The sequence below is a fragment of the Dendropsophus ebraccatus genome, unplaced genomic scaffold, assembly GCF_027789765.1.
Source record: "Dendropsophus ebraccatus isolate aDenEbr1 unplaced genomic scaffold, aDenEbr1.pat pat_scaffold_652_ctg1, whole genome shotgun sequence".
In the NCBI taxonomy this organism is placed as follows: Eukaryota; Metazoa; Chordata; class Amphibia; order Anura; family Hylidae; genus Dendropsophus; species Dendropsophus ebraccatus.
In genome coordinates this window covers 1-72089 of record NW_027210251.1, presented here as the reverse complement: position 1 = coordinate 72089, position 72089 = coordinate 1, and the positions used below count along the sequence as shown (strand labels likewise).

The 72089-nt window shown below is 46.8% G+C and overlaps 3 protein-coding genes and 1 pseudogene across 5 annotated transcripts; 2 read left to right on the top strand and 2 right to left on the bottom strand.

Annotated features, from left to right (window-relative positions):
* Nucleotides 1-15605: 15605 nt before the first annotated feature.
* Nucleotides 15606-39471, bottom strand: LOC138778153 (zinc finger protein 84-like). Its single transcript, XM_069956417.1, has 5 exons — nucleotides 39364-39471; nucleotides 29104-29175; nucleotides 28781-28875; nucleotides 28476-28596; nucleotides 15606-18084 (listed from the first exon to the last, which is right to left on the bottom strand). Exons 2-5 carry the CDS (start codon nucleotides 29138-29140, stop codon nucleotides 16595-16597), a joined length of 1743 nt encoding a protein of 580 aa, XP_069812518.1. The 5' UTR covers nucleotides 29141-29175; nucleotides 39364-39471; the 3' UTR covers nucleotides 15606-16594.
* LOC138778154 (lamina-associated polypeptide 2, isoforms alpha/zeta-like) lies at nucleotides 26354-28482 on the bottom strand. Its single transcript, XM_069956418.1, has 2 exons — nucleotides 27219-28482; nucleotides 26354-27133 (listed from the first exon to the last, which is right to left on the bottom strand). The coding sequence occupies exons 1-2, from the start codon at nucleotides 27378-27380 to the stop codon at nucleotides 26600-26602; spliced, it is 696 nt and encodes a 231-aa protein (XP_069812519.1). The 5' UTR covers nucleotides 27381-28482; the 3' UTR covers nucleotides 26354-26599.
* Nucleotides 39472-42656: 3185 nt separating the features above from the next.
* LOC138778155 (oocyte zinc finger protein XlCOF22-like) lies at nucleotides 42657-54095 on the top strand. Of its 3 annotated transcripts, none has more exons than XM_069956421.1 (7): nucleotides 42657-42664; nucleotides 43046-43150; nucleotides 43409-43573; nucleotides 43662-43797; nucleotides 44114-44208; nucleotides 44393-44513; nucleotides 52071-54095. In XM_069956421.1, the coding sequence occupies exons 2-7, from the start codon at nucleotides 43076-43078 to the stop codon at nucleotides 52982-52984; spliced, it is 1506 nt and encodes a 501-aa protein (XP_069812522.1). In that variant the 5' UTR covers nucleotides 42657-42664; nucleotides 43046-43075; the 3' UTR covers nucleotides 52985-54095. The 3 variants fall into 3 exon arrangements, with proteins under 3 accessions (XP_069812522.1, XP_069812520.1, XP_069812521.1); XM_069956419.1 differs by lacking the exon at nucleotides 42657-42664 and adding an exon at nucleotides 42675-42852 and having other exon boundaries at nucleotides 43047-43150; XM_069956420.1 differs by lacking the exon at nucleotides 42657-42664 and adding an exon at nucleotides 42898-42914.
* A 609-nt stretch (nucleotides 54096-54704) lies between these two features.
* LOC138778152 (oocyte zinc finger protein XlCOF22-like) lies at nucleotides 54705-55313 on the top strand (annotated as a pseudogene).
* Nucleotides 55314-72089: the final 16776 nt, after the last annotated feature.

Genomic DNA, 72089 nt, shown 5'->3' with positions numbered 1-72089 from the left:
GCTGAAACTCCATGTTACATAGTTGGAATTTTGAATTAGCATCTCCAAACCAGGGTTTCAGCCATAGCGCTCTTCGTCCCACGGTCGAAAGCGCCATAGTTTTAGATGCAAATCTGGTTCCCTGAGATGCAGCATCGCAGAGGAAGTCTATGGCCATATTGACCTTCTTGAAGGAGCGAAGGACCTTGTCCCTGCTCGCTCCAGACTCCAAATTCTCTTGGATCTTGGCCAGCCATCTTCGTAGGCTTCTAGAAACCTCGAATTAAGATATGGAGACTGCCCCCCCCTTGGGCCGCCGCTGCTGTATAAGATCTCTTTAGAGCTACCTCTACTCTTCTATCCATTGGATCCATCCTCAGCAGGCAGCACCGTACTCTTAAATAGCTTAGCTATGGCCGTGTCCACCTTAGGAGGCTCAATCCAATCCTTACATTGTTCTTCTTTAAGAACATATAAGGTCTTGAACCTCTTGCTCAGAACCGAAGCCTTTTCCGTTTTTTTCCATTCTGCCTGTAACATTGATAACGAAGTCTCTCCTACAAAAAAAGCCCTAGGCTTTTTACAGGAGGACGAGCCCTTATCCTCTTCTAATTCTTCAGGGTGTATTTCAGCCTGAACAGCTTTACGAAGCTTGTAGATTCTATCGGCTGTAAAATAACCCTTAAACAGTTCTTTTTCATCTTCAGAAGTAGAAGAGGATTCAGACAAAGAGGATGACTCATTAGCCGCTAGTGTTTTTTGCACATAGTCCTTGACCCATATGACCACATCCTGCACATCAGGTTCCTCATTAGGTTTAGGTCGACAAGAAGCACAGCGTACTGAAAACTTATAGGCATACATAAATATCTTTGAAGAAGAAACAACTCTTATCTGAATCAGATGATCGTCGTACGGTATTCATAGCCGTCCAGTAATGGGGTTTCACACTCAGCACAGGTGAAATGCTTCCTCTTGGTAGCTTTTTTGCCCGCTAGGCTGGTTTCCATATCAGACATCTGGAAAAATAAACCATATTACTATGCCAGTAATCTAAGAAATTTATATATCTGCAAAACAGCACTAGCCAAGCTAGTGTAATGCTAAAACCTGCCACAGGGTGGCAGCAATATACTACTTACAGGTGTAGGAGATAGAAGAGAATCCTAATCAACGATACAACAAGTCTCAGACCAAAACCTCCAGTCAGCAGGAGAAACCTACTCACCTCCTGCTCCTCTTAAATGCTCCATGCTCCGGCATGTCAGAAGCGTGCGCTCGCGCGGCGCGGCCAGATCCCGAACTTCCGGAAGTGACGTCATGCTGACGCCACAAGGTGGAACGCACAATGCGTTCCACAGTCCGGAAACCGGAAGTGACGTCGGCGGCTCGGGAGACACGTGAAAAGCGTTCCCCGAGCCTAAGAAAAACAAACAAATAACAAAAAGGACTAAGAAAGAGAAAACCTAGACCCACATACTACCTGGCACCGGATCCTGCGGTAACCGTGCTGCAAAACCTGAAATAGAACCTGGTCCAACAGGTAATTACACAATGTGAGATGGAGGGACAAAGTCCCCTAGGGCTACAGATGTGAAGCAAAAAAAGACTGATATCTGGTGGAGGTGGAGCCTATTTATACCACCTGGAGGAGGGGATTAAAGATTTATTCATTATTTTCATTAAATATTCCTTTGTCCCAGGGGCTCGCAGGGGCGAATATACCCCATATGTTGTGATGCCAATGGGACGTAAGGGAAATGATGTTTCTGACACTTCTATGTGCTCTGCACTAATTGGCTGGCAAAAAAGGCGCTCGAACGCTAATGTGAACGAACAGTAAAATGTTCGGTTCGTGAAAATCGAGATGTTCGACTCAAACCTAACTTTTCTCGAACAGTTCGATCAACACTCGTTACCGATCCCCGTGCCTGTTACCAGTCCCAAAGAACCTTTGGATTACGGCTCATACTGCCCAATCTCATTGGTTGACTCTGATTACAAACCCCTCACTAAAGTCTTGGCTCAGCGCCTGAACAAGATTATCCCCACCTAATACATACAGACCAATCAGGATTTGTGTATGGCAGGAGCACCTCCGACAACTTGCGCCATTCACAGATTATTACTCAACTTGGAGTTCTTCGAGGTGAGGATTGGGCCTCGCTGGACCCGACCAAGGCCTTTGACTCTGTTGAGTGGCTGTTTCTACTAGAGGTGCTTTGTAGGTACATACTGGGCATCATGGATGAGGAAAATGGCCGCACCATATAGGTATATGGACGAGGCAATCCCTGTAAAGCCATCGCCATGCGGTGGATAGATCATCGCCCGCCAAGGCTGCCTGCTTGCCTCGCGCTAGTTAATAAAGTGGTCAATTTTGAACGAATTGTAATTCTTGTAAAAAGTTAAACGTATGTATCCAGCGCCACTACTCTCACTCTGGTATCCAAATGACAAATAAGAGCAATACGGTAAATGAAACTTACTCAGTCTCGATGTAGAAGCTGGTACAATATCCTCTGTGTGATTATCCTCAGTTGGCTTATTTTAGTAGCAGTTGTGGCAGATGCGTGTAGCGATTCAGTCTATGGATTCTATGCCGGGAGCGCGATCTCAACCGGCTTCAGCGTTCCGTGTGCGTAGAGTGTGACGTCACAATAGCTCACTACGGAGTCTCAAAGGGACCATCCAACGTTTCAGCGTGACTTACGCCTTCATCAGGGATGACGGGATCAGGGATAAAAACCCTGGGTTTTGTGGATGTAGTCATTTAAATTATTTTTAATTTTTGTGTCATATTTTACTGTTGGAGCAATCATATTTCCCACATTTTTTGCTTTTCTAAAGATGAATGTCGGCTTTTTGGGGATTTTTTCTCCTAGAATTTTATCTCCTCTCAAGATGTTCCAATGTTTTTTTATTATTTTTTAAAAAACGTTACTGTGGATCGTATATATGTGGTTATGATAGGTACTTTTATTAGGTCGTTTTCCTCCTCCTTGTTTACTTGCTTTTTTCCTCCAGTAGTGTTTCTCTTTCTACCATACCTATCTCTCTGCATGTCATTTCCATATGCTCTCGATTGTATCCTTTGGCTAATAGCTTGTTTTGTAGTTTCGTGGCCTCCTCCTCCTCGTAGTCGTTTTTGTTCGTACAATTCCTTCTGAGTCTGTTGAGTTGTCCCTTCGGGATATTGGTAAGCCACAGAGGCAAATGGCAGCTCCTTCTGTCTATATAGCTATTGCTGTCTGTGGGTTTCGTGTATGTCTTGGTATGTAAACAGTTATTTCTAACATATATCGTTAGATCCAAAAAGTTTATTTCTTCTTTACTAAAATGTGGCGTGAAATTTAGATAAAATTCATTTTTATTGATTTGTTCTAAAAACATTAGTAAACTTTCTTCCCCTCCTTTCCAAATAAAAACAATATCGTCTATAAAACGGTACCATAGTAAGGGGTCGGCGATGAGCACTCCATTCGGATGTATGAAGTCATTCTCCCACTGTCCAACGTACAGGTTTGAATAACTTGGTGCAAATTTCGTGCCCATCGCCGTGCCCCATATCTGTTTGTAAAATTGTCCCTCATAAAAGAAATAATTATGGTGTAAAATAAATTATATGCATTCTCCTAAAAACGTTATTTGGTCTTCTTCATAATTTCCTGATCTTCTCAAGAAAAATTCAGTAGCTTCTCTTCCTTTCTCATGTTGTATAATTGTATATAGTGACGTCACATCTCCATGGTATTGTTCTTTATTCAAAATTACAATACTCCCTCCCTTGTCGGCAGGTCGTATGATTATATCATTATTTTCTTGTAAACTCTTGATTGCATTCTTCTCTTTTCTAGTTAAATTTTCATTTCTTTGTTTATCTGATATTTTGGTATTCCTTATTTCCCTAGTTATCATATATTCAAAAGTTTTTAAAGGTTCTGAGTGTTCATTTTGGGGGCAGAATTTAGATTTCCTTTTTAGGGAAGTGTGAGCATATGTCTCTTTACTCTCTGTTTTGGTCTGGATAGGGTTCTTGAGAAAAAACTTTTTAAGGGTGAGGTTTCTGATGAATTTCTTTACCCCTATATATGCATCGAATTTATTAAATCTGTCAGTTGGGGCATATTTTAGGCCCTTTTGTAGGAGTGATTGTTCATTTGGTTTTAGAGTGTAGTTGCTTAAGTTGAAGATTTTTTGTGTTTCTTTTTCTATGGTTTCTCTCTTTTTCTTTTGGCGAGTTTCCCTCCTCTGGTTCCTCTCTTGTGTTTTTTCTTGTTACCCTTCGAAAAAAATCTTTCTTTACTGTCTTTTTTTTATTGTTCTTTTTGCTTTGCCCTGGGTGTTTGTAGCGTGTGTATGTTCATGATAATTCACATGTTTCCCTACTCTGCGTGGAGGTGTGATAGGGTTACTTATTAGTTCTGTTATTTCTTCCAACGATTGGTACCTATAAGTGGTGGGTATGTTTATTGTATCAGTTGTTCTAAAATCATGTATTGTTACTTGAGAATCATTCATATTTTTGTGTTGGTTTTCTTCTTATTATAATTTCTGGAGATATGGCTTTCGATATTTTTGGGGATATAGGTGCTGGTGTCTTCATTATGAATGATTCTCAAGTAACAATACATGATTTTAGAACAACTGATACAATAAACATACCCACCACTTATAGGTACCAATCGTTGGAAGAAATAACAGAACTAATAAGTAACCCTATCACACCTCCACGCAGAGTAGGGAAACATGTGAATTATCATGAACATACACACGCTACAAACACCCAGGGCAAAGCAAAAAGAACAATAAAAAAAAGACAGTAAAGAAAGATTTTTTTCGAAGGGTAACAAGAAAAAACACAAGAGAGGAACCAGAGGAGCGAAACTCGCCAAAAGAAAAAGAGAGAAACCATAGAAAAAGAAACACAAAAAATCTTCAACTTAAGCAACTACACTCTAAAACCAAATGAACAATCACTCCTACAAAAGGGCCTAAAATATGCCCCAACTGACAGATTTAATAAATTCGATGCATATATAGGGGTAAAGAAATTCATCAGAAACCTCACCCTTAAAAAGTTTTTTCTCAAGAACCCTATCCAGACCAAAACAGAGAGTAAAGAGACATATACTCACACTTCCCTAAAAAGGAAATCTAAATTCTGCCCCCAAAATGAACACTCAGAACCTTTAAAAACTTTTGAATATATGATAACTAGGGAAATAAGGAATACCAAAATATCAGATAAACAAAGAAATGAAAATTTAACTAGAAAAGAGAAGAATGCAATCAAGAGTTTACAAGAAAATAATGATATAATCATACGACCTGCCGACAAGGGAGGGAGTATTGTAATTTTGAATAAAGAACAATACCATGGAGAATGCCGACGGATATTGGAAGATAAAAATACCTATGAAAAACTAAGTGGAGACCCAACGCTCAAATACAAACAAGAACTAAACACACTTATAGAAAAAGGAAGAGAAAAAGGAATTATCTCAAAAAATAAAAGAGAATACATTATGAACCAAAATCCCAGAACCCCAGCGTTCTATTATCTGCCAAAAATCCACAAGTCACTAAACGACCCCCCAGGGAGACCCATTATCTCGGGGATAGACAGTTTGACATCCAACCTGTCTGGGTATCTAGATCAATTTCTACAGGGATGTGCACAATCCCTTCCTACGTATCTGAAAGATACAAAACACATACTACAAAAAATAAGTCAATTAAAATGGGAAAGTAACTACATTTTATGCACTTTAGATGTGATGTCACTATATACAATTATACAACATGAGAAAGGAAGAGAAGCTACTGAACTTTTCTTGAGAAGATCAGGAAATTATGAAGAAGACCAAATAACATTTTTAGGAGAATGTATATAATTTATTTTACACCATAATTATTTCTTTTATGAGGGACAATTTTACAAACAGATATGGGGCACGGCGATGGGCACGAAATTTGCACCAAGTTATTCAAACCTGTACGTTGGACAGTGGGAGAATGACTTCATACATCCGAATGGAGTGCTCATCGCCGACCCCTTACTATGGTACCGTTTTATAGACGATATTGTTTTTATTTGGAAAGGAGGGGAAGAAAGTTTACTAATGTTTTTAGAACAAATCAATAAAAATGAATTTTATCTAAATTTCACGCCACATTTTAGTAAAGAAGAAATAAACTTTTTGGATCTAACGATATATGTTAGAAATAACTGTTTACATACCAAGACATACACGAAACCCACAGACAGCAATAGCTATATAGACAGAAGGAGCTGCCATTTGCCTCTGTGGCTTACCAATATCCCGAAGGGACAACTCACCAGACTCAGAAGGAATTGTACGAACAAAAACGACTACGAGGAGGAGGAGGCCACGAAACTACAAAACAAGCTATTAGCCAAAGGATACAATAGAGAGCATATGGAAATGACATGCAGAGAGATAGGTATGGTAGAAAGAGAAACACTACTGGAGGAAAAAAGCAAGTAAACAAGGAGGAGGAAAACGACCACATATACGATCCACAGTAACGTTTTTAAAAAAAATAATAAAAAATCATTGGGACATCTTGAGAGGAGATAAAATTCTAGGAGAAAAAATCCCCAAAAAGCCGACATTCATCTTTAGAAAAGCAAAAAATGTGGGAAATATGATTGCTCCAACAGTAAAATATGACACAAAAATTAAAAATAATTTAAATGACTACATCCACAAAACCCAGGGTTTTTATCCATGCAAGAAGTGTAAAGCCTGCCAGAAATGCAAAATAAAGAACCTCATTTTAGAGCTACAAAATAAAGACCGCACACATGATAAAAACACATATTTCATGCAATGATAAAGGGGTAATCTATTTCATCAAATGTCCTTGTGAGAAGAACGTATGCTACAAAAAAGACTACAAGAACATATATACAATATAGAAAGGAAATTCAAAGGACACCCCCTATCAAAGCATTACACAGAGAAACATGGAGGAGAAATCAAAAATACATTGTTTGGGGGGTTGATAAAAAATAAATAGACACTGGAGGGGGGGGGGGGGGGGGGAATTCATTGAACAGATGTCACGCGCTGAAACTAAAATGATTTTTCAATTTAATACCATCATCCCGAACGGACTGAACGCAGAAATGGAACTTTTTGCATTCCTAAATTAATAACAAACAGGATTGCAGAGCACATAACAGTAACATTAGAAGATTATTAGCAACACTAAAGAGAACTCTGAAAAAAACGCAGAATGTGAATAGCAAATCACCTGTCTGATGAGAAGCGTTCCACCAACATCGATAAAAGGAGAGAACTAAGGGGGGGCCGTCATCCCTGATGAAGGCGTAAGTCACGCTGAAACGTTGGATGGTCCCTTTGAGACTCCGTAGTGAGTTATTGTGACGTCACACTCTACGCACACGGAACGCTGAAGCCAGTTGAGATTGCGCTACCGGCCAGAGCGCGCTCCCGGCATAGAATCCATAGACTGAATCGCTACATGCATCTGCCACAATTGCTACTAAAATAAGCCAACTGAGGATAATCACACAGAGGATATTGTACCAGCTTCTACATCGAGACTGAGTAAGTTTCATTTACCGTATTGCTCTTATTTGTCATTTGGATACCAGAGTGAGAGTAGTGGCGCTGGATACATACGTTTAACTATTTACAAACTCTACTACCTGGAGGGAACGGGTCCTTCTCCAGACCGTATCCACTAGCTGCGAGCTACATTTAGCCATAGAACTAAGCGCCGTATCAATTATACTATCTGTTAGTATAGAATTGTAATTCTTCACAGAAAAGGAAAGTGCAGGGTTTGTGGTGTAATTCTCCAGTAACGGCCGCTCCTGCAGTGATGTAGACGCCGGTTCTCTAGCAGCGCGGTGTTATGGCTCAGTCCCTTCTTTATGGTTCCTTACTCCCGGATGCAGCACAGTGTTACGGCTCGGTCCCTTCTTTATGGTTCCTTACTCCCGGATGCAGCGACTCGGTCCCTTCTTTATGGTTCCTTACTCCCGGATGCAGCGCAGTGTTACGGCTCGGTCCCTTCTTTATGGTTCCTTACTTCCGGATGCAGCGCGGTGTTATGGCTCGATCCCTTCTTTATGGTTCCTTACTCCCGGATGCAGCGCGGTGTTATGGCTCGGTCCCTTCTTTATGGTTCCTTACTCCCGGATGCCGCGCGGTGTTACGGCTCGGTCCCTTCTTTATGGTTCCTTACTCCCGGAAGCAGCGCAGTGTTACGGCTCGGTCCCTTCTTTATGGTTCCTTACTCCCGGATGCAGCGCGGTGTCACGGCTCGGTCCCTTCTTTATGGTTTCCTACTCCCGGATGCAGCACAGTGTTACGGCTCGGTCCCTTCTTTATGGTTCCTTACTCCCGGATGCCGCGCGGTGTTATGGCTCGGTCCCTTCTTTATGGTTCCTTACTCCCGGATGCAGCGCGGTGTTACGGCTCGGTCCCTTCTTTATGGTTCCTTACTCCCGGATGCAGCGCGGTGTGACGGCTCGGTCCCTTCTTTATGGTTTCCTACTCCCGGATGCAGCACAGTGTTACGGCTCGGTCCCTTCTTTATGGTTCCTTACTCCCGGATGCAGCGCAGTGTTACGGCTCGGTCCCTTCTTTATGGTTCCTTACTCCCGGATGCAGCGCAGTGTTACGGCTCGGTCCCTTCTTTATGGTTCCTTACTTCCGGATGCAGCGCGGTGTTATGGCTCGGTCCCTTCTTTATGGTTCCTTACTCCCGGATGCAGCGCAGTGTTACGGCTCGGTCCCTTCTTTATGGTTCCTTACTCCCGGATGCAGCGACTCGGTCCCTTCTTTATGGTTCCTTACTCCCGGATGCAGCGCGGTGTTATGGCTCAGTCCCTTCTTTATGGTTCCTTACTCCCGGATGCAGCGCGGTGTTACGGCTCGGTCCCTTCTTTATGGTTCCTTACTCGCGGATGCAGCGCAGTGTTACGGCTCGGTCCCTTCTTTATGGTTCCTTACTCCCGGAAGCAGCGCAGTGTTACGGCTCGGTCCCTTCTTTATGGTTCCTTACTCCCGGATGCAGCGCGGTGTCATGGCTCGGTCCCTTCTTTATGGTTTCCTACTCCCGGATGCAGCACAGTGTTACGACTCGGTCCCTTCTTTATGGTTCCTTACTCCCGGATGCAGCGCGGTGTTATGGCTCGGTCCCTTCTTTATGGTTCCTTACTCCCGGATGCAGCGCGGTGTTACGGCTCGGTCCCTTCTTTATGGTTCCTTACTCCCGGATGCAGCGCGGTGTCACGGCTCGGTCCCTTCTTTATGGTTTCCTACTCCCGGATGCAGCACAGTGTTACGGCTCGGTCCCTTCTTTATGGTTCCTTACTCCCGGATGCAGCACAGTGTTACGGCTCGGTCCCTTCTTTATGGTTCCTTACTCCCGGATGCAGCGCAGTGTTACGGCTCGGTCCCTTCTTTATGGTTCCTTACTTCCGGATGCAGCGACTCGGTCCCTTCTTTATGGTTCCTTACTCCCGGATGCAGCGCGGTGTTATGGCTCAGTCCCTTCTTTATGGTTCCTTACTCCCGGATGCAGCGCGGTGTTACGGCTCGGTCCCTTCTTTATGGTTCCTTACTCGCGGATGCAGCGCAGTGTTACGGCTCGGTCCCTTCTTTATAGTTCCTTACTCCCGGATGCAGCGCGGTGTTACGGCTTGGTCCCTTCTTTATGGTTTCCCTCTCCCGGATGCAGCGCGGTGTTACGGCTCAGTCCCTTCTTTATGGTTCCTTACTCCCGGATGCAGCGCGGTGTCACGGCTCGGTCCCTTCTTTATGGTTTCCTACTCCCGGATGCAGCGCAGTGTTACGGCTTGGTCCCTTCTTTATGGTTCCTTACTCCCGGATGCAGCGCGGTGTTACGGCTCAGTCCCTTCTTTATGGTTCCTTACTCCCGGATGCAGCGACTCGGTCCCTTCTTTATGGTTCCTTACTCCCGGAAGCAGCGCGGCGTTATGGCTCGATCCCTTCTTTATGGTTTCCTACTCCCGGATGCAGCACAGTGTTACGGCTCGGTCCCTTCTTTATGGTTCCTTACTCCCGGATGCAGCAACTCGGTCCCTTCTTTATGGTTCCTTACTCCCGGATGCAGCGCAGTGTTATGGCTCAGTCCCTTCTTTATAGTTCCTTACTACCGGATGCAGCGCGGTGTTACGACTCGGTCCCTTCTTTATGGTTCCTTACTCCCGGATGCAGCGCGGTGTTACGGCTCGGTCCCTTCTTTATGGTTCCTTACTCCCGGATGCAGCACAGTGTTACGGCTCGGTCCCTTCTTTATGGTTCCTTACTCCCGGATGCAGCGACTCGGTCCCTTCTTTATGGTTCCTTACTCCCGGATGCAGCGGCTTGGTCCCTTCTTTATGGTTCCTTACTCCCGGATGCAGCGCGGTGTTACGGCTCGGTCCCTTCTTTATGGTTCCTTACTCCCGGATGCAGCGCGGTGTTATGGCTCGATCCCTTCTTTATGGTTCCTTACTCCCGGATGCAGCGCAGTGTTATGGCTCAGTCCCTTCTTTATAGTTCCTTACTACCGGATGCAGCGCGGTGTTACGGCTCGGTCCCTTCTTTATGGTTCCTTACTCCCGGATGCAGCGACTCGGTCCCTTCTTTATGGTTCCTTACTCCCGGATGCAGCGACTCGGTCCCTTCTTTATGGTTCCTTACTCCCGGATGCAGCGCGGTGTTATGGCTCAGTCCCTTCTTTATGGTTCCTTACTCCCGGATGCAGCGCAGTGTTACGGCTCAGTCCCTTCTTTATGGTTCCTTACTCCCGGATGCAGCGCGGTGTTATGGCTCAGTCCCTTCTTTATGGTTCCTTACTCCCAGATGCAGCGAGGTGTTACGGCTTGGTCCCTTCTTTATGGTTCCTTACTCCCAGATGCAGCGCGGTGTTACGGCTCGGTCCCTTCTTTATGGTTCCTTACTCCCGGATGCAGCGCAGTGTTACGGCTCGGTCCCTTCTTTATAGTTCCTTACTCCCGGATGCAGCGCGGTGTTACGGGTCGGTCCCTTCTTTATGGTTTCCCTCTCCCAAATGCAGCGCGGTGTTACGGCTCGGTCCCTTCTTTATGGTTCCTTACTCCCGGATGCAGCGACTCGGTCCCTTCTTTATGGTTCCTTACTCCCGGATGCAGCGACTCGGTCCCTTCTTTATAGTTCCTTACTCCCGGATGCAGCGCGGTGTTATGGCTCGATCCCTTCTTTATGGTTCCTTACTCCCGGATGCAGCGCGGTGTTATGGCTCGATCCCTTCTTTATAGTTCCTTACTCCCGGATGCAGCGCGGTGTTATGGCTCGATCCCTTCTTTATGGTTCCTTACTCCCGGATGCAGCGCGGTGTTACGGCTCAGTCCCTTCTTTATGGTTCCTTACTCCCGGATGCAGCGACTCGGTCCCTTCTTTATGGTTCCTTACTCCCGGAAGCAGCGCGGCGTTATGGCTCGATCCCTTCTTTATGGTTTCCTACTCCCGGATGCAGCACAGTGTTACGGCTCGGTCCCTTCTTTATGGTTCCTTACTCCCGGATGCAGCAACTCGGTCCCTTCTTTATGGTTCCTTACTCCCGGATGCAGCGCAGTGTTATGGCTCAGTCCCTTCTTTATAGTTCCTTACTACCGGATGCAGCGCGGTGTTACGACTCGGTCCCTTCTTTATGGTTCCTTACTCCCGGATGCAGCGCGGTGTTACGGCTCGGTCCCTTCTTTATGGTTCCTTACTCCCGGATGCAGCACAGTGTTACGGCTCGGTCCCTTCTTTATGGTTCCTTACTCCCGGATGCAGCGCGGTGTTACGGGTCGGTCCCTTCTTTATGGTTTCCCTCTCCCAAATGCAGCGCGGTGTTACGGCTCAGTCCCTTCTTTATGGTTCCTTACTCCCGGATGCAGCGACTCGGTCCCTTCTTTATGGTTCCTTACTCCCGGATGCAGCGACTCGGTCCCTTCTTTATAGTTCCTTACTCCCGGATGCAGCGCGGTGTTATGGCTCGATCCCTTCTTTATGGTTCCTTACTCCCGGATGCAGCGCGGTGTTATGGCTCGATCCCTTCTTTATAGTTCCTTACTCCCGGATGCAGCGCGGTGTTATGGCTCGATCCCTTCTTTATGGTTCCTTACTCCCGGATGCAGCGCGGTGTTACGGCTCGGTCCCTTCTTTATGGTTCCTTACTCCCGGATGCAGCGACTCGGTCCCTTCTTTATGGTTCCTTACTCCCGGAAGCAGCGCGGCGTTATGGCTCGATCCCTTCTTTATGGTTTCCTACTCCCGGATGCAGCACAGTGTTACGGCTCGGTCCCTTCTTTATGGTTCCTTACTCCCGGATGCAGCAACTCGGTCCCTTCTTTATGGTTCCTTACTCCCGGATGCAGCGCAGTGTTATGGCTCAGTCCCTTCTTTATAGTTCCTTACTACCGGATGCAGCGCGGTGTTACGACTCGGTCCCTTCTTTATGGTTCCTTACTCCCGGATGCAGCGCGGTGTTACGGCTCGGTCCCTTCTTTATGGTTCCTTACTCCCGGATGCAGCACAGTGTTACGGCTCGGTCCCTTCTTTATGGTTCCTTACTCCCGGATGCAGCGACTCGGTCCCTTCTTTATGGTTTCCTACTCCCGGATGCAGCACAGTGTTACGGCTTGGTCCCTTCTTTATGGTTCCTTACTCCCGGATGCAGCGCGGTGTTACGGCTCGGTCCCTTCTTTATGGTTCCTTACTCCCGGATGCAGCGCGGTGTTACGGCTCGATCCCTTCTTTATGGTTCCTTACTCCCGGATGCAGCGCAGTGTTATGGCTCAGTCCCTTCTTTATAGTTCCTTACTACCGGATGCAGCGCGGTGTTACGGCTCGGTCCCTTCTTTATGGTTCCTTACTCCCGGATGCAGCGACTCGGTCCCTTCTTTATGGTTCCTTACTCCCGGATGCAGCGACTCGGTCCCTTCTTTATGGTTCCTTACTCCCGGATGCAGCGCGGTGTTACGGCTCGGTCCCTTCTTTATGGTTCCTTACTCCCGGATGCAGCGCGGTGTTACGGCTCGGTCCCTTCTTTATGGTTCCTTACTCCCGGATGCAGCGCGGTGTTATGGCTCAGTCCCTTCTTTATGGTTCCTTACTCCCAGATGCAGCGAGGTGTTACGGCTTGGTCCCTTCTTTATGGTTCCTTACTCCCAGATGCAGCGCGGTGTTACGGCTCGGTCCCTTCTTTATGGTTCCTTACTCCCGGATGCAGCGCAGTGTTACGGCTCGGTCCCTTCTTTATGGTTCCTTACTCCCGGATGCAGCGCGGTGTTACGGGTCGGTCCCTTCTTTATGGTTTCCCTCTCCCAAATGCAGCGCGGTGTTACGGCTCAGTCCCTTCTTTATGGTTCCTTACTCCCGGATGCAGCGACTCGGTCCCTTCTTTATGGTTCCTTACTCCCGGATGCAGCGACTCGGTCCCTTCTTTATAGTTCCTTACTCCCGGATGCAGCGCGGTGTTATGGCTCGATCCCTTCTTTATGGTTCCTTACTCCCGGATGCAGCGCGGTGTTATGGCTCAGTCCCTTCTTTATGGTTCCTTACTCCCGGATGCAGCGCGGTGTTATGGCTCGATCCCTTCTTTATGGTTCCTTACTCCCGGATGCAGCGCGGTGTTACGGCTCGGTCCCTTCTTTATGGTTCCTTACTCCCGGATGCAGCGCGGTGTTACGGCTCAGTCCCTTCTTTATGGTTCCTTACTCCCGGATGCAGCGCGGTGTTATGGCTCAGTCCCTTCTTTATGGTTCCTTACTCCCGGATGCAGCGCGGTGTTATGGCTCGATCCCTTCTTTATGGTTCCTTACTCCCGGATGCAGCGCGGTGTTACGGCTCGGTCCCTTCTTTATGGTTCCTTACTCCCGGATGCAGCGCGGTGTTACGGCTCAGTCCCTTCTTTATGGTTCCTTACTCCCGGATGCAGCGACTCGGTCCCTTCTTTATAGTTCCTTACTCCCGGATGCAGCGCGGTGTTATGGCTCGATCCCTTCTTTATGGTTCCTTACTCCCGGATGCAGCGCGGTGTTATGGCTCGATCCCTTCTTTATGGTTCCTTACTCCCGGATGCAGCGCGGTGTTATGGCTCGATCCCTTCTTTATGGTTCCTTACTCCCGGATGCAGCGCGGTGTTATGGCTCGATCCCTTCTTTATGGTTCCTTACTCCCGGATGCAGCGCGGTGTTACGGCTCGGTCCCTTCTTTATGGTTCCTTACTCCCGGATGCAGCGCGGTGTTATGGCTCAGTCCCTTCTTTATGGTTTCCTACTCCCGGATGCAGCGCAGTGTTACGGCTCGGTCCCTTCTTTATGGTTCCTTACTCCCGGATGCAGCGGCTTGGTCCCTTCTTTATGGTTCCTTACTTCCGGATGCAGCGCGGTGTTATGGCTCGATCCCTTCTTTATGGTTCCTTACTCCCGGATGCAGCGGCTTGGTCCCTTCTTTATGGTTCCTTACTTCCGGATGCAGCGCGGTGTTATGGCTCGGTCCCTTCTTTATGGTTTCCTACTCCCGGATGCAGCACAGTGTTACGGCTCGGTCCCTTCTTTATGGTTCCTTACTCCCGGATGCAGCGACTCGGTCCCTTCTTTATGGTTCCTTACTCCCGGATGCAGCGCGGTGTTATGGCTCGGTCCCTTCTTTATGGTTCCTTACTCCCGGATGCAGCGCGGTGTCACGGCTCGGTCCCTTCTTTATGGTTTCCTACTCCCGGATGCAGCGCGGTGTTACGGCTCGGTCCCTTCTTTATGGTTCCTTACTCCCGGATGCAGCGGCTTGGTCCCTTCTTTATGGTTCCTTACTCCCGGATGCAGCGCGGTGTTACGGCTCAGTCCCTTCTTTATGGTTCCTTACTCCCGGATGCAGCGCAGTGTTACGGCTCGGTCCCTTCTTTATGGTTCCTTACTCCCGGATGCAGCGGCTTGGTCCCTTCTTTATGGTTCCTTACTCCCGGATGCAGCGCGGTGTTATGGCTCGATCCCTTCTTTATGGTTTCCTACTCCCGGATGCAGCGCAGTGTTACGGCTCGGTCCCTTCTTCATGGTTCCTTACTCCCGGATGCAGCGGCTCGGTCCCTTCTTTATGGTTCCTTACTCCCGGATGCAGCGCAGTGTTACGGCTTGGTCCCTTCTTTATGGTTCCTTACTCCCGGATGCAGCGGCTTGGTCCCTTCTTTATGGTTCCTTACTTCCGGATGCAGCGCGGTGTTATGGCTCGATCCCTTCTTTATGGTTTCCTACTCCCGGATGCAGCGCGGTGTTACGGCTTGGTCCCTTCTTTATGGTTCCTTACTCCCGGATGCAGCGGCTTGGTCCCTTCTTTATGGTTCCTTACTTCCGGATGCAGCGCGGTGTTATGGCTCGGTCCCTTCTTTATTCCCGGATAGTAAATTGTAATGTTTCTGCGCGAGTAACACAGCGCTCTATTCTTTTGCTGTAAAGCTTTATTGTTCTGTACATCTGCTTAATAAAAACCATGGGGTGACGGACATCTAATGGGGGAGCACGGACCTGAGTGCAGGCCATCCTTAGAGGGAATGTCTGGCCTACATTTCCTTTACAGATTACAGCCGGACACAGGTTTCTTTCTCTCATTAGTTTTTATTTTCTGATTTCTGTAATTTTTTTTTTATACATTGTTCTGTATTTACAGCGAGCCCCATGGACATAGACGACAATAGACAGACTGTCCCCCTGAGATGAATGTGAGACATTACTGAGTGCGCTCTGTGACCTTTGAGAAGCTGCTATTATACTGGTACTATACAGGAGTCACATGACGCTGCAATACTGGTCACTTTACAGCAGCCTCTTCTTATCACCATAGACACAACAGGAAGTCTCAGATTAGCGAAGCAAAGAAGATGTAACCAGGTGTGCGCCACACACACACAGACACATACAGGACATGTGCGGTTTTTAGTAAAGTAACTTACATCCCTCTACCATTTTTCTTTCCTGTGAATCTGATCACTTCCTGGTTTCCTCTCTGTGACCCTGCAGTTGCCAGGAAACAGTGCAGAGACTTTCCCACAATCCTCCTTGCTGCATGTGAAGTGAAAACCAACTGTCAGTACTAATGGGACGTTTCATGTGACTACTGAATTGAGCATGTGCGACACAAGATGGTGGATGCCTGGTGGGCTGTAACCATGGCAACAGATAATGAAACTGAACAGCGCATGGGGGATTAGGGAGTCTATGTCACGATACATTGTAGGAAATGCTTGTACATTGGAAGGGTTTCATCACGATAGACCTGGTCTTCTTCACGTCACTGCCCCTTTAAGCCTAGTGGTAAGAATAAAAACCACAAGACTTCCGGATTATTTTATAATACAGATAATCAAATGGAAAATTAACATGGCGGCCTATGTCGTTACACACAGGATGTGTCCAATAGGGAGTCACCTGATCTCTCTCACCAGACACCCCAGTACTTTCCGCTATGTCCCCCCCGAACTCCCCTGTGGTGCGGGTGACCTCATCAAATAGGGGTGAAGGGTCATGACGACAATTAAGCATAACAGCTTCTTACCTATGCGAGTTCTCTGAGGAGTTTGTTTTCCTTCAAAACAACTTCTCCCCTGTGTGAATTCTCTCATATCTAACAAGATAAGATTTATCTGAAAAACATTTCCCACATTCTGAACATAAATATGGCTTTTTTCCTGTGTGACTTCTTTCATGTCTAACAAGATCCGATTTATTTGAGAAACATTTCCTACATTCTGCACATGTATATGGTTTCTCTCCGGTGTGAATTCTATCATGTATAATAAGACGTGATTTTCGTGTAAAACATTTCCCACATTCTGTACATGAATATGGCTTCTTCCCCGTGTGACTTCTGTCATGTTTCACACGATCTGATTTACTTGAGAAACATTTCTCACACTCTGAGCGTATATATGGCTTCTCCCCTGTGTGAACTCTCTCATGTAAAACAAGATTTGATCTAGCTCTAAAACATTTCCCACATTCAGAACATGAATATGGCTTAACTCCTGTATGATTTCTCTCATGTACAACAAGATTAGATTTATCTGAAAAACATTTTGCACATTCTGAACATGAATATGGCTTCTCTCCTGTGTGTATTCTTTCATGCATAACAAGATATGACTTTTGTCTAAAACATTTCCCACATTCTGAACATGAATATGGCTTCTCTCCTGTGTGACTTCTCTCATGTTTCCCAAGATATGATCTTCTCACAAAACATTTCCAACATTCTGAACATGAATATGGCTTCTCTTCTCCGTTGCTTCTCTCATGTTTAACAAGATCTGATTTACTTAAACAATTCCCACATTCTGAACATGAATGTGTCTTCACTCTTGTGTGACTTTTTTCATGCTTAACGAGACAGGATTTTTTGGTAAAACATTTCCCACATTCTGAACATGAATGCAGCGTATCCCCTGTATGACTTCTTACATGTATAACAAGGTGGGAACTGCTTATGAAACATTTTCCACATTCCGGACATAGATATGGCTTCTCTCCTGTGTGACTTCTTACATGTGTAAAAAGGTGGGATTTGGTTAAAAAACATTTCCGACATTCTTGACATGAATATGGCTTCTCTCCTGTGTGACTTCTCTGATGTGTAACAAGATGTGACCTAGTTGTAAAACATTTTTCACATTCTGAACATGGATACGGCTTCTCTCCTGTGTGACTTCTTTCATGTATAACTAAATTTGATTTATATGTAAAACATTTCCCGCATTCTGAACAAGAATGCAAATGCTTTCTTCTGTGTTGTCTTCTGTGTGTAACAAGATCTGACTTTATTGCAAAATGTCTTCCACATTCACCACACTGGAATCTTTTCCCTCCTCTATGCTTTGTCCCTGTGGTCGCAGTGTGTGACTGGTCAGGAGAAGGTTCCTCATGGTCAGGAGGATTATATGATAGATCTGTAGTGTGACGTCCTGGATGTACAGTAAGGGGGAGGAGGGCTTCTCCTGAGGAGCGCTGCTCTGCACCTTCATCCTCTTCTTTATAATTCAGCGGTAGCACGATGTTCTCCTCAGAGATATTACCGCCATTTCCTGTTGTAATAAAAAATTATTTTGTTAATTTGCTTTTGTGTTTTTATTGCAAATTGAAAAGTAGAGAAACTCTATTGTGGTGGGTCTATTGTACTGGAGTATTGTACAAGTGTATTGTATTGGTAGAAGAGACTGTCCCGGTGGAGCAGGCCAGACCGTACCCCGGGGTGTAACATGGCCTAGGCCAGACCGTACCCCGGGGTGTAACATGGCCTAGGCCAGACCGTACCCCGGGGTGTAACATGGCCTAGGCCACAGTATACAGGAGGGGATATATTCTATATTGGGGGTGTAACATAGCCCAGGCCACAGTATACAGGAGGGATATATTCTATATTGGGGATGTAACATAGCCCAGGCTACAGTATACAGGAGGGGATATATACTATACCAGGGGATGTAACATAGCCCAGGCCACAGAATACAGGAGGGATATATACTATACCAGGGGGTGTAACATAGCCCAGGCCACAGTATACAGGAGGGGATATATACTATACCAGGGGGTGTAACATAGCCCAGGCCACAGTATACAGGAGGGATATATTCTATACCGGGGGGATGTAACATAGCCCAGGCCACAGTATACAGGAGGGGATATATACTATACCGGGGGGTGTAACATAGCCCAGGCTACAGTATACAGGAGGGGATATATACTATACCAGGGGGTGTAACATAGCCCAGGCTACAGTATACAGGAGGGGATATATACTATACCAGGGGATGTAACATAGCCCAGGCCACAGTATACAGGAGGGATATATACTATACCAGGGGGTGTAACATAGCCCAGGCCACAGTATACAGGAGGGGATATATACTATACCGGGGATGTAACATAGCCCAGGCCACAGTATACAGGAGGGATATATTCTATACCTGGGGATGTAACATAGCCCAGGCCACAGTATACAGGAGGGATATATACTATACCAGGGGATGTAACATAGCCCAGGCCACAGTATACAGGAGGGGATATATACTATACTGGGGGTGTAACATAGCCCAGGCCACAGTATACAGGAGGGGATATATACTATACCAGGGGAAGTAACATAGCCCAGGCCACAGTATACAGGAGGGGATATATACTATACTGGGGATGTAACATAGCCCAGGCCACAGTATACAGGAGGGATATATACTATACTGGGGGTGTAACATAGCCCAGGCCACAGTATACAGGAGGGGATATATACTATACTGGGGGTGTAACATAGCCCAGGCCACAGTATACAGGAGGGGATATATACTATACTGGGGATGTAACATAGCCCAGGCCACAGTATACAGGAGGGATATATTCTATACCTGGGGATGTAACATAGCCCAGGCCACAGTATACAGGAGGGATATATTCTATACCTGGGGATGTAACATAGCCCAGGCCACAGTATACAGGAGGGATATATTCTATACCCGGGGTGTAACATAGCCCAGGCCACAGTATACAGGAGGGGATATATACTATACCGGGGATGTAACATAGCCCAGGCCAGAATATATCCCTCCGGCCATAATATTATCACTGGTTTTCTCACTTTATCTCTAATTTGTTCAAAAGTGCGCAGATCTTTTTTTTTTAAATCATACTCAGACACACAGCTGCTTCCTCTGGTTGGGAAATACAGTACAGTGCTTACATTATACTGACAGTAGGTGGCGCTGTTCCATCAGCTTACATTGTACTGACAGTAGGTGGCGCTGTCCCATCAGCTTACATTGCACTAACAGTAGGTGGCGCTGTCCCATCAGCTTACATAGAGCTGACAGTAGGTGGCGCCTTCCCATCAGCTTACATTGTACTGACAGTAGGTGGCGCTGTCCCATCAGCTTACATTGTACTGACAGTAGGTGGCGCTGTCCCATCAGCTTACATTGTACTGACAGTAGGTGGCGCTGTCCCATCAGCTTACATAGAGCTGACAGTAGGTGGCGCTGTCCCATCAGCTTACATAGAGCTGACAGTAGGTGGCGCTGTCCCATCAGCTTACATTATACTGACAGTAGGTGGCGCTGTCCCATCAGCTTACATTGTACTGACAGTAGGTGGCGCTGTCCCATCAGATTACATTGTACTGACAGTAGGTGGCGCTGTCCCATCAGGTTACATTATACTGACAGTAGGTGGCGCTGTCCCATCAGCTTACATTGTACTGACAGTAGGTGGCGCTGTCCCATCAGCTTACATTATACTGACAGTAGGTGGCGCTGTCCCATCAGCTTACATTACACTGACAGTAGGTGGCGCTGTCCCATCAGGTTACATTATACTGACAGTAGGTGGCGCTGTCCCATCAGCTTACATTGTACTGACAGTAGGTGGCACTGTCCCATCAGGTTACATTGCGCTGACAGTAGGTGGCGCTGTCTCATCAGCTTACATCATGCTGATAGCAGGTGGCGCTGTCCCATCAGCTTACATTACACTGACAGTAGGTAGCGCTGTCCCATCAGCTTACATTACACTGACAGTAGGTGGCGTTGTCCCATCAGCTTACATTACACTGACAGTAGGTCCCAGTACGTCCCATCAGGCCGATGAGTGCACATTTACCTCCAGTATTTGTTGATAACCGGCTCCATTCATCTTTTTTTCTTCATCTCTGACCAAGTTTTCTGAGCCTTTGTAGCTCACACATCTCCAAAACATCAGCAATCTACCCCCCACCCCTGTGCTTTCCAGTAGGATCGTTGTTCCTTCCATCCTAGGCCGTGCTGACACCTCTCCAAATGTCATGTTTATGGTTGTGCCTAAAAAGTTGGATTTTGATCTCATCTCTCCACATGACCAGAAGTCTTTGGGCTGTCTGGCCGCCCGAGTCTCTGGGCTGAGGCCTGTGTCTCTGGGCTTTCTGGTCGCCAGGGTCTCTGGGACTGTGTCTCTGGGCTGTCTGGCTGCCTGGGCCTGTGTCTCTGGGCTGAGGTTTGTGTCTCTGGGCTGAGGCCTGGGTCTCTGGGCTGTCTGGCCGCCCGGGTCTCTGGGCTGAGGCCTGTGTCTCTGGGCTGTCTGGCCGCCCGGGTCTTTGGGCTGTCTGGCTGCCCGGGTCTCTGGGCTGAGGCCTGGGTCTCTGGGCTTTCTGGTCGCCGGGGTCTCTGGGACTGTGTCTCTGGGCTGCCTGGGCCTGTGTCTCTGGGCTGTCAGGCCACCCGCGTCTCTGGGCTGAGGTTGTGGTCTCTGGGCTGAGGCCTGTGTCTCCGAGCTGTCTGGCCGCCCGTGTCTCTGGGCTGAGGCCTGTGTCTCTGGGCTGTCAGGCCACCCGCGTCTCTGGGCTGAGGTTGTGGTCTCTGGGCTGAGGCCTGTGTCTCCGAGCTGTCTGGCCGCCCGTGTCTCTGGGCTGAGGCCTGTGTCTCTGGGCTGAGGCCTGTGTCTCTGGGCTGAGGCCTGTGTCTCTGGGCTGTCTGGCCACTCGCGTCTCTGGGCTGAGGCCTGTGTCTCTGGGCTGTCTGGCCGCCCGGGTCTCTGGGCTGTCTGGCCGCTCGGGTCTCTGGGCTGAGGCCTGTGTGTCTGGGCTGTCTGGCCGTCCGGGTCTCTGGGCTGAGGCCTGTGTCTCTGGGCTGTCTGGCCGCCCGGGTCTCTGGGCTGCGGTTTGTGTCTCTGGGCTGTCTGGTCGCCCGGGTCTCTGAGCCTGTGTCTCTGGGCTGTCTGGCTGCCTGGGCCTGTGTCTCTGGGCTGTCAGGCCACCCGGGTCTCTGGGCTGAGGTTTGTGTCTCTGGGCTGTCTGGCTGTCCGGATCTCTGGGCTGAGGCCTGTGTCTCTGGGCTGTCTGGCCGCCCGGGTCTCTGGGCTGTCTGGCCGCCCGGGTCTCTGGGCTAAGGCACGGGTCTCCAAGCTGTCTGGCTGTCCGGGTCTCTGGCCGTCCGGCTTTCTGGGCTGAGGCCTGTTTCTCTGGGCTGTCTGGCCGCCCGGGTCTCTGGGCTAAGGCCCGGGTCTCCAAGCTGTCTCTCTGGGCTGAGGCCTGTGTCTGGCCGTCTGGGTCTCTGGCCGCCCAGCTCTCTGGGCTGAGGCATGTGTCTCTGGGCTGAGGCCTGTGTCTCTGGGCTGAGGCCTGTGTCTCTGGGCTGAGGCCTGTGTCTCTGGGCTGAGGCCTGTGTCTCTGGGCTGAGGCCTGTGTCTCTGGGCTGAGGCCTGTGTCTCTGGGCTGAGGCCTGTGTCTCTGGGCTGAGGCCTGTGTCTCTGGGCTGAGGCCTGTGTCTGGCCGTCCGGGTCTCTGGCCGCCCAGCTCTCTGGGCTGAGGCCTGTGTCTCTGGGCTGAGGCCTGTGTCTGGCCGTCCTGGTCTCTGGCCGCCCAGCTCTCTGGGCTGAGGCCTGCGTCTCTGGGCTGAGGCCTGTGTCTCTGGGCTGTCTGGCGTATTGTAGATACTTTGTGGCATCTGCGCAGTAATGGCTTCTTCTGGCCTCTCCACCATGCCGCCCATTTTCTTCACGCGCCTCCTTATTGTGCATCCTGAAGCAGCCGCACCGCTAGTTTTCAGAGTCCGGCATTTCAGCTGATGTTATTTGTGGGTTTTTGTGATTTAAAAAAAGAAAACCCTAGTCTGACAATAAATGGCGTCACCCGACCACTAACCATAAGAGAAAAAAAGTTGTGTGTTATCCTTTTATATTCTCTGAAAAATGGGCAAGAAAGCAAAAATTCTGACGGGATATGTAAACGTTTGAGCACAACTGTCGGTACACGCACAAGAGATGAGCAAACTCACAGCAAGTTTAGCTTCAAACACCAAGTTTTCCAGTCAGCCCTAAGCCAATTCCATCTTCTCCGGCCACCAAGAGACGACTACCGGGCGTTAGTGTCCGGTTTTGTGAAACGTCTAAGTTCACCTTTCTATTATTTCTATAATGGGGGGGGGGGCATTGATAATAGGGGGTGCACTGATAATAGGGGGCAACAGATAATAGGGGGCAGTGGATACACGTCTATCAGCTATAATTCATCTTCCCGACTCCTGACAGATCACTGTTCAGGCACGAGAAAACATGGTACCCCTCATGTATCCGTCTGTGCTTCCACAAGATGGAAAACATAAATTACTAGCCGGGTAATTTCTTTTCTTTGAGCCTATGACGGCACCCCTGGAGAGGACCACCTCCTACTCCCATTGGACAGGAAACAGGACCACTGGACCTTAAAAGAATCGCCTCCTCTCACCAGCACCAGTTTCTTAGCAAGGTTCCTAGGAGCGAAGGTTAATAAACACAGCATAGAACAATATTGTGTGTGTCTGTGTGTGTATACGTCTATCTATTCGTATATATATATATATATATGAATGAATATTATGGTTTTTTTTTTATAATCTATGGTACTTAACAGGGTGGGTATTAGGCGAGGTGCCGTCATGGGCTCAAAAAAAAGAAATTACTTTTATTAATTTTTAAGTAATTACTTTTAAGTAATTTATGTTTTCTCTTATCGCCCTATGACGGCACCCCTGGAGCGTAGACTAGGAATCTTTTTCCCCGCCTGGGGGGGGGGGGGGGGGGGGGGGGACTACTGCCTGAAGAACCCTACGTCCAAATGTAAGATCTTCTGTAGAGGACAGTTGTAGTCTGTAGTGTTTGAAAAAAGTGTGAGGGGTGCTCCATGTAGCTGTTCTGCAAATCTGTTCTAAGGGGACAGAGGCCCTCTCTGCCCATGAAGTGGCCACTGCCCTAGACGAATGTGCCCCAAAGCCCACCGGAACATCTTTTCCACTACGCTTATAGCATTCTCCAATAGTCTGTCTGATCCATCTAGAGATCGTCTGTGATGTAGCTGCTTTCCCCCTATTTTTTCCCTGAAAGGAAATGAGGAGACTGTTGCTATGTCTCCAACTTCTAGTTACATCAAGGTAGTGTAAAATAATACGTCTCACATCTAAAGTGTGGAAGGCTGCTTCTCTCTCATTAGTTGGATTATTACAAAAGGAGGGAAGTACTACCTCTTGGGTTCTATGAAAATTGGAAACAACCTTAGGGAGAAACGCAGGATCGGGTGATAGAATAATCCTGTCATCTCTGATGGTCATGTAGGGAGAGACAAAAGAAAAAGCTCTAATTTCACTAACCCTTCTAGCCGATGTGATGGCTAATAGAAAGGCTAGTTTCCAGGATAGAAACTTAATTGCTAAATCCGACATGGGTTCAGTGTTAAAGCTGAAAGGACAATGTTCAGATCCCCTGGTGGTAGTCTGGACTTAGAGGTAGGGTTAAGTCTAACTGTGGCTTTAGTGAACCTCTTAATCCAAGGATGCTCCACCAGTCTGTAATCAAATAGCGCACTCAGTGCTGACATTTGGACTTTAATGGTGCTAGGTCTTAATTTCTTCTTTAAGCCCTCCTGTAGGTAGTCCAGAATTAGGGAAATATTAGGAGGGGCTAGAACTTTAATAGGATGGTTCACAAAAGCACAGAAGGATTTCCAGGTTCTGAGGTAAATCATGAATGTTACTCTCTTACGACTTGCCAGCAATGTAGAAATCACCTGGGGAGACAGACCTCTATCAATTAGGAGCTGCCTCTCACACGCCATGCTGTCAGATGTAGATTCTGTACTGTCGGATGGTAGACTGGGCCCTGGCACAGGAGATCCCGTCTCTCTGGTAGTACCCATGGGTCGGCTATCGCCATTTTTCTTAACCAACTGAACCACACCCTTCTGGGCCAGAAGGGTGCAATGAGAATGGTATCTGCCCTGTCTTGTCTGATCTTGCGGATGACTCTGGGAAGAAGTCTGATCGGAGGAAAGAGATATAACAGGCTCTCCCCCCAGTACTGTGCCAGGGCGTCCACTGTTACAGGTCTGTCTTTCGGGCTGAGGGAGCAGAATTTTTGAACTTTCCTGTTCGCCCGTGTGGCGAATAAGTCCATCTTCGGGGTTCCCCACAGTCTGCAAATTTGCTGGAATACTTCCTGGGACAACTCCTACTCCCCCTGAGTCTGTGTCGACTGAGATAATCTGCTGTCGTGTTGTCTACTCCTCTCATATGTAAGGCTGTCAAGGAGAGGAAGTGGGGTTCTGCTAACCTGAAGATGTAGTGAGTTATTCTCATCAGGTCTGGAGATCTTGTTCCTCCTTGATGGTTGATGTAGGCCACGACTGCCGCATTGTCGGACAGAACTCTTACATTTTTCCCCTGTAGTTCTGAAAGGGCTTGTGTCAAAGATAGAAAAACGCCTTTTAGTTCTCTTACATTTTGGGACTGTCTTGCTTCTTCCGCACTCCATCTTCCCTGTAGGAGCAGGGACTCCGAATGAGCCCCCCAACCTGATGGGCTGGCGTCTGTTGTAATCGTTACAACTTCCTGGATGTTCCATGGGAACCCTCTGCAAAGATTTTCTTGTTGTTCCCACCAGAACAGGGATCTTACAGTCTGTGGAGATATAATGAAAGGTCTAGGGAATCAGGTAAACCATCCCATTCAGCTAAAATCTGTGATTGAAGCACTCTAGTATGATATTGTGCCCAGGGGACCGCTGGAATGCAGGATGCTAATAACCCCAGCAGAGACATGGCTGATCTGAAAGATACTAGGGGATGAGACCTGATCTCCCTTACTTTAGTCTGCACTAATGAAACTTTGTTATCTGGCAGGAAGGACTTTTGTAGACGAGAGTCTAAACAGATCCCCAGGAATTTACAATATTGAGTTGGAATCTTATTTGATTTATCCTCATTGACCTCCCAGCCTAGTGAGAGGAAGACTGACTGAACAAAACCAATATCTGATAGTAATGCAGACTGAGAGTTATTAACAACCAGAAAATCATCTAAATAGGGAATGATTATGATGTTCTTTTCCCTAACATGGGCCATAACCTCTGCCATTACTTTAGTAAATACTCTCGGGGCCTGGGAAATTCCAAAGGGCATAGCTGTGAACTGGAAATGATTTCCCCACCCATGTTAACTGCTCCCCTCAGATATCTCTGATGATTTGGATGCATCGGGATGTGATAGTATGCGTCTCTCAGATCAATAGTGGCCATGAAACAGAATTCTGAGAGGTTCAGAATAGCAGAGGAGATGGATTCCATTCTGAACCTCTCATAGGTGAGGACCCTATTCAGAGGTTTGAGGATAATAATGGTACGGAATGAACCATTGGGTTTCTGGACCAAAAATAAAGTGGAATAAAATCCCACCTTTCTTTGGGCTTCTGGTACTGGGATTAAAACTCTTCTGTAGTAAGGAGTTAACTTCTGCTACAAGAGCAGAGTGTTTGCGTGGGTCTGAGGATAAATCAGTACGCACAAACCTTTCCCCTGGGGAGGACGCAAAAGAAATTTTTAGGCCAAACTTTATTATGTCCAATACAAATAAACTGGCAGAGATGGTACACCATTCTGAGACATAATTTGACAACCGCCCTCCCACAGGGACCTCATGTCATTGTGCAGGTTTCTTGATATCAGAGGAGGGAAAAAGAAACCCCTTGCTTTTCTTAGCTGGCCTCCAATCCTTTCTAGTGAAAGAAATCCCCCTCCTCTTGGCTTCCTACCTCTTCCCCTGGCTGGTCTGCTGGGTTGTTAAGGGATAATAGGAAACTCCAGGACGTTGTCAAGTGCTGACCCGAAAAGGAACTTCCCTTCACAGGGAATGCCACATAACTTAGCCTTAGATGTCGTATCGCCCTTCCAATCCTTCAGCCATAAAGTGCGTCTAGCTGAGTTAGAGAAAGCGGCTGACCGGGCAGTCAGTTCTAGAGCGTCAGCAGTTGCTTCAGCCATAAAGGCTATGGCATTATCCATTGTAGAGAAGGCCTGTGTGAAATCCTGGTTAGGGTTAGTTTCTCTGACCTTGTCCTTCAGCTCTGCCATCCACACTTTCAGGGATCTAGCTACTGAAGTAGTCGCAATTAGGGGTTGGAAAGCAGATGTTGTAGCCTCCCAATTTTTCCTCAGGTATACTTCTGCTCTCTTATCCAATGGGTCCTTTATGACCGCTGAGTCCACAAATGGTAGTGCATTCCTTTTCGTAATTTTTGCCACTGGAGGGTCGATCTTAGGTGCTCCCTGCCAAGTCTCGCAGTCCTCCTGGCTGAAGGGATATTTCCTTTTATACTATAAGGAAGAAAGAAGGAAATAAATATTAAGTATGGATTTCATATAAAAATTATCCAAGCGAGAAACCCATTACTTTACTTACAGCCTGAGGGATAAAAAATTTCCTATCTGGATTTTCCCACTCATGGCTAATGAGAGACTTTATGCTCTGGTGAATAGGGAACACAAGACGCTTTTTTGGAGCCAGTTCCTGAAACATCATATCTTGTTTGGTTTTAGGTTCTGGGGTGTCGTCTATCTCCATAGTTAAGCGAACGGCTTTAACCAAAGAGTCAATATACTCCACTGGAGTAGAGGAATCATCCCCAGCAATCTCCTCTACCTCATATGCTGGTTCACTCAGATCCTCTAAAGACACCAGTTCCTGATCCTCCTCAATAGAAGGAGGGGAAATCCCAATCTGGCTAGGTCCTGCGACCTCAGTAGGCTGGGGGTCAGCCGGAGGTACCTGGACGACCACAGCAGCAGTTGTAGCATCCGAAGGTGAAGGGCGAGAAGGGAGTGAGGCCTGTAGAAAATATAATAAAAAGAACTAGGATTCAGGAGTATACCTGAAAATAATCAATACATACCCTGATTTCATGCCTAACCATGTCCCTCATATTCCTCATAAAAGAGGGTCCCTGGTCTTCCAATACACGGTTTATACAACCTCCACAAAGGGCTTTAGTATATGAGCTACTAAGTCTCTTTTTGCATATAGGACAACCTCTGTTTTTAGAACATTCTTTCCTAGCAGCTTTATCCTAGAAATAAATAATGAACTGGAATAAGATATCAGAAGAAAAAATGAAATGAATATGGGGATCTCCCCTCTTACCCCACCATTCCGCTGGAATCTCTGCTGAAGATGTCTGAGCCGCAGAGGATTGAGCAGTGTCAGCGCCTTGGGACTCCATCTGACCCAGGATAGGTAGTGAATGGTTCCCAGCTGGTAGAAACAGATTTACCGCATACACGAGCAACCCAACTAGAAACTATCGCAAGAGTGCAAGGCACTCTGAGTCTCCATGCTGCCGGTTTAAATTGTGGCGCCTGCACGCCTGGGGACTGGCTGGCTCCGCCCCCAGCCGCGGCGCTGTGCGGCACACCCTCCCACAGTCAGACTCCCGACAGGCTATTGGCCTGGAGTCTGAAGAACAAGGCCCTCAGGACTTCCAATCCTTGTTCCCAACCAGCGAAATAGAGGGCTGTAACTTCTCCTCGCTCCCCCTCCCATCAAACAAGCAATCAAGTTATGTACAGTTACATGGCCGAAGAAGGAGAAATCTGTGATCCTAGAGGATATAGGGGGATGAGGAGTATGTAATATACCCCCGCTCCATCCATTCTCCCATACCTGGTATAGCAGCTCCCGGCATCTCCTCCTCCTTCACCTCACTCATACACGGGGGATCGCCCCTCATCCTCTCTTCTTCTGCTTCATCCTCCACTTTAATATTAGTCACCTGATCTCCCCCCTGATGGGACATATAGAACAATTCAGTACAATCCAGCAGACAGGAGGGAAAATCTAACACATCAACATAAGAAACCAGCAACATGTATCTATCAGCCTCATCACATCTATGAGTGCAGGAGCAACAACCACCAGCACCGGGGGGCGCTATAGAGATATAGTGCTATAGCATCAGCCTCATCTACCTGCTGATTGTCTGCTGGGACATTTCCCTCTGGACAGTCCTGGGAATACAGAGGACGGGGACACCTCTCTGGGGGATTCCTGTCACTGCCTCCATCTGTAGGGAACACACAGGGAGACAATCCATTATACACTGCTACATGTCATCAGGAGGAGGATGGGAGGAGGAGGATGGGAGGGGGAGGAGGATGGGGGGAGGAAGAAAAGGAGGATGGGAGGAAGAGGGGGAGGAGGATGGGGGGGGGGGAGGAGGAGGATGGGAGGAGGAGGAGGATCTAGGGGCCCCCTACCCCTGCTCTCTAGAATCAGGAAAGTCTCCTCTTACCTTGTGATGTGAGGCCGGGCGGCTGATCCTCCATCATGAGCGGCTGCTCCCCCCAGTAAAGATCCTTGTATCCTGATACAGGGAGGAAAAAGTTATTTCACTCATAACACAATGTAACACCCCTCCTCCTGTAAGCTTACCTTACTGCTGGGGGGGTCACACACTGATAGTAACACAATGTAACACCCCTCCTCCTGTAAGCTTACCTTACTGCTGGGGTCACACTGATAGTAACACAATGTAACATCCCCCCTCCTGTAAGCTTACCTTACTGCTGGGGGGTCACACTGATAGTAACACAATGTAACACCCCTCCTCCTGTAAGCTTACCTTACTGCTGAGGGGGTCACACACTGATAGTAACACAATGTAACATCCCTCCTCCTGTAAGCTTACCTTACTGCTGGGGTCACACACTGATAGTAACACAATGTAACATCCCTCCTCCTGTAAGCTTACCTTACTGCTGGGGGGTCACACACTGATAGTAACACAATGTAACACCCCTCCTCCTGTAAGCTTACCTTACTGCTGGGGGGTCACACACTGATAGTAACATCCCTCCTCCTGTAAGCTTACCTTACTGCTGGGGGGGGTCACACTGATAGTAACACAATGTAACACCCCTCCTCCTGTAAGCTTACCTTACTGCTGGGGTCACACACTGATAGTAACACAATGTAACATCCCTCCTCCTGTAAGCTTACCTTACTGCTGAGGGGTCACACTGATAGTAACACAATGTAACATCCCTCCTCCTGTAAGCTTACCTTACTGCTGGGGTCACACACTGATAGTAACACAATGTAACATCCCTCCTCCTGTAAGCTTACCTTACTGCTGGGGTCACACACTGATAGTAACACAATGTAACATCCCTCCTCCTGTAAGCTTACCTTACTGCTGGGGTCACACACTGATAGTAACACAATGTAACATCCCTCCTCCTGTAAGCTTACCTTACTGCTGGGGGGTCACACACTGATAGTAACACAATGTAACACCCCTCCTCCTGTAAGCTTACCTTACTGCTGGGGGGTCACACACTGATAGTAACATCCCTCCTCCTGTAAGCTTACCTTACTGCTGGGGTCACACACTGATAGTAACACAATGTAACATCCCTCCTCCTGTAAGCTTACCTTACTGCTGGGGTCACACACTGATAGTAACACAATGTAACATCCCTCCTCCTGTAAGCTTACCTTACTGCTGGGGTCACACACTGATAGTAACACAATGTAACATCCCTCCTCCTGTAAGCTTACCTTACTGCTGGGGGGTCACACACTGATAGTAACATCCCTCCTCCTGTAAGCTTACCTTACTGCTGGGGTCACACACTGATAGTAACACAATGTAACATCCCTCCTCCTGTAAGCTTACCTTACTGCTGGGGTCACACACTGATAGTAACACAATGTAACATCCCTCCTCCTGTAAGCTTACCTTACTGCTGGGGTCACACACTGATAGTAACACAATGTAACATCCCTCCTCCTGTAAGCTTACTTTACTGCTGGGGGGGTCACACACTGATAGTAACACAATGTAACATCCCTCCTCCTGTAAGCTTACCTTACTGCTGGGGTCACACTGATAGAAACACAATGTAACATCCCTCCTCCTGTAAGCTTACCTTACTGCTGGGGTCACACTGATAGTAACACAATGTAACATCCCTCCTCCTGTAAGCTTACCTTACTGCTGGGGGGGAGGTCACACACTGATAGTAACACAATGTAACACCCCTCCTCCTGTAAGCTTACCTTTCTGCTGGGGTCACACACTGATAGTAACACAATGTAACATCCCTCCTCCTGTAAGCTTACCTTACTGCTGGGGTCACACTGATAGTAACACAATGTAACACCCCTCCTCCTGTAAGCTTACCTTACTGCTGGGGGGGTCACACTGATAGTAACACAATGTAACATCCCTCCTCCTGTAAGCTTACCTTACTGCTGGGGTCACACACTGATAGTAACACAATGTAACATCCCTCCTCCTGTAAGCTTACCTTACTGCTGGGGGGGGGTCACATACTGATAGTAACACAATGTAACATCCCTCCTCCTGTAAGCTTACCTTACTGCTGGGGGGGGTCACACTGATAGTAACACAATGTAACATCCCTCCTCCTGTAAGCTTACCTTACTGCTGGGGGGTCACACACTGATAGTAACACAATGTAACACCCCTCCTCCTGTAAGCTTACCTTACTGCTGGGGGGGGGGGTCACACTGATAGTAACACAATGTAACATCCCTCCTCCTGTAAGCTTACCTTACTGCTGGGGTCACACTGATAGTAACACAATGTAACATCCCTCCTCCTGTAAGCTTACCTTACTGCTGGGGTCACACTGATAGTAACACAATGTAACACCCCTCCTCCTGTAAGCTTACCTTACTGCTGGGGTCACACTGATAGTAACACAATGTAACATCCCTCCTCCTGTAAGCTTACCTTACTGCTGGGGGGGGGCACACACTGATAGTAACACAATGTAACATCCCTCCTCCTGTAAGCTTACCTTACTGCTGGGGTCACACACTGATAGTAACACAATGTAACATCCCTCCTCCTGTAAGCTTACCTTACTGCTGGGGGGTCACACTGATAGTAACACAATGTAACATCCCTCCTCCTGTAAGCTTACCTTACTGCTGGGAGGTCACACTGATAGTAACACAATGTAACATCCCTCCTCCTGTAAGCTTACCTTACTGCTGGGGTCACACTGATAGTAACACAATGTAACATCCCTCCTCCTGTAAGCTTACCTTACTGCTGGGGTCACACACTGATAGTAACACAATGTAACATCCCTCCTCCTGTAAGCTTACCTTACTGCTGGGGGGGGGGGGGTCACACACTGATAGTAACACAATGTAACACCCCTCCTCCTGTAAGCTTACCTTACTGCTGGGGGGGGTCACACACTGATAGTAACACAATGTAACACCCCTTCTCCTGTAAGCTTACCTTACTGCTGGGGTCACACACTGATATTAACACAATGTAACATCCCTCCTCCTGTAAGCTTACCTTACTGCTGGGGGGTCACACTGATAGTAACACAATGTAACATCCCTCCTCCTGTAAGCTTCCTTACTGCTGGGGTCACACACTGATAGTAACACAATGTAACATCCCTCCTCCTGTAAGCTTACCTTACTGCTGGGGTCACACACTGATAGTAACACAATGTAACACCCCTCCTCCTGTAAGCTTACCTTACTGCTGGGGTCACACACTGATAGTAACACAATGTAACATCCCTCCTCCTGTAAGCTTACCTTACTGCTGGGGTCACACACTGATAGTAACACAATGTAACATCCCTCCTCCTGTAAGCTTACCTTACTGCTGGGGGGAGGTCACACACTGATAGTAACACAATGTAACACCCCTCCTCCTGTAAGCTTACCTTTCTGCTGGGGTCACACACTGATAGTAACACAATGTAACATCCCTCCTCCTGTAAGCTTACCTTACTGCTGGGGGGGGGGGGGTCACACACTGATAGTAACACAATGTAACATCCCTCCTCCTGTAAGCTTACCTTACTGCTGGGGGGGGTCACACTGATAGTAACACAATGTAACATCCCTCCTCCTGTAAGCTTACCTTACTGCTGGGGGGTCACACACTGATAGTAACACAATGTAACACCCCTCCTCCTGTAAGCTTACCTTACTGCTGGGGGGGGGGGTCACACTGATAGTAACACAATGTAACATCCCTCCTCCTGTAAGCTTACCTTACTGCTGGGGTCACACTGATAGTAACACAATGTAACATCCCTCCTCCTGTAAGCTTACCTTACTGCTGGGGTCACACTGATAGTAACACAATGTAACACCCCTCCTCCTGTAAGCTTACCTTACTGCTGGGGTCACACTGATAGTAACACAATGTAACATCCCTCCTCCTGTAAGCTTACCTTACTGCTGGGGGGGGGCACACACTGATAGTAACACAATGTAACATCCCTCCTCCTGTAAGCTTACCTTACTGCTGGGGTCACACACTGATAGTAACACAATGTAACATCCCTCCTCCTGTAAGCTTACCTTACTGCTGGGGGGTCACACTGATAGTAACACAATGTAACACCCCTCCTCCTGTAAGCTTACCTTTCTGCTGGGGTCACACACTGATAGTAACACAATGTAACATCCCTCCTCCTGTAAGATTACCTTACTGCTGGAGGGTCACACTGATAGTAATACAATGTAACATCCCTCCTCCTGTAAGCTTACCTTACTGCTGGGGTCACACTGATAGTAACACAATGTAACACCCCTCCTCCTGTAAGCTTACCTTACTGCTGGGGGGGTCACACTGATAGTAACACAATGTAACATCCCTCCTCCTGTAAGCTTACCTTACTGCTGGGGTCACACACTGATAGTAACACAATGTAACATCCCTCCTCCTGTAAGCTTACCTTACTGCTGGGGGGGGGGTCACACACTGATAGTAACACAATGTAACATCCCTCCTCCTGTAAGCTTACCTTACTGCTGGGGGGTCACACACTGATAGTAACACAATGTAACACCCCTCCTCCTGTAAGCTTACCTTACTGCTGGGGGGGGGGGTCACACTGATAGTAACACAATGTAACATCCCTCCTCCTGTAAGCTTACCTTACTGCTGGGGTCACACTGATAGTAACACAATGTAACATCCCTCCTCCTGTAAGCTTACCTTACTGCTGGGGTCACACTGATAGTAACACAATGTAACACCCCTCCTCCTGTAAGCTTACCTTACTGCTGGGGTCACACTGATAGTAACACAATGTAACATCCCTCCTCCTGTAAGCTTACCTTACTGCTGGGGGGGGGGGGCACACACTGATAGTAACACAATGTAACATCCCTCCTCCTGTAAGATTACCTTACTGCTGGGGTCACACACTGATAGTAACACAATGTAACATCCCTCCTCCTGTAAGCTTACCTTACTGCTGGGGGGTCACACTGATAGTAACACAATGTAACATCCCTCCTCCTGTAAGCTTACCTTACTGCTGGGGTCACACTGATAGTAACACAATGTAACATCCCTCCTCCTGTAAGCTTACCTTACTGCTGGGGTCACACACTGATAGTAACACAATGTAACATCCCTCCTCCTGTAAGCTTACCTTACTGCTGGGGGGGGGTCACACACTGATAGTAACACAATGTAACACCCCTCCTCCTGTAAGCTTACCTTACTGCTGGGGGGGGGTCACACACTGATAGTAACACAATGTAACACCCCTTCTCCTGTAAGCTTACCTTACTGCTGGGGTCACACACTGATATTAACACAATGTAACATCCCTCCTCCTGTAAGCTTACCTTACTGCTGGGGGGTCACACTGATAGTAACACAATGTAACATCCCTCCTCCTGTAAGCTTCCTTACTGCTGGGGTCACACACTGATAGTAACACAATGTAACATCCCTCCTCCTGTAAGCTTACCTTACTGCTGAGGGGTCACACTGATAGTAACACAATGTAACATCCCTCCTCCTGTAAGCTTACCTTACTGCTGGGGTCACACACTGATAGTAACACAATGTAACATCCCTCCTCCTGTAAGCTTACCTTACTGCTGGGGTCACACACTGATAGTAACACAATGTAACATCCCTCCTCCTGTAAGCTTACCTTACTGCTGGGGTCACACACTGATAGTAACACAATGTAACATCCCTCCTCCTGTAAGCTTACCTTACTGCTGGGGGGTCACACACTGATAGTAACACAATGTAACACCCCTCCTCCTGTAAGCTTACCTTACTGCTGGGGGGTCACACACTGATAGTAACATCCCTCCTCCTGTAAGCTTACCTTACTGCTGGGGTCACACACTGATAGTAACACAATGTAACATCCCTCCTCCTGTAAGCTTACCTTACTGCTGGGGTGACACACTGATAGTAACACAATGTAACATCCCTCCTCCTGTAAGCTTACCTTACTGCTGGGGTCACACACTGATAGTAACACAATGTAACATCCCTCCTCCTGTAAGCTTACCTTACTGCTGGGGGGTCACACACTGATAGTAACATCCCTCCTCCTGTAAGCTTACCTTACTGCTGGGGTCACACACTGATAGTAACACAATGTAACATCCCTCCTCCTGTAAGCTTACCTTACTGCTGGGGTCACACACTGATAGTAACACAATGTAACATCCCTCCTCCTGTAAGCTTACCTTACTGCTGGGGTCACACACTGATAGTAACACAATGTAACATCCCTCCTCCTGTAAGCTTACTTTACTGCTGGGGGGGTCACACACTGATAGTAACACAATGTAACATCCCTCCTCCTGTAAGCTTACCTTACTGCTGGGGTCACACTGATAGAAACACAATGTAACATCCCTCCTCCTGTAAGCTTACCTTACTGCTGGGGTCACACTGATAGTAACACAATGTAACATCCCTCCTCCTGTAAGCTTACCTTACTGCTGGGGGGGAGGTCACACACTGATAGTAACACAATGTAACACCCCTCCTCCTGTAAGCTTACCTTTCTGCTGGGGTCACACACTGATAGTAACACAATGTAACATCCCTCCTCCTGTAAGATTACCTTACTGCTGGAGGGTCACACTGATAGTAATACAATGTAACATCCCTCCTCCTGTAAGCTTACCTTACTGCTGGGGTCACACTGATAGTAACACAATGTAACACCCCTCCTCCTGTAAGCTTACCTTACTGCTGGGGGGGTCACACTGATAGTAACACAATGTAACATCCCTCCTCCTGTAAGCTTACCTTACTGCTGGGGTCACACACTGATAGTAACACAATGTAACATCCCTCCTCCTGTAAGCTTACCTTACTGCTGGGGGGGGGTCACATACTGATAGTAACACAATGTAACATCCCTCCTCCTGTAAGCTTACCTTACTGCTGGGGGGGGTCACACTGATAGTAACACAATGTAACATCCCTCCTCCTGTAAGCTTACCTTACTGCTGGGGGGTCACACACTGATAGTAACACAATGTAACACCCCTCCTCCTGTAAGCTTACCTTACTGCTGGGGGGGGGGGGTCACACTGATAGTAACACAATGTAACATCCCTCCTCCTGTAAGCTTACCTTACTGCTGGGGTCACACTGATAGTAACACAATGTAACATCCCTCCTCCTGTAAGCTTACCTTACTGCTGGGGTCACACTGATAGTAACACAATGTAACACCCCTCCTCCTGTAAGCTTACCTTACTGCTGGGGTCACACTGATAGTAACACAATGTAACATCCCTCCTCCTGTAAGCTTACCTTACTGCTGGGGGGGGGCACACACTGATAGTAACACAATGTAACATCCCTCCTCCTGTAAGCTTACCTTACTGCTGGGGTCACACACTGATAGTAACACAATGTAACATCCCTCCTCCTGTAAGCTTACCTTACTGCTGGGGGGTCACACTGATAGTAACACAATGTAACATCCCTCCTCCTGTAAGCTTACCTTACTGCTGGGAGGTCACACTGATAGTAACACAATGTAACATCCCTCCTCCTGTAAGCTTACCTTACTGCTGGGGTCACACTGATAGTAACACAATGTAACATCCCTCCTCCTGTAAGCTTACCTTACTGCTGGGGTCACACACTGATAGTAACACAATGTAACATCCCTCCTCCTGTAAGCTTACCTTACTGCTGGGGGGGGGGGGGTCACACACTGATAGTAACACAATGTAACACCCCTCCTCCTGTAAGCTTACCTTACTGCTGGGGGGGGTCACACACTGATAGTAACACAATGTAACACCCCTTCTCCTGTAAGCTTACCTTACTGCTGGGGTCACACACTGATATTAACACAATGTAACATCCCTCCTCCTGTAAGCTTACCTTACTGCTGGGGGGTCACACTGATAGTAACACAATGTAACATCCCTCCTCCTGTAAGCTTCCTTACTGCTGGGGTCACACACTGATAGTAACACAATGTAACATCCCTCCTCCTGTAAGCTTACCTTACTGCTGGGGTCACACACTGATAGTAACACAATGTAACACCCCTCCTCCTGTAAGCTTACCTTACTGCTGGGGTCACACACTGATAGTAACACAATGTAACATCCCTCCTCCAGTAAGCTTACCTTACTGCTGGGGTCACACACTGATAGTAACACAATGTAACATCCCTCCTCCTGTAAGCTTACCTTACTGCTGGGGGGGAGGTCACACACTGATAGTAACACAATGTAACACCCCTCCTCCTGTAAGCTTACCTTTCTGCTGGGGTCACACACTGATAGTAACACAATGTAACATCCCTCCTCCTGTAAGCTTACCTTACTGCTGGGGGGGGGGGTCACACACTGATAGTAACACAATGTAACATCCCTCCTCCTGTAAGCTTACCTTACTGCTGGGGGGGGTCACACAGATAGTAACACAATGTAACATCCCTCCTCCTGTAAGCTTACCTTACTGCTGGGGGGTCACACACTGATAGTAACACAATGTAACACCCCTCCTCCTGTAAGCTTACCTTACTGCTGGGGGGGGGGGTCACACTGATAGTAACACAATGTAACATCCCTCCTCCTGTAAGCTTACCTTACTGCTGGGGTCACACTGATAGTAACACAATGTAACATCCCTCCTCCTGTAAGCTTACCTTACTGCTGGGGTCACACTGATAGTAACACAATGTAACAACCCTCCTCCTGTAAGCTTACCTTACTGCTGGGGTCACACTGATAGTAACACAATGTAACATCCCTCCTCCTGTAAGCTTACCTTACTGCTGGGGGGGGGCACACACTGATAGTAACACAATGTAACATCCCTCCTCCTGTAAGCTTACCTTACTGCTGGGGTCACACACTGATAGTAACACAATGTAACATCCCTCCTCCTGTAAGCTTACCTTACTGCTGGGGGGTCACACTGATAGTAACACAATGTAACACCCCTCCTCCTGTAAGCTTACCTTTCTGCTGGGGTCACACACTGATAGTAACACAATGTAACATCCCTCCTCCTGTAAGATTACCTTACTGCTGGAGGGTCACACTGATAGTAATACAATGTAACATCCCTCCTCCTGTAAGCTTACCTTACTGCTGGGGTCACACTGATAGTAACACAATGTAACACCCCTCCTCCTGTAAGCTTACCTTACTGCTGGGGGGGTCACACTGATAGTAACACAATGTAACATCCCTCCTCCTGTAAGCTTACCTTACTGCTGGGGTCACACACTGATAGTAACACAATGTAACATCCCTCCTCCTGTAAGCTTACCTTACTGCTGGGGGGGGGTCACACACTGAAAGTAACACAATGTAACATCCCTCCTCCTGTAAGCTTACCTTACTGCTGGGGGGGTCACACACTGATAGTAACACAATGTAACACCCCTCCTCCTGTAAGCTTACCTTACTGCTGGGGGGTCACACTGATAGTAACACAATGTAACATCCCTCCTCCTGTAAGCTTACCTTACTGCTGGGGTCACACTGATAGTAACACAATGTAACATCCCTCCTCCTGTAATTTTACCTTACTGCTGGGGTCACACACTGATAGTAACACAATGTAACATCCCTCCTCCTGTAAGCTTACCTTACTGCTGGGGGGGGGTCACACACTGATAGTAACACAATGTAACACCCCTCCTCCTGTAAGCTTACCTTACTGCTGGGGGGGGTCACACACTGATAGTAACACAATGTAACACCCCTTCTCCTGTAAGCTTACCTTACTGCTGGGGTCACACACTGATATTAACACAATGTAACATCCCTCCTCCTGTAAGCTTACCTTACTGCTGGGGGGTCACACTGATAGTAACACAATGTAACATCCCTCCTCCTGTAAGCTTCCTTACTGCTGGGGTCACACACTGATAGTAACACAATGTAACATCCCTCCTCCTGTAAGCTTACCTTACTGCTGGGGTCACACACTGATAGTAACACAATGTAACACCCCTCCTCCTGTAAGCTTACCTTACTGCTGGGGTCACACACTGATAGTAACACAATGTAACATCCCTCCTCCTGTAAGCTTACCTTACTGCTGGGGTCACACACTGATAGTAACACAATGTAACATCCCTCCTCCTGTAAGCTTACCTTACTGCTGGGGTCACACACTGATAGTAACACAATGTAACACCCCTCCTCCTGTAAGCTTACCTTACTGCTGGGGGGGGTCACACACTGATAGTAACACAATGTAATACCCCTTCTCCTGTAAGCTTACCTTACTGCTGGGGTCACACACTGAGGAGCAGAGATCTCCACACACAACACAACAGCAGTGACTGCCCGACCAGGAGCTGCTCTGTATCTGGTAGATGCTGGAGGTGTAGGACCTGTGATGTCACAATCATGTGACCAGTAGATGTGGGGGCGGAGCTCAACAGTGCAGAATAGAAGAGATTGTGGTGTAGGACCTGTGATCATGTGACAGGAGTGGGTGGGGCTTATTTGTAATTAAATAGATAATGGCTGAGGTAAGTGTTGTGTGTGAGATCTCTGCTCCTCATTGTGTGACCCCAGAAGTAAGGGGCGTATTACACAGGACGATCATCATGCGAAAAATCGTTATATTGTTCGAATTTAAACTGTGTAATTTCAGGCAACGATCGAAAAATTGTTCGTATGTCGTTGATCGTTGATTTAGATCTGAACCTAAAATTATCGCTAATCGTTTACTGTAAATTCGTTCGCTCAAGTTCCGCATTTTTTCACTAATCATTCAGTGTAATTGCACATTGTTCATTGTTTTGCTGGGATCAGAAGGAATAAACAATCATAGTAATAATTGCAATAACGATCATTATTAACGACCATCATTTTGTGTAATATAGTGAATGTTTTCAGGTTAATGATAAACAATCTTGTTTGCGATCGTTTATCGTTATAGTGTGTTTACACAGGCAGTTTTATCTGACAGATTTTTGAAGCCAAAGCCAGGAACAGACTATAAACAGGGAACGGGTCTTTCTAAGAAGAAGGTAAGAATGAGATTTCTCCTCTTTAGAAATCCATTCCTGGCTTTGGTTTCCAAAATCTGTCAGATAAATCTGCCTGTGTAAATGCACCGTTAGTCGTTAATCGTTAAAAATCACTCTGTGTAATTGGACCCTAAGGTAAGCTTACAGGAGGAGGGATGTTACATTGTGTTACTATCAGTGTGTGACCCCAGCAGTAAGGTAAGCTTACAGGAGGAGGGGTGTTACATTGTGTTACTATCAGTGTGTGACCCCAGCAGTAAGGTAAGCTTACAGGAGGAGGGGTGTTACATTGTGTTACTATCAGTGTGACCCCAGCAGTAAGGTAAGCTTACAGGAGGAGGGGTGTTACATTGTGTTACTATCAGTGTGTGACCCCAGCAGTAAGGTAAGCTTACAGGAGGAGGGGTGTTACATTGTGTTACTATCAGTGTGTGACCCCAGCAGTAAGGTAAGCTTACAGGAGGAGGGATGTTACATTGTGTTACTATCAGTGTGACCCCAGCAGTAAGGTAAGCTTACAGGAGGAGGGGTGTTACATTGTGTTACTATCAGTGTGACCCCCCCCCCCCCCCAGCAGTAAGGTAAGCTTACAGGAGGAGGGATGTTACATTGTGTTACTATCAGTGTGACCCCAGCAGTAAGGTAAGCTTACAGGAGGAGGGGTGTTACATTGTGTTACTATCAGTGTGTGACCCCCCAGCAGTAAGGTAAGCTTACAGGAGGAGGGGTGTTACATTGTGTTACTATCAGTGTGACCCCCCAGCAGTAAGGTAAGCTTACAGGAGGAGGGGTGTTACATTGTGTTACTATCAGTGTGACCCCCCCAGCAGTAAGGTAAGCTTACAGGAGGAGGGATGTTACATTGTGTTACTATCAGTGTGACCCCAGCAGTAAGGTAAGCTTACAGGAGGAGGGATGTTACATTGTGTTACTATCAGTGTGACCCCAGCAGTAAGGTAAGCTTACAGGAGGAGGGATGTTACATTGTGTTACTATCAGTGTGACCCCCCCCCAGCAGTAAGGTAAGCTTACAGGAGGAGGGATGTTACATTGTGTTACTATCAGTGTGTGACCCCAGCAGTAAGGTAAGCTTACAGGAGGAGGGGTGTTACATTGTGTTACTATCAGTGTGACCCCCCCAGCAGTAAGGTAAGCTTACAGGAGGAGGGATGTTACATTGTGTTACTATCAGTGTGTGACCCCAGCAGTAAGGTAAGCTTACAGGAGGAGGGATGTTACATTGTGTTACTATCAGTGTGACCCCCCAGCAGTAAGGTAAGCTTACAGGAGGAGGGATGTTACATTGTGTTACTATCAGTGTGACCCCCCCCCCCCAGCAGTAAGGTACTTACAGGAGGAGGGATGTTACATTGTGTTACTATCAGTGTGTGACCCCAGCAGTAAGGTAAGCTTACAGGAGGAGGGATGTTACATTGTGTTACTATCAGTGTGTGACCCCAGCAGTAAGGTAAGCTTACAGGAGGAGGGGTGTTACATTGTGTTACTATCAGTGTGACCCCAGCAGTAAGGTAAGCTTACAGGAGGAGGGATGTTACATTGTGTTACTATCAGTGTGTGACCCCAGCAGTAAGGTAAGCTTACAGGAGGAGGGGTGTTACATTGTGTTACTATCAGTGTGACCCCAGCAGTAAGGTAAGCTTACAGGAGGAGGGATGTTACATTGTGTTACTATCAGTGTGACCCCAGCAGTAAGGTAAGCTTACAGGAGGAGGGGTGTTACATTGTGTTACTATCAGTGTGTGACCCCCCCAGCAGTAAGGTAAGCTTACAGGAGGAGGGGTGTTACATTGTGTTACTATCAGTGTGACCTCCCAGCAATAAGGTAAGCTTACAGGAGGAGGGGTGTTACATTGTGTTACTATCAGTGTGACCCCCCAGCAGTAAGGTAAGCTTACAGGAGGAGGGATGTTACATTGTGTTACTATCAGTGTGACCCCAGCAGTAAGGTAAGCTTACAGGAGGAGGGATGTTACATTGTGTTACTATCAGTGTGACCCCAGCAGTAAGGTAAGCTTACAGGAGGAGGGATGTTACATTGTGTTACTATCAGTGTGACCCCCCCCCCAGCAGTAAGGTAAGCTTACAGGAGGAGGGATGTTACATTGTGTTACTATCAGTGTGTGACCCCAGCAGTAAGGTAAGCTTACAGGAGGAGGGGTGTTACATTGTGTTACTATCAGTGTGACCCCCCCCAGCAGTAAGGTAAGCTGACAGGAGGAGGGATGTTACAGTGTGTTACTATCAGTGTGTGACCCCAGCAGTAAGGTAAGCTTACAGGAGGAGGGATGTTACATTGTGTTACTATCAGTGTGACCCCCCAGCAGTAAGGTAAGCTTACAGGAGGAGGGATGTTACATTGTGTTACTATCAGTGTGACCCCCCCCCCCCAGCAGTAAGGTACTTACAGGAGGAGGGATGTTACATTGTGTTACTATCAGTGTGTGACCCTAGCAGTAAGGTAAGCTTACAGGAGGAGGGATGTTACATTGTGTTACTATCAGTGTGTGACCCCCCAGCAGTAAGGTAAGCTTACAGGAGGAGGGATGTTACATTGTGTTACTATCAGTGTGACCCCAGCAGTAAGGTAAGCTTACAGGAGGAGGGATGTTACATTGTGTTACTATCAGTGTGTGACCCCAGCAGTAAGGTAAGCTTACAGGAGGAGGGATGTTACATTGTGTTACTATCAGTGTGTGACCCCAGCAGTAAGATAAGCTTACAGGAGGAGGGATGTTACATTGTGTTACTATCAGTGTGTGACCCCAGCAGTAAGGTAAGCTTACAGGAGGAGGGATGTTACATATGCTGTGGCCCCTGTATGGTTTGGGGCCCCTGGCTGTGACATAAAGACCCCGGCAGGACTATCCCCTTCTTGTGCTCCAGTTGTCTCCTCTTCTCCCCCAGACGCTCCTTCTCCTGAATGACCCCCCAAGGATGGAGGACAGGAATGAGATCAGTAAGAGAATATTACACGTCACCTTGGAGATCATCCGCCTGCTGACCGGAGAGGTAACTTCTCAAGATTTCCACCATTGTTGTCTGGGCTCTTTGGCCCCCTCCCTCCCTCCCCCGCTCTATGTTCTGGATCTGGTCTCCTCTTTGTAGGTGCGGTGGTCTCCAGAACTGACCCCAGTAGTCCAGATGTGTCTCCTCCTCCTCCTCCTCCTCCTCACTAGAGCTTTATACAGGGGGACAATCTCCTCTTTGTAGTGAGGAGGAGGCAGGAATACTGGGCTCAGTCCCCTCATTGTCTCTCTCCATCCCCAGGATTACACCATAGTGAAGAAGACATGGGGGGAGGGTGTGGCCTTCCCCCAGGAGTCAGGAGGGCGGAGCAGGGCCCGGGGCCCCATCACGGAGCCTCCATCACTGATACATGAGCAGAAGATCCTAGAACTCACCCACAGGATGACTGAGCTGCTGACTGGAGAGGTGACACTGGGGAATGCTGGGAGATGATAGAGTAATCCAGGAGGCAGCAGGCTGGGGGGGATGACTGTGTGATCATTGTGTGTGTCAGGTTCCTATAAGGTGTCAGGATGTGGCCGTCTATTTCTCCATGGAGGAGTGGGAGTATGTAGAAGGACACAAGGATCTGTACCGGGGGGAGCAGCCGCTCATGATGGAGGATCAGCCGCCCGGCCTCACAGCACAAGGTAAGAGGAGACCTTCCTGATTCTAGAGAGCAGGGGGGAGGGGCCCCTACATCCTCCCCCTCCTCCCATCCTCATCCTCATCCTCCCCCTCCTCCCATCCTCCTCCTCCCATTCTCCTCCCATCCTCCTACTCCTCCCCATCCTCCTCCTCCCATCCTCCTCCTCCTCCTCCCCCCATGCTCCTCCTCCCATCCTCCTCCCCTCCTCTTCCCATCCTCCTCCCATCCTCCTCCTCCTCCCATCCTCCTTCCCCCATCCTCCTCCTGATGACATGTAGCAGTGTATAATGGATTGTCTCCCTGTGTGTTCCCTACAGATGGAGGCAGTGACAGGAATCCCCCAGAGAGGTGTCCCCGTCCTCTGTATTCCCAGGACTGTCCAGAGGGAAATGTCCCAGCAGACAATCAGCAGGTAGATGAGGCTGATGCTATAGCACTATATCTCTATAGCGCCCCCCGGTGCTGGTGGTTTTTGCTCCTGCACTCATAGATGTGATGAGGCTGATAGATACATGTTGCTGGTTTCTTATGTTGATGTGTTAGATTTTCCCTCCTGTCTGCTGGATTGTACTGAATTGTTCTATATGTCCCATCAGGGGGGAGATAAGGTGACTAATATTAAAGTGGAGGATGAAGCAGAAGAAGAGAGGATGAGGGGCGATCCCCCGTGTATGAGTGAGGTGAAGGAGGAGGAGACGCCGGGAGCTGCTATACCAGGTATGGGAGGGTGGATGGAGCGGGGTATATTACACACTCCTCATCCCCGTACATCTTACATGCAGTATAGTTGGAGTAACCCGCTGGGGGAAGTAGGTGTTAGCAGTACCCGGGCTGCCACTGTCAGATGTTATGGTCACAGTGTTGGCACGAGGGTGCAGGGCTAAACCACGGGAACTTGAGCAAGCGGACCCCAGGACAATTCTTTGTTGCCCTTAGCCAAGGCACCAATAACTAGACCAATGCCAGGGTTCAGAAACAATGGGGGTTGTACATTTATTAACATGGAGGTTCTCAATAGCAACAGTCTCTCTGGATGCAACCAGTGAAACTCGAATACAACTGAGGAGATGGGTGATGGTGCAAAATAGGCCGTAGTGTGGTAGTGTCACTTTGGTTGAGAGGAATCTTAACGGAGGATGGGAGTAGTAGTTCCCTGAGAATGATGCTGGGTATGACGATACTGAGGAGAATACTTGCTGTTAGCGATGAGATGAAGATAGCGACTTGAGAAATGTACCCAGATCTTGAGTTGAAGTAAGGATCTTGAGGATGAGACTGGTCTGGACTGGACCGGAAAATGTCTCGGAGGTAGTTAGGTGGATCACACTGAGTTGCGGCCTTCTCCCTGAGGAGCAGCAGAGAACACGTCCTTCCCCCTTGAAGGTAGAGGGAGAACAACACCCTAGAGGGGAAGTGACCACCTGACCCCAGCCAAAAGCTCGACGGCTATTGGGGTTACCACGGCAGTCGGGGAAGTCACGTGACACTAGGCCTTTTGCATCACCACACCATGTGACAAGCACAGAAAAATATGCAAAATAATGTAAATAGGAGAACATGAAGAATACAGAGGATGATACCAAACTTGAACACTGGTGGGGCACCATAAGTTGAGCTCTTTGCAGTGGCCATGAACCCTTTCCAGTACAAGAACAAATGGAATACAGAAATACACACACATACATGGAGAAGAACCTTTTGTACTGGGACACTGCAAACCTCCCCACTAAGAATGAGTCTACCTCGGCAAAACAGAACTTTGAGACTGACATGAGAAATAAGCGAACAAGACAATAAGACAGGAGAAAAGGTTTGTGTATGTTCCACGCTCAAAGCACAGGTGATGAGAAACTTGAAGAAAATACAAAGAGAAAACCCTAGTGGCAGGACTTCAGCTAGGGGTGCCTAACGTACTCTGGAGACCAGGTAGCTAGTGCGTGTACCATCTGACATTTGAGCCAGGACTACTCAACTGCTGGCGGCGTCCCGCAAGTTCCAGGCAGTTTAGACCAGTGCTTCTCAAAGTGTGAGGCGGGCCTCACCAGTGATGCGCCCCCTAGTTGTTGGTGAGGCCCAGCTGGGGAGCCAGTTTTCACAAAGTAACTATGATCTGCACAGTCCTTTTACTGTTTGCAAAAATCTCCATATTAGCAACATTATTAATTTATTTTGTACTTGCTTTATTGGTATATAGAGCTTGGGAGATTGGTGAAAGGTAGCCCTAGCATTATTTTCAGCTTTAAATGGACTTCCACCACAGATAGTGAGGCCCAGGCACCCTCTTGGTCAGTCTGGTGAGGCCCAGGCATTGCCCTGGTCTGTTGGGTGAGGCTCCAGTAGGAAAAAGTTTGAGAAGCACTGGTTAAGACAGTAGGTTTACAGTAGCAATAGGTTACCCTACTGGGAAAGACACTTTGAACCTGTGTTTCTCCTTGGGTGTTGGACAACTTGAGCAGGTGTGTGAAATGCATGGAGTGTTTTGGACATCTTAAGAAGAAGAAAATAATAAATGCAAGCATACATTGGGATCCCTCATCCATACCAGTCAATCATACGGTCCAATTATTCAATAGGCCATGCACACGAAAAGGTGCCAGAGGGGCAGTATAGGATATGTTAACAAGTGTGGGTGTTGAATGTCACTATGTGTAGTAACTACTGAGTGCTGGAAGTGTGTTATGGAACAGACCAGGGATGGACAAACAATCAAGGCACAAGGAAAAGAAACCTAGGATACAAAAACACTCTGAGGTGTTGGGAAGCTGGACTGAAGAATCTTCCCAGCTGGATAAATAGGAGAAGAATACAATACTTTTTTAGAAAAATACACTCTTCCTGAGGTTACTCATATGAACTTACTCAGAAGAGGAGAAATATGGGACAAAAACTCTTTAGTGCAATAATCAACCTTCTAAACAATACACTTTGGAAAGTGCTTTTAGGAAGAACTGTTACTTTTAGTACTAGAACTAAATAAGTGTCTCTGTGCTAGGAGAGTCTCTTTTGGCAATTGTAACCATGGTCCTTGAAAGGCTCTAGGAGCAGGCGCTGAAGAATAGGATAACAACAACTGAATGTCTTCTCAGTCTATGGCTGGGTAATGAAACAACAAGGTGCTTGGTCTGGAGGACCAGGTTCTGAGGCTTAAACGTTGCAGGGAAACCTTGAATCACACAATAACAGAAAACAAAACAGTGAGAACAGTCAGGATGGTCATGTCGGCCTAGCTTTCCAGATGACACTTAAAGGGGAAGTGCGGCGGTAAAGAATTATCCACAGAATAACACACATAGGATACAACTTTGTAATGTATGTCATGTCTGTGAATGGCCCCCTTCCCCGTGCCCCACCACCCCCACCCGTGTACCCGAAAGTGTGGTGCGCTATACATACCTGTCACATGCCGACCACGGTCTCCGATCTTCAGTCAGTGACGTCTTCTTCTGGCGGCCGGCGAACAGCTCCGACTCTCCCGAATGCCAGCCGCCCTCTGCAGCGTCATCCGATGCTCAGCCGCGATTGGCTGAGTATAACTGTGCTCAGCCAATCGCAGCTGAGCAGCTAAGTTGCGGCCTTCTCCCTGAGGAGCAGCAGAGAACACGTCCTGCCCCCTTGAAGGTAGAGGGAGAACAACACCCTAGAGGGGAAGTGACCAACTGACCCCAGCCAAAAGCTCGACGGCTATTGGGGTTACCACGGCAGCCGGGGAAGTCACATGACACTAGGCCATTTGCATCATTACACCATGTGACAAGTACAGAAAAATATGCAAATTAATGTACATAGGAGAATATGAAGAATACAGAGGATGATACCAAACTTGAACACTGGGGGGCACCATAAGTTGAGCTCTTTGCAGTGGCCATGAACCCTTTCCAGTACAAGAACAAATGGAATACAGAGATACACACACATACATGGAGAAGAACCTTTTGTACTGGGACACTGCATAGTGGGGGAGGGGACTGCACATACATTGTCTATAAGGGTGGGTTCACACTGAGGAATTCTCGAGGAAAGTTTTTTGCTTTAAATTCCTCGCCTATTCAGCTCTGGCAGAATAGGAGCTGGATTTGGACGCCTCTAGCAGATTCCGCCCACAGAAGTGACATGTCAATTCTTTGGGCAGAAAGCGTATCAGCCGCAGAGACCCTCAATAACCCAAGCCTAGTGTAACTGACCAGAGACCCTCAATAACCCCGGCCTAGTGTTACTGACCAGAGACCCCCAATAACCCAGGCCTAGTGTAACTGACCAGAGACCCTCAATAACCCAAGCCTAGTGTAACTGACCAGAGACCCTCAATAACCCCGGCCTAGTGTTACTGACCAGAGACCCCCAATAATCCAGGTCTAGTGTTACTGACCAGAGACCCCCAATAATCCAGGTCTAGTGTTACTGACCAGAGACCCTCAATAACCCAAGCCTAGTGTAACTGACCAGAGACCCCCCAATAACCCCGGCCTAGTGTTACTGACCACAGACCCCCAATAACCCAGGCCTAGTGTAACTGACCAGAGACCCTCAATAACCCCGGCCTAGTGTTACTGACCAGAGACCCCCAATAATCCAGGTCTAATGTAACTGACCAGAGACCCTCAATAACCCCGGCCTAGTGTTACTGACCAGAGACCCTCCATAACCCCGGCCTAGTGTTACTGACCAGAGACCCCAATAACCCCGGCCTTATGATACTGACCTGAGACCCTCCATAACCCCGGCCTAGTGTTACTGACCAGAGACCCTCAATAACCCCGGCCTAGTGTTACTGACCAGAGACCCCCAATAATCCAGGTCTAGTGTTACTGACCAGAGACCCTCAATAACCCCGGCCTAGTGTTACTGACCAGAGACCCTCAATAACCCCGGCCTAGTGTTACTGACCACAGACCCCCAATAATCCAGGTCTAGTGTTACTGACCAGAGACCCTCCATAACCCTGGCCTAGTGTTACTGACCAGAGACCCCAATAACCCCGGCCTTATGATACTGACCTGAGACCCTCAATAACCCCAGCCTAGTGTTACTGACCACAGACCCTCCATAACCCAGGCCTAGTGTTACTGACCAGAGACCCTCCATAACCCAGGCCTAGTGTTACTGACCAGAGACCCTCCATAACCCCGGCCTAGTGTTACTGACCAGAGACCCTCAATAACCCAGGCCTAGTGTTACTGACCACAGACCCTCCATAATCCAGGCCTAGTGTTACTGACCAGAGACCCTCCATAACCCAGGCCTAGTGTTACTGACCAGAGACCCTCCATAACCCTGGCCTAGTGTTACTGACCAGAGACCCCCAATAACCCAGGCCTAGTGTTACTGACCAGAGACCCTCCATAACCCAGGCCTAGTGTTCCCTAGCCGATGTGTGGTGGGTGGGATACACCTACAATCTGCAGTTATTGGAATGTACAGAAGACCCTCTCATAACACCTTATACATGTTGTAATACTGAGGTGTCGTCTGTCAGTCTTAGTCTATCACTATATATAAGGTATCAGCCGCTGGGAATTTGCAGCTTTTTTAGCATCTTTATCTAATGTCTGACATGGTTGACATACTTACCCAACCCTCCGGTCATCTCCTTCCTTCCATCCTAGGAGTAATCCCACCTTCTATAACATCTCTATCAGCTCTGTATGGCGAACTATAGACAGTATACACAATATTAGAACAAGGGTACTGGTGTGGTGTGCTCGACTGAAAAGTCTATGGGCGATCTAATGTGTGTCAAAGACCTGAGTGCACTAGCTAGTTCTGCACCTGTGGAACTGGATTGATTATAAGATATGTAAATAGGGAGTAGTAGGCTCTCAAAGGGCAATAGACACATATAGATCAGAATATAATATAGTTTGGTAAAGACACAGTGAATCTTATAATTCCCAATTGGTGGGTCTAAAATTTAATTTTGTACATGGACAAAAAAAAAAAAAAAATTTTAAAAGAAAAAATATAAAAATAATACAGATAATATAAAAATACAAAAATGCAGATACATATGTACAGAATAATGAAATAAAATAAACGATAAAATAAAATAAAATTGTCTCAGTGTACTATGATATCTTTCAGAGGCATCAATAGCTATATACGGTCTTGTGTGTTTCTATATATTTAATCGGTATTAACTTACTTTTAATTATTTTTACCCATGCAATATCTGTTTATTCGTACCAATGAATATAAAATGTAGAAAAATAGTAATCAATGTTCAAAAATGTTAAGAAATATAGGAATAGAATAAATGTTGCCACTTGTAAAGTAGAAAGTGCGGTGCAGGGCCCTTGCTTTTACCGCATATATAATTTGTTAAGTTCCCGTTCACATATCTCATATGTTCTTCTGTGGAACCAATAAAAAGACAAATGTGAAATATCTTTATGTGGTGGAAGTCCACCTCTCAGCAGTCCTTGTAGGTGATAGAAGCTCCTGTATCGGGTAATATCGCAGCAGCCGACGGACCTGTGCAATGACAATATCTTAGTAGTTGGCGGTACCGTAGCAGCTGGCGTTCTCTTCTCTCCTCATTTCACTGTTAGGCTGTCTCTTGAATTGGACTTATAGTTCCACAGCAAAGGTTGGTAGAGTCTATATTGTTCTGTCTTGCAGCTCCAAGTGTACAGGGGGCGTCCCCCCCCCCCCCCCCGTGGTTCTTGGATAAGGTGCTTTGTGCAAAGTATTTTGCATGCGGTGTGCGCCTTGCATGCGGGATAGGTGGCGGGAAAGGTTTTTTCTCAGTGGCTGTATACTGCTATTGTCCTGCAACCTTTCAGAAAAACCATTCACACAATCACTGAGTTGTCCCAATCTGGAGACAAGAGAGGGGGAAAAGTGGCCATGTTTTTGTAGCGCTGGATAACCCCTTGAAGATGGCTGAGACAACTCAGTGATTGTGTGAATGGTTTTTCTGAAAGGTTGCAGGACAATAGCAGTATACAGCCACTGAGAAAAAACCTTTCCCGCCACCTATCCCGCATGCAAGGCGCACACCGCATGCAAAATACTTTGCACAAAGCACCTTATCCAAGAACCACGGGGGGGGGGGGGGGACGCCCCCTGTACACTTGGAGCTGCAAGACAGAACAATATAGACTCTACCAACCTTTGCTGTGGAACTATAAGTCCAATTCAAGAGACAGCCTAACAGTGAAATGAGGAGAGAAGAGAACGCCAGCTGCTACGGTACCGCCAACTACTAAGATATTGTCATTGCACAGGTCCGTCGGCTGCTGCGATATTACCCGATACAGGAGCTTCTATCACCTACAAGGACTGGTGAGAGGTGGACTTCCACCACATAAAGATATTTCACATTTGTCTTTTTATTGGTTCCACAGAAGAACATATGAGATATGTGAACGGGAACTTAACAAATTATATATGCGGTAAAAGCAAGGGCCCTGCACCGCACTTTCTACTTTACAAGTGGCAACATTTATTCTATTCCTATATTTCTTAACATTTTTGAACATTGATTACTATTTTTCTACATTTTATATTCATTGGTACGCATAAACAGATATTGCATGGGTAAAAATAAATAAAAGTAAGTTAATACCGATTAAATATATAGAAACACACAAGACCGTATATAGCTATTGATGCCTCTGAAAGATATCATAGTACACTGAGACAATTTTATTTTATTTTATCGTTTATTTTATTTTATTATTCTGTACATATGTATTTTTTTTTTTTTGTCCATGTACAAAATTAAATTTTAGACCCACCAATTGGGAATTATAAGATTCACTGTGTCTTTACCAAACTATATTATATTCTGATCTATATGTGTCTATTGCCCTTTGAGAGCCTACTACTCCCTATTTACATAGTATACACAATATATATGTTTTATGGGGGACACGATGAATATGTGTTATATTCAGTTACGCCTGCCTCCTTTAGTCATGTGACTGACAGATAGCAGGTGATTGGTTACTATGGTCTTGTTTCAGTAACTTTGCTCTGTAACCTCTCCGCATCATGTGATAGAGTCCACCCCTCCTACCATCCCCCTTAGTTGCATACATAGTGGAGACTAACTACTGGGACCTGCAGGATACTACAGTTCAGTGAGCGTGCCCGACCACCTTGGTGTGTTGTAACCGAGGGCGGCAGGTTAGCAGAACAATGTCGACGCAGGATTGTAGATTTGTGAGACAACCATTTTACATTTCCACCTGAAACTGCTCGTGTTTCCCGCCTAATGTAATGTAATCCAAACCACAAAGTAGAAAATGTGACAATTAAATTTTACTCTTACAGAAAACATGAGTGAGCGCTCCAAAGTAGAAGCTGAAGGTGTGGAGCAAGGAAATCACACAGGAGAAAAATCATATTCATGTTTAGAATGTGGGAAACGCTTTACATATAAATCACATCTTGTTAGACATGCGAGAAGTCACACAGGAGTAAGGCCATACTCGTGTTCACAATGTGAGAAATGTTTTACAACTAAATCCAATCTTATTATACATGAGAGAAAACACAAAGGAAAGAAGCCTTATTCATGTTCAGAATGTGGGACATATTTTTCTAGTAATTCGGATCTTGTTAAACATGAAAGAATTCACACTGGCAGGAATCCATATTCATGTTCAGAATGTGGGAAACCCTTTGCATATAAATCACATCTTATTATACATGAGAGAATTCACACAGGAGAAAGGCCATACTCGTGTTCACAATGTGGGAAATGTTTTACAACTAAATCCAATCTTATTACACATGAGATAAGTCACAAAGGAGAGAAGCCTTATTCATGTTCAGAATGTGGGAAATCTTTTACAGAAAATTCAGATTTTGTTACACATCAGAGAAGTCACTCTGGAAAAAAATCATATTCATGTTCAGAATGTGGGAAATGCTATGCGCATAAAGCACATCTTGTTATACATGAGAGAAGTCACACAGGAGAGAGACCATACTCGTGTTCACAATGTGGAAAATGTTTTACAACTAAGTCCAATCTTTTTACACATGAGAGAAATCACAAAGACGGGAAGCCTTATTCGTGTTCAGAATGTGGGAAACGGTTTGCACATAAATCACATCTTCTTATACATGAGAGAAGTCACACAGGAGAGAGACCATACTCATGTTCACAATGTGGGAAATGTTTTACAACTAAGTCCAATCTTTTTGCACATGAGAAAAATCACAAAGGAGGGAAGCCTTAGGGTGCATTCACATGTTTCGTACGTAACGGACTTCTTCCCCCCCGGGCAGCATCTGTAATTAGATGCTGGAAGCGGGGGAACTGTACAGATATGCGGCGCGCTGTGATGAGAGAGCTGCACGGCTGATTCATTACAGCCCGGCGCATATCTGTACAGTTCCCCTGCTCCCAGCGTTACAGGCATTTTACATCTGTGTTCCGTGCGTGTGAATGCAGCCTTATTCATGTTCAGAATGTGGAAGATTTGACAGGGTGGAATGGGGTTTCCTGTGGCACTGTTTGACACATATGGGCTTGGGCCAAAAATGGATTAGTTGGATTCAGACAATTTCTAACAACCCGTTTTTTTTTTGGATCAGTGCTGCACACCTTTACCTTCTTGGGTCGGTGCTCAGTGGTAAATGGGTTCTTCAACCTCCGATACTGTATAGTAGTAACCACGGCACTCGTTTCATGCGAAAATAGGTGAGATTTTTATTATACAGTGAGATACATGGTTTTAACTCCGACCGTAAACAGAAAATATATAAGAGTATGAGACCAAAATTGTATGCTTCAGGCCATAGGGTCTCTTGCTCATGAGATGCGAGATGGGGAGAATCGATTCTGTTTGGGGCTTCTCCTATATGGATTAACGATAAATGGATTAAGAAAATCGAGGTTCTTTTGGGTGGTTTGATTTGGGGAAGAAATCGGTTATGTATAAAATATGAGAAATGTGGTATTCACAGACAAAGGGGCGGCTACTCCATGCCAAATATTAGGGTGTATTTTCTGTCTGCACAATTCGGTGGTCAAAGACCAAATCGTACCAATTATTAGATACCTGGACCAGAACGTACCACTTATAAATAATACTTGGGTATCTGATAAGGCACAAAATATATTTGGATTATTAGAATCTGGGAGGTTGAATAGAGAACGCACTAATGCTCAATGGAACGTTTCTATGTTTCTGTATGGAATAGACTGAACGCTATATGTAAGATAGTAGTAGTAATAGTAGTAGTAGTACAGTGCATATGTGGTGGTGGGGGGCTGTTTGGTGATGGCCCTGGTACTACTCCCCCATCATCTGCTCATACTATGAGCAGATGATGGGAGCAGTAGTACTATGTATATGTGTCCAGCAACGAGCAGGGAGGGAGGGGGGAGGTAGATGGCACCTCTCTCCCTCCCTGCTCGGTGCCCTCCAAATGTACTGATTGAATACATTTATGCAATACTTTGGGGAGCAAGGACACTTGCTCCCCAAAGTATTCCTTAAATGTATTCAATCAATAAAACATACTGTACATTACATTCCGTTTTACATAGAATCCATAGAGTGTCCAGCAGGGGGCGCACTATATATAGAATTCAATGGTACTCATTGACTTCTATATATAGTGCGCCCTCTGCTGGACACTCCTTAGGAATTACAAGTGATTTGTGATGTCACGGTTTTGGACAGAATTCTAACACTCCATGATCTACTAAATTAAGGGAAATAGAAGTATATGTTATTAATGTACATTAGAAATTTGTCTAACTTTCTATAAGTAATAACATATTAAAAAAATACTTTTGGCCAAACTTCTCCTTTAAGTATGTAATGCTAATTATGATCAGCCTCTTTTGGTGTAACTTGCCAAAAATTATGTTTGTGTATTCTTGGTAAAAGATGTTAGATACATTGTTTATATATATAAATAAAGATATAAATTTTTTTTTAAAAAAGAATGGAAGTTTTTTTTTTTTCAAGTAAATCAGATTTTATTAAACATGAAAGAATTCACACTAGCAAGAAACCACATTCATGTTTAGAATGTGGAAAATGTTTTACAACTAAATCTAATCATGTTACACACGAGATAAGCCATATTCATGTCAGAATGTGGGAAATGGTTTATAAATCATGCTGATTTTGTTAGACATTAAAAAAGTCACACACGAGAAAAACAATTTCCATGTTTCACAGAAAAAAAGTGAAGTTAAACAGGAGAGAAGCCATATTCATGTTCACAATGTGGGAAATGTTTTATAAATTCAAACTAAGGAATCATGAGAGAAGTCACACAGGGGAGAAACCATATTTGTGATCAGAATGTGGGAAGTCTTTTACAAATGAACCAACTCTTGTTACACATCTAAGAATCCACACTGGAGAGAAGCCATATCCTTGTCCAGAATGTGGGAAATGTTTCAATGCTAAATTCAAATTAAGGAATCATCAGAGAATTCACACAGGAGAGAAGCCGTATTCATGTTCATAATGTGGAAAATGTTTTGATACTAAAGTCAGATTAAGGTATAATCAGAGAAGTCACACAGGGGGAAAGCTTTTTTGATGTTCTGTAAGTACATCTGTTTTAGAAGGTAATTCACTTAAAGAAGAAACAATGTTTTTAGCTGGACAGTGAGAAATCCTATAGGAGGAACAATCCGTGGAGGATGTAAGAAGCAGAAGAGTAGTCTTGTTTACTCCCCGAGCTGTCACCATGATTGTTCACCCCCTTCCCTGTAGTGATGAGGTCCCCCGCTCCACAAGAGAATCTGGGGGACATAGCGGAGATTTGAGGATACCGCATGGGGATATATCAGTATTTGATATTGATAAAGTAGAATTAAAAATACATTTTTTTTTGCTTCAGTTCCTGGTAGTACAGCTTTGGGTCGGGCCCGGCAGGCAGTACTATAAGGCCTCATTCACACTTATATATTACATATCAGTATGAGGGGGTCCTAAACGTAGAAGATGCCAATATGTCCCACCCGGTTTTGTCTTACACTTAGTGATACAAGATGGAGGGTGTTATGGGACTGGTCGTCATCGAATGTTCGCAACATCACCTCATGGGAGACCATCACCACAGAGCAAAGCTGCTGAGGGAACAACATCACCTCATGAGAGACCATCACCACAGAGAGAAGCTGCTGAGGGAACAACATCACCTCATGAGAGACCATCACCACAGAGAGAAGCTGCTGAGGGAACAACATCACCTCATGAAAGACCATCACCACAGAGAGAAGCTGCTGAGGGAACATCACCTCATTAGAGACCATCACCACAGAGAGAAGCTGCTGAGGGAACATCATCACCTCATGAGAGGCCATCACCACAGAGAGAAGCTGCTGAGGGAACAACATCACCCCATGAGAGGCCATCACCACAGAGAGAAGCTGCTGAGGGAACATCACCTCATGAGAGACCATCACCACAGAAAGAAGCTGCTGAGGGAACATCACCTCATGAGAGACCATCACCACAGAGCAAAGCTGCTGAGGGAACAACATCACCTCATGAGAGACCATCACCACAGAGAGAAGCTGCTGAGGGAACAACATCACCTCATGAGAGACCATCACCACAGAGCAAAGCTGCTGAGGGAACAACATCACCTCATGAGAGACTATTACCACAGAGAGAAGCTGCTGAGGGAACAACATCACCTCATGAGAGACCATCACCACATAGAGAAGCTGACCACAGAGAAGCTGCTGAGGGAACAACATCACCTCATGAGAGACCATCACCACAGAGAGAAGCTGCTGAGGGAACAACATCACCTCATGAGAGACCATCACCACAGAGCAAAGCTGCTAAGGGAACAACATCACCTCATGAGAGACCATCACCACAGAGAGAAGCTGCTGAGGGAACATCACCTCATTAGGGACCATCACCACAGAGAGAAGCTGCTGAGGGAACATCATCACCTCATGAGAGGCCATCACCACAGAGAGAAGCTGCTGAGGGAACAACATCACCCCATGAGAGGCCATCACCACAGAGAGAAGCTGCTGAGGGAACATCACCTCATGAGAGACCATCACCACAGAGCAAAGCTGCTGAGGGAACAACATCACCTCAGGAGAGACCATCACCACAGAGAGAAGCTGCTGAGGGAACAACATCACCTCATGAGAGACCATCACCACAGAGAGAAGCTGCTGAGGGAACAACATCACCTCATGAGAGACCATCACCACAGAGAGAAGCTGCTGAGGGAACAACATCACCTCATGAAAGACCATCACCACAGAGAGAAGCTGCTGAGGGAACATCACCTCATTAGAGACCATCACCACAGAGAGAAGCTGCTGAGGGAACATCATCACCTCATGAGAGGCCATCACCACAGAGAGAAGCTGCTGAGGGAACAACATCACCCCAGGAGAGGCCATCACCACAGAGAGAAGCTGCTGAGGGAACAACATCACCTCATGAGAGACCATCACCACAGAGAGAAGCTGCTGAGGGAACAACATCACCTCATGAAAGACCATCACCACAGAGAGAAGCTGCTGAGGGAACATCACCTCATTAGAGACCATCACCACAGAGAGAAGCTGCTGAGGGAACATCATCACCTCATGAGAGGCCATCACCACAGAGAGAAGCTGCTGAGGGAACAACATCACCCCATGAGAGGCTGTTAAGGTTAAATTTATATGTTGACCTCTCTCTATGGAGAGAAGCCAAAAACCCAGGTAAAGGATGGTTTTTAAATTATATCTAGAGTTGGAATCCTGCAGTATTACCAGCTCGTTACTTATACGTCATGGACACAGATAAGACAATGTATCATGATTATAAGCCTGGAGAAAATGGCCCAAGTTTTATTATGGTCATCACATTTTATAGACAGATAAAATATAGGGTGGTAACAAATGCTAATAAGGCATAGATAAGGCGGTGCTAGTGATTTAGATATTCAGTCATGCGCAATGGCATCTATATTAGTATTCATTATTATTATTCAAAAAGGTTAGAACAATACATTCTGTGCAATGATACTTTAACATTATTCCCACTGTAACAGAAAGTCAGCTTTCCTCTGAGAACGGCCTTGGACGCTGATAAACATGTCTCTGAGGGAAATAGTTCTTGAGACAAAACATTCTTTCTAGTGTCATATCAGAAGTTTTCCAAGGTAAGAAATGGTCCAACTATAAATTAACCCTATCAGGGACTCTCTAATATGCTGGAGCTTCTGAGCAAGAGGCCTATATATATGTGTATTCATATAGGTACGGTGCAGGTAGGTAAAATCGTATCGCTGGCCTTATCATTCCCCCATTTGACATCCGTGAAGCATGGATATGGGTCATCACTGGTGGTTGGGTTGTAGCCGGAGGTTTTAAGGACTCTACCCTCAGTCGCAGGTTGATCAAGGGACCACAGGTGAAAACATCCTCCAAGTACTAGTACAGCATCCAACCTCCAGAAATGTCCAGGCGGCACAGATTCAAGAGAACCGATAAGAGAAAGAAAGCATAGTAACGTTAGTCTCTTATATGAGGGTGAAGCTTCTTCCTGTTTGTCGAGGTTTTATACGAGAGAAAATACACATGAACACTTTTACTGAAAAACAGATCAGTATTGTGCATAAGACCACTTGGATGAGACCCTGAAGGACTCCCATTAGTTTAGGGGCATCACCATAGGATAGACAAAAATAGTACCATACATTTTATTGAAAGTTATAGATGGCGGAACAAACTTACAGCAGATGAGGTAGGTAGATCTGCAATAACCGAAAGAAAATACTAAACAATGGGTGAGTCTGTACAGTATACATCAATATACAGTTTAGTTACAACAAGACAAATAAAAGCTTATTATCAATACTCAAACAATCATATATATATGACAAATACCTCTCCGGATTTTATCAAAATAACCAAACCTTATTGTCTCATCACTCCTGTCCCTAATCTTGTCCCTAATCTTGACTACAGATGTAGCCCCCTTCTCTAGGTCCCTTTACCGTAGGACTGCTTTAAAGGTAAGACAATCCTCCGTCCCGAACCTAACTAGTCTCCTGTCACTCCTACGTCTCCCTGTGACACTGAGTGATCAGACAATAAGTTCTTCACTGTATATAACAGACGTGACTCTATCACAAGGACTCTACCACTTAGGCATCATGTAGGTATTGGAAAGTCACAACAACTAACTTTAAAAAGTTTCTGAAAAAGAAAAGTTTAGATGTGAACAAATCTTATCTCATGGCAAAAGCAAAAATAAAAGTTCATTGATACATAAACCAAAAACAGCATAACAGGTAAATGCAATAAAATCTCCACAATGTGACCTACTATGTAACCACTAGATTCACTTATAATAACCAATTAGTGAATTCACAATCTTCAGTACCGGATTCTAAAAATTTCCACTTCTTTTTAGTCTTTTTACTTCATTTTGTACCTAGAAAACGTCTTTATGATTAGATCACACAGGTCTAATGACTGGTCGCATGGTCACATCTCTTCCTGTAAATAATCATATAATATAATACATACACCAATAATATGAAGTAACTGGGCGCTTAATACCGATATAATATTTGGATCCTACTGAATTGTCTCTTGTCTGACTGAGATCATCATATATTACACATAAGATAACCACCATAGAAATAACAGCAAAGTGTAAATGATACATCACCTAAGGTTTCAAAGCCTTTTTATGAGAATAATATATCATATGATCCTTTTTGTAATAGTAGCATTGGTATGGATCCTTTATCCTTAAACCCATCTTTTGACTGACAGGCCTCTTTACAGACACTTGGACTCTTGGCCTCAGTTATATCGCTTCTTTTAAGGCCACTAGTATCACCTCAGACATTGGCTTTGTTGTCTCCCATAGTTTTGGCTGACCTGTAAAGAAGACACCAATACAGACAAGGACATACCTGTATAGGCCACCTGTGGCAGGTGGATGACGTCCACTTACATTCCCTAAAACAGGCAGGAAGATGACAGACTATGCAGACAGGCACTTTACGGTGTTACTTACAGTAGGTTATGACAGGTGTAGATAATACAGCCGTACACAACCCTCTCTGCTATATTTGTTGTCCCCTGGGCCGCCCAATGTGAGGATTCTACACCACATTACACATGGCTTCCTTCTGCTGGTTTTGTCAGATAACTTACAGTGGGATACAAGGCAGGCGGCAAACACAGTTACTTACTGTCTGACTGCCATCTTTACCCAGTACCTCTTCTCCATCCGCTGGTCTCACAGCTTGTTGCTGATTGTCTCTGGAAAAGACTTAAAAACAAACAGATCCACATCTCCTCCTCCACCTGTACACTATGTGCGGTTACCTCAGGAAGAGACTGGAAACATCTCCCCATTCCCTTGTACGCTTTGTACACTGTTACCTTGGGAAGAGCACAGAAACCACCGCATCACCAGCTTTATCCATCATCCATCACCCTTTTTGGCATCAGGGTTTGTCAGCGTGAACGTTGCGTCAGCCGCTCTATGGCAGCTTTTTGGTAAGCCCAGGGACCAAACAAATCTCTAATTTGCCAATTAACCCATAATGGTGGGCTTCATATAGACATCTGCACAGTTACCTTCAACCATCCTACATGTCTCAGTGATTGTCCTCACCTCCAGCTTATAGCAGGAGCGGTTTCTGCAGTGGAACGTCACTCTGCATGGCGGTCACCATATATCCTTGCGTCTTGTGTCATCCATCTTTGAAAAGTCTGAGATAATCTACAATGAAAACTTTTAAACTTTCATTAATATTTGGGCTTTCAATTACATTTTCATCTTTCACAATTTAAAATATCAAACACAATAAGTAACAAAAACATCCTTATTCAAAAATAAAAAATTTGTACGGTGTTTAAAAAAATTTAAAACATCAAAATTGGCTACTCCATCAAAATGGGCTGCTCCCATTTCCATTCACCTCTATCCCCTCCCCCATTTGAATCTACATCAATAGGCAACAGAGATGCTGGATTCAATGCACTTAGCACAAGATATATATATATTGGGGGGGCATAAGGCGTGCAGACTGGAGCCATGGACATGGGTTTGGTTTTTACTAGGGATAAAAGTACATATATATTCATGAGCTAAGTTTGCTATAATCATCACAAAACTGTTAACCCTAAAAATAAAAACATTAAAAAAATTAAATGAATCCGCTGAAATGAATATTCCTTCAATACGCTGCTCTTATCAGTAAACAGAACGCTCTGTACCTCACTTCTAACCTTGAGCAGTGAGCAGTAAAATCATAGATACAAGAGTTAAAACTTCTTGGAATTTTTTTTTTTTTTTTCTAACATCCTTGAAGTTACAGAAGATATCAGCGCTGTGCTCTTATACACCAGACTGTAACCTTGGACAGTGACACACATACTTATAACTTAGTAGAATAAAAAAACAATTTGCGTAGAACTTATTAGGATAGATGTGTACACATATATACACATATATACACATATATATATAAACACTTGTTAAATAAAGTTACATAGAAATATATATATTACAGTAGTAAGTTACTACTCCTTAGAAATATATATATTTTACTGTAGTAAACTACTTCTTCTTTGAAATATCATACGTTGGGGACACACACTTAAAGAAAATCTGTTTACAATATATATTGGGATACATATATATACCTACAACATACTTTTTAAATACAAATGTGTAAGTTACAGTAATAAGTTACTACAGACTCCTTATACCATTGGGTTCTTAAGTGCACAAAATTCTGCGTTTGATCTTTACCAATTATCACTTTTCTCTTGACATTCCTAATAAAACGTACTTTTTCTCTCTGACTCCTCCTACTGACACTTCCGTATAACAATCTTATACACTAATAGGTCTAATAGACCCAGCTCCTTCAAACAGTCTCATTGCTTTTCCCTCCAACAAACCTTTGTCTAACTTTCTTCACCATCAGGTAATAATATTCATTAATAAATGTGCAAAACAGTTGTTAGACTCTATCGGAAAGTCCTGTGCCCACCCCCTCAGTGACACTAAGCAATATGGGCGGAGGACAGAAATGCCAGGAGTTAAAATGGCCACCGGACTAGATAACCGGATATAGGGGTGTTGGCTTAGGGCATGGTTTTGAGACGTCACAATTATAATGGAGACGTGGATGATATGGGGAGTGTTTGGCTTTCCGTCGCCATCTTTGAGGGCTGATTACAGAAAAGTGGCGTACACAAATAAGCAAATGTTCCACGGTCGGGACAACAGAAAATGATCAACATTTTTTTTAACACGTAACATACTTCTAAAGGGGAACACCAGCTTAGTAAGACTGGCTGAAATACAGTATAATGTAGGAGCGTACATTACATTACACTAACAGCTCTGATTCTTTTTTTTTTTTTTCTAATGCTGCTTGCATGTGATCTGCAGCCCTCAGAGCTGGTTGATGGCCTTGTACAAAACATAACAAATAACACACATTATGTACTTTGTATGCTGCTTCACTACGCAGCATTAATTAACCTCTTCAGCTCTCTCAGTACTGTATCTAGCAATGAACTGGACTGTTCTCCTTGTCTGAGTACGTGGCATTGTACTTAGACACTTACATGGCAATATACACTATTTGAGGTTAGGCTGCCCACCTCCACAAAGGCATTGGTCTTACTATCAGGTCAGGGGCACTTTAAATCAAAGTAACTACTTCAACAGCCGACCAAGGGGAAGATTCCTGCAGAACAAAGGGTCTATACGCCACCATTGGACGTAGGTTGGCTTTTTGCAGGATCTGGGGTTTGTATACAGATATAAACTGGGTACAATGGTGTAACATAATGATGTGGCTTGGGTCTGCCACACACACTACAATATTCTGTCTTATCTAGATATTGCTGGTCACCGGCACATGTCCACCCAGCTGGACCTGTGCTTCCCACCCATTATCCTGAATGTTTTCCTTCTGTCTGACCCTCTGGCTCTCATCTATCTACTCCACACCCTCCCCTCTTAGAACTCTAATCCTTGATTCCCCCTTAGGGATAGTACTTCGATTAACCCCTAAGATTCCTGGAAATTTCAAGGACCCATTTGCCCTGCATGTTACATGTAGGTCTGGTTACCTACCCACAAGGCAAAAATAAGTGTGCACAGGAGTGTAAGGGGTTTCCCAAGTGTTGGTCAGAGAGCCAGAGGTTGGTGGGGCTAAGGCATGTATCTGCCTTCATATCAAACCTCCTAAAGATCTGTTCTAGATCTTGCACTGCATTTTCTCATGCCCATCGCTAACTATATCTTTCTTAGCTTCACATCAGCTTCACATAAACTTCTTGTGGAGACTGGGGATCCCTTCTTTTAGTGAATAACTGTCTCATCCTTGCTCAGCTAATCCCTAGGTAGCGTATTGGGGAACGAAACCTAAACCTTAGGTTTTAACAAGCACAGCCGCTATAGGCCCAGCCGTCACAGTGACACACTATGGCGACGCACTACAGCAACCTACTGTCCCTCGTTGCTAATTCCTCCTAGGGGGCAAGGGGGTAAGTCACAGATCTTCTGACCTGCTCTCTACCACAGTACAAGCACAAATAATGGGATCAATACAAGTATTGTTCCCGCTGCTCGAGACAGATATCACTTATCAGGAACCCGTTCACTCCAAAAGTTATGCGCCTGCTGTCTGTGACCTTGCAGCTGTTCTCGATGCCATGCTGTATTACAAGGGTTAAGAATTAATCACAGCCTCCCCGTAAGGACGCAGAAGTGATCATGTTCGGCAATCCCTTTCCTTAATTCAGCATAAATACAGCAACAGCTTATCTCAATCACACAACAGTTTGCGACGGCAATGCAGCACTTTAACCTTGTCCTATCCTGGGTTACAGAGTTCTTTGTCTAACAATTAGACTCAGCTTTACAAACATATAGAGAACACAGGTGTGACGGGAATCTGATTAGATCCGTTCCCCTGAGGCACAGATAGTACGTAAGAAAGGGAAAGTCTCTCTTACCTGGCCAGTTATATCTGCGCGTCCGATGACGGATAAATCACCACATCCCGTCTGTCTGCGTTCTAGTTTGCAAGAGGCTGAGTCCCTGCCAAGGGCGCCAAATGTTAAGGTTAAATTTATATGTTGACCTCTCTCTATGGAGAGAAGCCAAAAACCCAGGTAAAGGATGGTTTTTAAATTATATCTAGAGTTGGAATCCTGCAGTATTACCAGCTCGTTACTTATACGTCATGGACACAGATAAGACAATGTATCATGATTATAAGCCTGGAGAAAATGGCCCAAGTTTTATTATGGTCATCACATTTTATAGACAGATAAAATATAGGGTGGTAACAAATGCTAATAAGGCATAGATGAGGCGGTGCTAGTGATTTAGATATTCAGTCATGCGCAATGGCATCTATATTAGTATTCATTATTATTATTCAAAAAGGTTAGAACAATACATTCTGTGCAATGATACTTTAACATTATTCCCACTGTAACAGAAAGTCAGCTTTCCTCTGAGAACGGCCTTGGACGCTGATAAACATGTCTCTGAGGGAAATAGTTCTTGAGACAAAACATTCTTTCTAGTGTCATATCAGAAGTTTTCCAAGGTAAGAAATGGTCCAACTATAAATTAACCCTATCAGGGACTCTCTAATATGCTGGAGCTTCTGAGCAAGAGGCCTATATATATGTGTATTCATATAGGTACGGTGCAGGTAGGTAAAATCGTATCGCTGGCCTTATCAGAGGCCATCACCACAGAGAGAAGCTGCTGAGGGAACATCACCTCATGAGAGACCATCACCACAGAAAGAAGCTGCTGAGGGAACATCACCTCAGGAGAGACCATCACCACAGAGCAAAGCTGCTGAGGGAACAACATCACCTCATGAGAGACCATCACCACAGAGAGAAGCTGCTGAGGGAACAACATCACCTCATGAGAGACCATCACCACAGAGCAAAGCTGCTGAGGGAACAACATCACCTCATGAGAGACTATTACCACAGAGAGAAGCTGCTGAGGGAACAACATCACCTCATGAGAGACCATCACCACATAGAGAAGCTGACCACAGAGAAGCTGCTGAAGGAACAACATCACCTCATGAGAGACCATCACCACAGAGAGAAGCTGCTGAGGGAACAACATCACCTCATGAGAGACCATCACCACAGAGCAAAGCTGCTAAGGGAACAACATCACCTCATGAGAGACCATCACCACAGAGAGAAGCTGCTGAGGGAACATCACCTCATTAGGGACCATCACCACAGAGAGAAGCTGCTGAGGGAACATCATCACCTCATGAGAGGCCATCACCACAGAGAGAAGCTGCTGAGGGAACAACATCACCCCATGAGAGGCCATCACCACAGAGAGAAGCTGCTGAGGGAACATCACCTCATGAGAGACCATCACCACAGAGCAAAGCTGCTGAGGGAACAACATCACCTCAGGAGAGACCATCACCACAGAGAGAAGCTGCTGAGGGAACATCACCTCATGAGAGACCATCACCACAGAGCAAAGCTGCTGAGGGAACAACATCACCTCAGGAGAGACCATCACCACAGAGAGAAGCTGCTGAGGGAACAACATCACCTCATGAGAGACCATCACCACAGAGAGAAGCTGCTGAGGGAACAACATCACCTCATGAGAGACCATCACCACAGAGAGAAGCTGCTGAGGGAACAACATCACCTCATGAGAGACCATCACCACAGAGAGAAGCTGCTGAGGGAACAACATCACCTCATGAGAGACCATCTCCACAGAGCAAAGCTGCTGAGGGAACAACATCACCTCATGAGAGACCATCACCACAGAGCAAAGCTGCTGAGGGAACAACATCAACTCAGGAGAGACCATTACCACAGAGAGAAGCTGCTGAGGGGAACAACATCACCTCATGAGAGACCATCACCACAGAGCGAAGCTGCTGAGGGAACAACATCACCTCATGAGAGACCATCACCACAGAGAGAAGCTGCTGAGGGAACAACATCACCTCATGAGAGACCATCACCACAGAGCAAAGCTACTGAGGGAACATCACCTCATTAGAGACCATCACCACAGAGAGAAGCTGCTGAGGGAACAACATCACCTTAGGAGAGACCATCACCACAGAGCAAAGCTGCTGAGGGAACAACATCACCTCAGTAGAGACCATCACCACAGAGCAAAGCTGCTGAGGGAACAACATCACCTCATGAGAGACCATCACCACAGAGAGAAGCTGCTGAGTGGAACATCACCTCATGAGAGACCATCACCACAGAGCAAAGCTGCTGAGGGAACAATATCACCTCAGGAGAGACCATCACCACAGAGAGAAGCTGCTGAGGGAACATCACCTCATTAGAGACCATCACCACAGAGAGAAGCTGCTGAGGGAACAACATCACCTCATGAGAGACTATCACCACAGAGCAAAGCTGCTGAGGGAACAACATCAACTGAGGAGAGACCATTACCACAGAGAGAAGCTGCTGAGGGAACAACATCACCTCATGAGAGACCATCACCACAGAGCAAAGCTGCTGAGGGAACAACATCACCTCATGAGAGACCATCACCACAGAGCAAAGCTGCTGAGGGAACAACATCACCTCAGGAGAGACCATCACCACAGAGAGAAGCTGCTGAGGGAACAACATCACCTCATGAGAGACCATCACCACAGAGAGAAGCTGCTGAGGAAACAACATCACCTCATGAGAGACCATCACCACAGAGCAAAGCTGCTGAGGGAACAACATCACCTTAGGAGAGACCATCACCACAGAGCAAAGCTGCTGAGGGAACAACATCACCTCATGAGAGACCATCACCACAGAGAGAAGCTGCTGAGTGGAACATCACCTCATGAGAGACCATCACCACAGAGCAAAGCTGCTGAGGGAACAATATCACCTCAGGAGAGACAATCACCACAGAGCAAAGCTGCTGAGGGAACATCACCTCAGGAGAGACCATCACCACAGAGCAAAGCTGCTGAGGGAACATCACCTCAGGAGAGACTATTACCACAGAGAAGCTGCTGAGGGAACAATATCACCTCAGGAGAGACCATCACCACAGAGAGAAGCTGCTGAGGGAACATCATCACCTCAGGAGAGACCATCACCACAGAGCAAAGCTGCTGAGGGAACAACATCACCTCAGGAGAGACCATCACCACAGAGAGAAGCTGCTGAGGGAACATCACCTCATAAGAGACCATCACCACAGAGCAAAGCTGCTGAGGGAACAACATCACCTTAGGAGAGACCATCACCACAGAGCAAAGCTGCTGAGGGAACAACATCACCTTAGGAGAGACCATCACCACAGAGCAAAGCTGCTGAGGGAACAATATCGCCTCAGGAGAGACCATCACCACAGAGAGAAGCTGCTGAGGGAACATCATCACCTGAGGAGAGACCATCACCACAGAGCAAAGCTGCTGAGGGAACAACATCACCTCAGGAGAGACCATCACCACAGAGAGAAGCTGCTGAGGGAACATCACCTCATAAGAGACCATCACCACAGAGCAAAGCTGCTGAGGGAACAACATCACCTTAGGAGAGACCATCACCACAAAGCAAAGCTGCTGAGGGAACAACATCACCTTAGGAGAGACCATCACCACAGAGCAAAGCTGCTGAGGGAACAATATCGCCCCAGGAGAGACCATCACCACAGAGAGAAGCTGCTGAGGGAACATCATCACCTGAGGAGAGACCATCACCACAGAGCAAAGCTGCTGAGGGAACATCACCTCATGAGAGGCCATCACCACAGAGAGAAGCTGCTGAGGGAACATCACCTCATGAGAGACCATCACCACAGAGCAGGGGCGTAGCTAGGGGTTCAGCCTAGGGGGGGCGAGTGAGGCTAAATGGGCCCCCAACCAACGTTACCCATAGGGAACCCCAGCAGGTGACAAGGATTTTTTTGAATAATAAAGGGAATATTCTTCTACATTTCTTATAGTGAATAAGGATACAGAGCCGTGTAAGAGGCTTCTACATCTGGAATATAGAACCACAAAAAAAGTAAAAGGGCTTAACATTAGAAAAATATAGCTGCCTTCTTCCACAGACAGCACCACTCTTGTCCTCAGTTTGATTCTCCTGGTGGCTGCGACCTGTGGGTGACAACCATCAGCCCTGAAGTTCCAGCAATACATCTGTCTACAGCGGCAGGTATCGGAGGATTGTACTACTGTACTACAACTCCCAGCATACCCTGAGGGCAGCAGACTGTCAACCTGGAGCCCCCCTTCCTCGACCAAGTGCATGCTACTGGTATATATATATGGTATTACCAATAATACCAGTATACAAGGAGGAAATATCGCCACAACCACTACCATCACCACCATATTGTTACTGACTAAATCCTCTATACTAAATCCAATAAAACACAGTACCAGATTACAAGTAACAAATAACACCACTACTTACTGACTAATACCAGCACATACCGACTAATACCAGCACATACCGACTAATACCAGCACATACTGACTAGCACCACTGCTGCAACTGAATAATCCACTGTACACAGAGCAATATCACCTCTTCAAGTCATTTAGCAGTAGCCCCAGCTCTACACAGGTTCTATACACCATATACATTACAGTGCAGATATATTTAGTGACTCACAGGGGACGTCTTCTCTGATCAGAGTTCTTCCCTTTTCATCTTCTTCTCCATCTGCCCTGGGCCGTTATGAGAACTTCTCCGAGCCACGAATCCACAGAATCTGCCAGACAGACATATTAGGCTCCACACTCTGGCACCATCCTCATCTCTCTACACACTGCACATCTGTATTGGCCCCTTTACACCCTTGTTTAGTGGGTAGGCTGACTCTTATAGATGGCTCCCCCCTGTATCCCCCCCCCCTTATAGATGGCTCCCCTCCCCTGTATTCCCCCTTATAGATGGCTTCCCTCCCCTGTATACCCCCTTATAGATGGCTCCTCCTGTATTCCCCCCTTATAGATGGCTCCTCCTGTATTCCCCCCTTATAGATGGCTCCCCCCCCCTGTATCCCCCCCTTATAGATGGCTTCCCTCCCCTGTATTCCCCCCTTATAGATGGCTTCCCTCCCCTGTATTCCCCCTTATAGATGGCTCCCCCCCTGTATCCCCCCCCTTATAGATGGCTCCTCCCCTGTATCCCCCCCCTTATAGATGGCTCCCCTCCCCTGTATCCCTCCCTTATAGATGGCTCCCCCCCTGTATCCCCCCTTATAGATGGCTTCCCTCCCCTGTATTCCCCCTTATAGATGGCTCCCCCCCTGTATCCCCCCCTTATAGATGGCTTCCCTCCCCTGTATCCCCCCCCTTATAGATGGCTTCCCCCCCTGTATCCCCCCCTTATAGATGGCTCCTCCCCTGTATCCCCCCCCCCCTTATAGATGGCTCCCCTCCCCTGTATCCCCCCCCTTATAGATGGCTTCCCTCCCCTGTATTCCCCCCTTATAGATGGCTTCCCTCCCCTGTATTCCCCCTTATAGATGGCTCCCCCCCTGTATCCCCCCCCTTATAGATGGCTCCTCCCCTGTATCCCCCCCCCCTTATAGATGGCTCCCCTCCCTGTATCCCTCCCTTATAGATGGCTCCCCCCCTGTATCCCCCCTTATAGATGGCTTCCCTCCCCTGTATTCCCCCTTATAGATGGCTCCCCCCTGTATCCCCCCCCTTATAGATGGCTTCCCTCCCCTGTATCCCCCCCTTATAGATGGCTCCCCCCCTGTATCCCCCCCTTATAGATGGCTCCTCCCCTGTATCCCCCCCCCTTATAGATGGCTCCCCTCCCCTGTATCCCTCCCTTATAGATGGCTTCCCTCCCCTGTATCCCCCCTATAGATGGCTTCCCTCCCCTGTATTCCCCCCTTATAGATGGCTCCCCCTCCCCTGTATCCCTCCCTTATAGATGGCTCCCCCCCTGTATCCCCCCTTATAGATGGCTCCCCTCCCCTGTATCCCTCCCTTATAGATGGCTCCCCCCCCCTGTATCCCCCCTTATAGATGGCTCCTCCTGTATTCCCCCCTTATAGATGGCTCCCCCCCTGTATCCCCCCTTATAGTTTGCCCCCTGCACAGCAGATTAAAAAAACAAACACACAACTCACCTAACAAGCGCTCCCCACGTCGCTGCTGTCCTCTCTTCTGCCCCCAGCTGATGCGTCCCTCCCTGGGGATTCCCGGGCAGCGCACACATCCGGAAGCTGAGTGTGCGCCCAGAGCCAGGACTTCCGGTACAGGAAGTCCCAGCGACGCGCACTAAGGTTCCTGATACGTGCGCTTCCCTGGGAATCCCCCAGGGAGCGACGCATCAGACAGGGGCAAGATTGCCTCTTGCGGCCGCAAGCAAGACCGTGCTTGCGGTCGCAAGAGAGGCATAAAGGAGGGGGTGGGCTCGGCGGTTCGGGGGGCGTGTGCGGATGCGGAGCGCAGCCTCTTGTGGCTGGAGGCATAACGCTGCCTCCGGCCACAAGAATGATTGACACAGCCAGGAGCCAATGGCTCCTGATGCTGTGTCAATCACATCCTGGCCCAGTCGGAACTGTATGCGCTCATTAGGAGTGCGAGCGCATACAGTTCCGGCCACTACTGATGTGTTAATGCTGTCTGCAAAAGCAATAGCTTTTGCAGACAGCATTAACTGTCTAAGACCTCAGTGGGCCCCTGTCTGAGTGGGCCCGGGGGCGACCGCCTCCCTTGCCCCCCACCAAATTTCGCTACTGCCACAGAGAGAAGCTGCTGAGTGGAACATCACCTCATGAGAGACCATCACCACGGGGAGAAGATGCTGAGGGAACAACATCACCTCATGAGAGACCATTACCACAGAGCAAAGCTGCTGAGGGGAACAAGAGAGATTACCAACAGAGCAGCCAAAGAAAACAGCTGGAGGTGAGAGGAAAAGAGAGACTTTGAGAGACAGTTTGTCAGGTGCCCCCTCAGGAAAGGGCCACACACTTACAGTCAATGGGAATCCTAAAGACAGACACCCTAAGTGGATGGACTTTGCTGTAAAAGGGAGCAGAGTTAACGTAGGCCTCTGCACCCATCTTCCTGAATTCGGGGGGTAAGATTTACTAGGACCCCTGGATACCTCTGGGAGCCGAAAGTTGTGGCCTACGGCCCGGCCCAGTAACCTAAGCAGGAAGCTTCCTAGCAGACTGGGAGGGAACACAGACTCAAGCGCCATTGGGGAAGAGGTCCACAGGATCACAGTGCTCACCAGCGTCCCACACGTACTGACAGAGCAGGATCTGAGGCAGATCATCTCTCCACACACCATCTCTCCACACACCACCAAACTCTCCACACACCATCTCTCCACACACCACCATCTCTCCACACACCACCAAACTCTCCACAAGTACAGTAACCCAGTCAAAGCCGCCAGTATTCACCGCTGTATACCAAAAGACTTTATACCATCTGCACGTCTATCAGTAAAGGAGTTGTTGTTACACTGCCTCCCTCCTTGTCTCCCTGTTGTCCTGGTTATCCTGCCACCCCACCCATTAAGGGCCATTGTACAGGACAGCAGTATTTGGGGTTGGCCCGGGGGAACTACAGGTCCTCCCCACCGACCACCTTACACACAGGTGCAGCACCCCCCCCCCTACAGGAACCGCTCGCAGCAGCCACAGAAGAGAGAGAGAGATACCCAGGGAAGCGCCAGGAGAGTCCCACTGTACCTGCAGAAGCCCTCCTGCCCACCTGTGACCGTGACAAGACCCAGCTATCCTGCAGGTACAGCACACCCTCACTCTGCAGCCCTCAGTGCATCCCCTCCACAGAGGAGCTCAGCGCCACACTCAGGAGAGAATACTACCACCATCATCCTCTCCTCATTCCTACGATATTCCAATTCCTGGCTCACGCAGTCATGCAGGATAGACGGGAGAGGAAGAGGAGGAGCCCGACTTGCCACATGCAGGTAGACTGGAGAGGAGCTGGCTTGGCTGATTGCATGCAGGATAGACTGGAAAGGAAGAGGAGCCGGCTGCACATGCAGGATAGACGGGAGAGGAAGATGAGCCGGGCTGATGCATGCAGGATAGACTGGAGAGGAAGATGAGCTTGGATGATGCATGCAGGATAGATGGGAGGAGATGAGCTTGGCTGAGCATGACAGAATTGACTGCGAGAGGAAGAGGAGCCTGGCTGCTGCATGCAGAATAGACTGGAGGGAAGATAAGCTTGGCTGATTCATGCAGAATAGAATGGAGAGAAGGGAGCCTGGCTGCTGCAGCCAGGATAGACTGAGAGGAAGATGAGCTTGGCTGATGAATACAGGATATACTGGAGAGGAAGAGGAACCTG

Bases quoted from the DNA above. Each gene is read 5' to 3' on its own strand.
- LOC138778154 (XM_069956418.1), bottom strand. From the start codon at position 27,380: ATGGAGATAGACGACACCCCAGAACCTAAAACCAAACAAGATATGATG. The intron at 27,134-27,218 runs GTAAGTAAAGTA...TCTTCCTTATAG, and splicing joins AATTTTTTATCCCTCAGGCT to TATAAAAGGAAATATCCCTT.
- LOC138778153 (XM_069956417.1), bottom strand. From the start codon at position 29,140: ATGATGGAGGATCAGCCGCCCGGCCTCACATCACAAG. The intron at 28,597-28,780 runs GTAGATGAGGCT...ATGTCCCATCAG, and splicing joins TCCCAGCAGACAATCAGCAG to GGGGGAGATCAGGTGACTAA. The intron at 18,085-28,475 runs GTATGGGAGAAT...TTATTACAACAG, and splicing joins GCCGGGAGCTGCTATACCAG to GAAATGGCGGTAATATCTCT.
- LOC138778155 (XM_069956421.1), top strand. From the start codon at position 43,076: ATGGAGGACAGGAATGAGATCAGTAAGAGAATATTACACGTCACCTTG. The intron at 44,209-44,392 runs GTAGATGAGGCT...ATGTCCCATCAG, and splicing joins TCCCAGCAGACAATCAGCAG to GGGGGAGATAAGGTGACTAA. The intron at 44,514-52,070 runs GTATGGGAGGGT...TTACTCTTACAG, and splicing joins GCCGGGAGCTGCTATACCAG to AAAACATGAGTGAGCGCTCC.